Here is a 72,089-nt window from a genome sequence, read left to right as displayed (position 1 = left end):
AATCACTCAGCGAGTACTCTTCCTGGTTTAAAAGTAAGCAAAACACTTTAGAGTGAGGATATAAATCTTTTGACAGACATGAAATGAGTTAAAATGCTCCGGGAATCTCTTCATTTCAAATAAATTCAATTTATTTTAACAAAATCTTAAACTCTTGAACAGAAGTTTTGAAAAGATAGATGTTTCAGCTCTGAGATAAAAAAATGTGTTAAGAAAAGTATTAATTGGACAGTTCAAATGTTCTCAATATTTGGAAAATTGAATAGACCAGGAAAGAGGTTTAATATTTTACCCATGTAATAATGGGTATAGATGAACGATTTGACTGAGAAACTTGTGACCTGAGAGTAGCAGAAGGGTAACTTCTAAAGTTGGAAGCAGATGAGGACGAATTGAAAACAGTTTAAAAAAACTTCATGTTGACCTGCACAACATCCAAGCAGAACAACAACTACTGCAGAGCTGCAAGACGTGTGATAATGAAGCTTCTTACAAAGGCAGGCCTAACAATGGTTACAATTCTTAATTTTTTGAAACAAAATGTTAAAAGTCATGGTTCTTAATTATTATAACTTGATAGCATACACATCTTAAAATGTAAAAATGGACAGTATTAAAAAAAACTATTATATTTCGGTTTCTTATCCGAAGCCCTTATAAGATAAATGGTTCGTAAGAATGCGAAATGTAATAACGTAATATACAAGATGAAAATAGTATTTAATGTAGTAAAACCTTAAATAAAATTATGTATTAAGGATTTTCAATTGCTATAACTTTTTGATGACCTTATAACATACTAATTCTAATAGCATAGAAATATGTAATGTAATTTTATTTTTATTGGATAGGTACGACAAGGAAAACTGAGAAATTATTTTAGTCGCTTGAAGTTGAAAATCGTGCTAACCTGTTTTTCGAGCTTTACACAGAATTTAAAACTGTTTATAGTAAAATAAGTGACAAATGCGTTATCGGAGAGAACCTTTATAAGCATTATTAAATTAAAGCTTACAACAATGAAGTAAGAGAGGTTGGAGATTTTAATGCCGCTGTTCATTGAACAAAAACTTGCCATGAATTTTAATTACTCAGACATTATTAAGGGATTTAATATTTTTAAGTGATTGTTTTCCTGGAGAAAGGTGAATGTTATTGTAATTTTTAAACAAACCTTTTTCCATATTTTAAACATTTATTTTATTTTAATTCTCTCATTTAATGTTCAATTTGTTTTTCTTATATTAAAATGTTTTGATTACTATCAAAGATCGATATTTATTGACATTGTTATAATACAATTATCTATAAAAAACTACCAAATACCTGAAACATAATGCCGTGGTTTGTAAGAGTTCTATGTTTAAAAACAATATTTAGAATTTTTTTAAATTCATTGTTTTAAATCTAATTTTTAAACATTTTCCGGAGATGGTCTTACGAGCCCCCCGTTATGTCAGGATAGCAACAATAAAAACGTGAATCTCTAAATTTAGTATTTATTGGTAAGCGCTAAGCTTAAACCTTATTTTTCATTTTTCACATTTATAAATACTATTATCCTATAAATAATGTGTCATTTAAACGTGACCTTTGCGGATCATTCATTTCAAGTCAATGCTATTAAAATTAGTTTAGAACTAGTGCAATGGTCTAAAAACATTATACCATTGAAATAGTTTATTTGTTTTCATAAATTATTATTTACAGAGAAAATATTTAGGACAGTATTATATGATCTATTGAATTAATATTTCCTTATAAAACAACAATACAAACTTTTAATCTTTTATTTGAGGTTTTTATTTATTGTTCACACTGTAATGGTGTAGCAAAGCTTACACATAACTTCTCTATTTTTATCGCAAATAAATAAATCCTTCTTGTATTTTAAGAAGGAAAAGTTAAATTTGTAATTTTAACACTATTTAATTGTCTAATTAATTAACACTCGGTGTTGTACTTGCCGAGTAAAGAAATAATATATTTTTACACCAACTGCTCTGTAACATGAGGCTTACAGAGTCTTGGCATATAACTAATCATAGAAACACAGTGCGCAAATCAGGGTATGTCTCTGGAGTCTATTCGGGTTTCTGACGTCATTAGCCTAATAAGCGGTCATTTGGCTAACACAGTGGCGTTATTTACCGAATCATAATAATTATTAGGTTAATAATAAGTTTTTAAATTTAATAAGATTTAAATAGATTAGTCAATTGAGACGATTTAAAATATGAATTTCTCTGTTTTAAAAGTAATGGATCATGGGTTACCTTCTATAATGAATACTTTGTAATTATAGGGAACATTTGATTTTCAACTGTAGAGAAATGGAAAATGCCGCTGTTACTGTCTATGTGGAATCTGTTCTAGCTCAGTGAAAAAGGCTTTTCTCAAGTCGTTTTGGGTTTCAATGCCGTTCTTGCTTGAGGATTTCAAGTCACGCTTTCTAGCAATGATAGAGAACATGTTACAGGTTATCTGTTCATGTGATTGCGATACCTCTTTGAGCATCATGTGAAATGTGTCCATTCTACATCTCATGACTCGAAGGAAAAAAAATAATTTTGATGAATAGAAATAAAATTACTACAGAGGTTTAAATGGGGTTCCGGCCCCCACAAGAACTATATTGTATTTTTCAACCTCCCGAAGTTCTAGAAAGATGAAATTTTAAACAAACGTATCACATAACTTATATTTAAAAATAAAAGAATTTTCACAACGATCGATGTTGTAAATTCACTTTAAGCTTACAACATAACAATACCATTTTTCCATGTTGATCGTCTAAACTTAGGGGTTTAAATGGTTGAGACCCCTATGAGCTATATGTTTTTGTTTTTAAACGTCTTGATTTGCCTATAATGACAAAATTTTAATGAAAGGTCTTGCTTTCAACAGACAAACTGAAGATTTGTCATTAAGTCAAACATCCATAGAAGTTACAATTAGGTTTGCTACCCCTAGAAAAACTATTATTCTGTGTTAAACTTCCGATGTCTTATAACGATTAAATGTTACATAAATATGTCTTTTGCTCTTAAAAGACGAACTAGAGATTTACGATTGACAAATTGAAAATAAACCACTCATAGAGGGTTTAAAAAGGGTTCAATCCACAGAACGACTATAATTCTTTTCTAAATTATCGATGTCCTGAAGAGAATAAATATTACGCACATGTGCCCCATAACTCAGCAAGAAAATTTTTAATATTTTCGTGACGTTCGACCACCCATGTGAGTTGAAATAGGTCTGCTACTCTAGAAAAGTTTTTTTTCTTTCAACTTTTCTCGTGTGCCTTCTTTTCTAAATAGACAAACTAAAGATTTTCTTATGAAGAACAAAGAAAAATCACTATATATATCATCCACTATAAGTGTTATATATATGAATTTTAACATCTCAATGTCTTAGAAAGATCATATCTTCCACACGTAGTTTCATGAAATCTAACGTCCATTGGGGTTTAAATTTTGAGTTAAATCCCATAAAAAATTACATTTAGGCAATATATGAAAATGTATAGAACATTTATTGTGTTGGATTAGAGTTGCAGCGCCTATAAAAATATATATATTTATTCATATTTTAGTATAACCATGTCAAGAAATTAAAAACAAATTATGATATTGACTTATTAAAGTACTTATGTTTTATCACGAAAGTAGATAATAAACGTTAGAAATAGCAGCTTTTGTAATGAAATAGACTTCTTAGATGTACCTACGTATATATTTTCTTGATCGGGGTAAAAATGAAAACTTTTTAGTCACCGAAAATAGCTTAGACCGGAATTTTATTACCATGGCCGTAAGTATGCATCCTTTTTGATTATGGTATAGAGGTAAACGCTAATATAGCGTCTGCAATATAATTTATTCGAACCAGTAGGTCGTTTACAAGCGGGAAACCTCAAATAAAGGCCAGACACAATTTTGCTGGACTAGAATTTTGAAAACATGAACAATCAAATAATATGTACCTTAAATATCCCTATCTGCATCGCAAAGCTTTTATAATATAAGGCACTGCATATTAGATCATAAGAACTTCTGCCAAAATAAAACCTACGAAATTTTGACATTTGGATTCTTTTTCATAGAACTAAAACTTATATTTATATAAATTGTTCAATATTTCATAAACATTTCAGATTATACCACCTGGGCGTCCAATTTGTGGTATTTATGTCAGCCCTACTGAAAGAATATCAAACTACATTAACGACCAACTGCAGCCTTTCCTTAAACTATTTCCATCTTATGTTAAAAATACTACTGATTTTATTGTTAAATTCTCCCAAACTACCCAACCTTTACCAAACAATATAATCCAAGTCACAGTTGATGTCACATCATTGTATACCAACATCCTACATAATAAAAACATAAACAAAACTAAATATTTCATTGATACCAGATCTGCATATTCAAGGCTCTCTTCTCCCTACCTTTTAACTTTTATACAGTTTATTCTGGTAATTAACTGTTTTAAATTAAAATTCAATTTCTATTTACAAATAAAAGTACTATTTACAAATACGTGTACCACTACACGAAATGCACCCTTTTATGCAAATCTTTTTAAAGGAATTATTTGGACAAAATTTCTTAAACTCTCAAAATAAACTTTCTCGGATCTGGTATCGTTGTATTAAATGTATTTTCTTTAATTTCTTTAAACATTTTGCACACTAAATTTTACTTGTAATTATTCCCTCACAATCATTACATTCCTAGACGTCGATGTGTTTTTAGAAGAAGCGTTTCTTAGAACAAAATTTAAAATTTAAAGATACCAACACTATGCAATACCTAAACTATACCAGCAGCCTGCCTGCAGATGTAAAAAACAATATTCCATAATGTTAAGCCATTCGACTAGAATTTTGTAGCAAGAAGTCTGAATTCACAAATTATATAAATAAATTAACTAACAAATTTAAAAAAGGAAAATTATCCTGACAATCTAGTAAAATCAATTTACTACGCCAAAAAATGTTAACCATAACAAATCTTTTCCCTTAGATGAATCCAAATTTAGAACAAAATAAACCCTAAAATAAAAACTCCTCTTCATACTCTACAAAAATCATTGGAAACTATATTTTCAAAACCACGTAGGCCATCAAATACTTTAGAAGACCAACAATTCTTAAAAATACGTTGGTCCAAAACCAATCTTAAAAACAAAAATCAGGGGGAAAATGTAACGGTTGTAAACCATGTCAAAAACTACTTTGTGATACATGCAAAATTACGCCATCCAGTCAAACTTTAAGGGGGTACATGAAAATAATAAAATGTATTCAATTAGAGGAACTACTAATTGTAATCCAAGCAGCCTAATAAATCAGCAAAATTTTTTTGATAAAAAATTTATTGTTCAACCTCTAACCCTCTCCGTATTAGAATGACAAGTCACCAATTTATTATTATTCATTTAGATGACAGGCCCGTCACTGTACATTCCAGGGAACAGAAGTGTATACAATGATGAGTTCTAAGCATTTATGGTGTTAGTATACTTATTAAATTTTCGTCTTCTTGTTAAACGAAAAAAAATGTTTATATTGTTTTGTTGAATTCTTTGATTGGGTCTATCTGCAATAATTGGTAAGTTTCATCTCTATCCTCTCTGCTCCTTTACATTAATCAATTATGTTTTGAATTACAGTTATGAATTTATATGAATGTATATCTATTAAAGTTACTTTTTTGAATTATTGGTTTCATAACTATTAATATACATTTACAAAAATATGCAGAAACTGTGGGAGCTTATTCTGAATTTAAAAATAATTGTGATGTTTATATAAACATTGGATTTTTAGTGAGTTACAGCTAGCAAATGATCTCGTCCGGATTTCAGCTCAGAATGTAAAAGGTCTTCCTGAATGATTCAATAATTATGTTAGAGTACAATAATGGGGGGTATTCAATTTTTTTTTTTTTAGCTTTTGACCTGATAAAGTCAATAAAACAAGTCTCAAGACTGCAAACTAAGTATGTTTTTGAGAAAACTAATGCCAAATGATAAATATGAAGTTAAAAATATATTTTAAATCTTAGTAAAATATTAACACACAAAAATCTAAATTTTTAATAAAAGATATAAAATATTATTTTATACGATAATGGTGTAAATAAAGTACACAACATGGAATAGATTTTTTAATAAATTTATTTTTATTTATAAAAATACTACACGTCTTTTAAATTTGACTGACAATAACTTTGTTAATTAAATTTATACTAATAATTTGGATATCATTTCTTAAATGAAAACGATTCTGATAGAGTATATTTACTCTGATGCATTTAGGAGCTGATGACACAATGTACATCTTGATTTAAAATGATTTAAAAACACACAATGATGTTTTTTAAAAATATTTTAATATTAAAAGTTGGTAATAAAATAAACAGCTGTTCAACAATGATATGATTTGAATTGTAGATCCCCAATGGCTTTGAGAGGTAAAAACTGAGTTTCAGCCAATGTGCGTATTGCTCTGTTCGTAGTAGAGTTTCAGTCCAAGTAAGTATTGTTTTATCCGTATTAATTAATTGTTAGAGTAGTTATGACACACTTATTTACATATGTATAATACACCAATATGGTATTTATTAATAGTGTATGTGAAGGCCGCTGCTGAAGAATACAGCTTACGCAACCCTTACCGCAGAATTTAAAATGCCAAAACATTAATGCTACTCGTACATTTCTTACGTCACGGAAACAGGATCAATTACTAGCGCAAAGTTCCAAAGACAGCTCTTATCATCTTGATGTTATGTGGAAGAAAACGTTATTGCTGCTGTTGAACATAGACCTGGTATTAATACAAGACGTATTTATAAACAGACCACAGTTACGCAAAATAAAGTAGGGAGAACACTAAAAAATAACAAGGTGAGCCGGGGCTCAATTTGAACGTTTTTGTCTTACCTTTCCCACCTCGGCCACTCTTATCAGTCGGTGGGGGAGACACTCCGTCAAGTATTGATTTTCTGCCTGGTTGGACTGTTTGGTTGAGGTCAGCTGGTTGACCTTGACTAGTTTACCGACCAGCTGTTCACCGGCACCGGCTACTGTTCGGAGCGGTCAGACACGTTCGGAGAAGCTACTGTGTTTCTGGCTGTTCTCTGCTCTTCCCGTTTCCCCATGGCTGGCTAGCTCCTCTTCTTTCGGCAGGGTCCCCGTGAGTGCCGTCAGCGGGACTGGTGCGGCGAGTCTGCCCAATGAAACCACTGAAACCAAAACTTAATGCCCCGTGCCCTGCCAGCGCTCCTGTACCGGCATCCAACCGGAGTGTATGTGCTCATATTCATTTCATCTGGAACAAGGTTGGATCCAAAATGTTTTTTTACTTTTCTTATACTGAACTTGCGAGGATTGGGGGTGCAGGGAGCGCTGCCAGATATTAGATCTGGAGGAGGGCCAGTGTTAAGACTAGTGTGTATTTAGTTTAGTTACATGAACTGAAGGGGAGGATTTCATCTTTAATTCGGATTCGTGGAGGCAACTAAGCCCCCGCCTCCTTCGAAAATCGGCTTTAAATATTTTTTTTTTACTTTTTGGCTACAAACTGAAACCAAATTACTTTAAAAAAATAGTGGGCCTAGAAATTCTACAACCTTTTCCCTCCCCTCAGTTCATAACACTTACCAGTTAAAGATAATTTTTCCTACATGCCGTACCTGAAATTGTTATTTATATATCAAATCTCTATATTATATTATTTATTTATTATGTTATTATTTCTATTTATTATGTTATTGTCTATATTGGAATTTTATCTTTTGTTATTTAGTTTTTAAGTTACGCGGTGCACCGTGGTGCTGAAGTAATTGTATTTTTGTATAAAAATGTTCGCCACCTCTTTAATTATAAATCACGTTCTCGAAGTCTTGTCTCTCTTTGTCTCTCTTCCCACTAGTGGCATGTGGTTTTTTTATGCTTTGCTCCGAGTTTGGGGAGGGGCGCGCTTCCGAGACCTCCTGTCTATTTCGCTTACTCGGAACAAAGCTCTATCCCAACTATAAACAAAAAAATTCACAATATACATCTGATTGGACCGTCTATTTTACAAGAGCGTTTAACAGGTCAGAAATACTTACAGTTTCTTCGCGAAGAATTATCGACATTACTTGAAGATGTTCCTCTTGCAACGTGACGCCACATGTAATTCCAGCCTAAAAGTGTACAGCCTAATTTTTGAAATATTGTTTCCATCTGCTAATATCAAAAGTTTCCAAATACCTGGTTCGGTCTTGGACATCCTATAGACTGGGCACTTAGGTCACCAGATCATACACCGTTAGAATTTTGCATATAGGAATGGATGAATTAGAAAATTTACGAGGTCAAAGTGAATCCCCTGAAGCCCTACTTAGACATATTAATGAAGCTTTTATGCATTTAAAGGAAAGCCTTGTTGTACTACGGAAAGCAACAAGAGCCATTCATAAACGAGCATTGAAATCGGTGGAGACACTTTTGAAAATGTATTGTAATTTGGTTATATATTTAGATTAATATTTCCGCTTAATTTTACTTAATACTGTTATGAATACAAATATATATATATAATCAAACATCTATCTATTCGATTGTTAAGTACGTTGTTCACACTAGTATGTTTAAAATAAAATTTTCTTCAAGTTGTATTAAACGTTTTGTTTTGTTATGTGGTGAAATAACAGATTTATTATTGCTCAAAGATGAAAAAAGTGTTCCGTTCCATTTATTGCATTTGACACAGTTTTTCTCAAAAATTACGTAGCTTACAGTTGTAGAACCTCATTTTTCAATTTTTAAGGTCCGAAACTATAAGAAACGATTGAATTTCTTACCAGGAATTTTTATACAATTTCAGGAACACTTCGTTTTACATGGTGAGATTAATTCGGGGTGAAAACTTTCGCTAGTCATAACTAGCTAACAAAGCCTTCCAGACACATTTTTATGTGAACTGTATTCATTATTTTTACGTGTAGAATGAGCTCCGACATTTTCCGCATGTCTTCCTGAATCACGCAACATATACAATATTAGGATTTTTTTAAATTTTTCAATATAAGGTGTAGGCAGGGTCAAATACAAAGAATAATACTGACAATTATGTCCAAAAAGTTTCACATCTGTATTTTTTAAATACATTTAAATGATATCAAGACTTCTCTACTGACTGAACTGAATTATATATATTTGACTTTCGTTAAAAGGTCTAATACAATAATGATTGAATCAAACCTCGTTATTTCAGATCATAATAGTTAAGTTAGTTACCTATATTGCTTCATTACGATACGTTTATTTTTAAGGATTACAATGAAAACCCCGACCATCTTAGCCATTTGAATTTTTATGTTGAAATAGTTTATAATAAGTGCCACTAAAAATATCTTTCTTATATTACCAATTACTAAAATATTACTCTTGCCAAATTAAAATGTGTAACGGAATGCTATAAAACTAAACATATTTGAATATGAATATTCCTCCTAGAAGGTGACCTCTCCTACTCAAATATCAAAGCTCTTATGATAGCACTTATACATAACTTCAATGTAATTGACTTGTATAGCCCATAACCTGCTCTAATTCCAAATTTTATTACAGTTTTTCATAACTCTCTTACAATAATATATATTGTCTGGGCCAAAAGCAAATCAAAATATTGTATTGAAATCATCCAAAAGCCGTCAGTTACTCGTGCAGTCATCATATAGTGTGTTTACGTTTTTGATTAAAAGAACCATAAAACCATTAATTTTTAATTTTGAAACTAATGGTACAAAATCTATGCTGCAGTCAGTTCTATAAAAACCACATAGAAAATAATTATTTTCCTATTCTGAAGCTTTTACTAAATTCTTTACATCAATATCAATGTTTTTTTCATTTATTTACGAAAATTCCAGTTACAACAAGAAATTTTATTTTTAAATAAACCCAAAATAACTATTACATATTTTTTCGTTCTTTATTTCACCGTACATTTATGAGAGATCAAAATTAAACCCAAATGTGTAAGCCCCATGAACAAATCTCAGGCCATTAGGTATAGTAGCACAACAGCTTGAGGCAGTTAGGTGGTACATAACTTATGATTAATAGCCTGAAATGGCCGGTGTACCATTTGCACACCTCCATTAAGGGAACCTTTGTCACGTGACGCCGAGATATAACTTCACCATCAGTTACGTCACCAAAAATTAAGGTTCTCCTCCTGATTATTTAAATTTACGTCAAAACCTTCATTCTCCAAATGGTAAAATGATCCACTTTATAAAATAGTGTCTCTAACCTCCCTTCTGAAATTTTAAGTTATTACTCATAGATCCGACATTAGTCCAATTATACAAATCTTTATTAATTGTACAGGGTATTACCCAAAATATTTTGGGAACTACTGGCAAGGTATGTTTAAGTTATTTATTAAAAATAATACACTCCAAAATTTAAAATATTTCAAATTATGCATTGAATTTTAAATTGGTAACCACTTGAAAGTTTTAAAGTGGAATAGCTCATTTGTTTCTGAATGTACCCATGCTATACTCTATACAAAATCCAATGATTTTGAGTTTTGAATTGGAACCAACGTAACGGAGCCAGATTGTAAAATATAGCTGTATGTTTTTGAATTACCTTGCATTATGGCGAATGAAAATCGATTTAATAATCTACCGAAAATTGGTAAATAATTAAAACAGATTGTTTGGGATAATTCATTCCTTGTTTATGGTACTAAATTATTTGTAAGCCTCATAACATAAATACCTACATAAACATCTTTGCGATCGAAATTACAGTGTCCCGGGAAAGAACGAACAAAGTTTTGTAAATGGGTCTAATTTTAACTGTTCAGCTTGTTGAATGTTTAGGTGTACTCTGTTTATACAAAATCTGTTTGCTTACTTTCTTTAAGGTTTATTGCTATGATATTATTTGTGATTATTAATTATTTTCTCAGATAGTCGGAGCAGTTTGATACTCAGATTAATTTTCTATACAGAATGGTTAACTAAGCCGAAAAAGTTCTCAACAAATTGAAGGTCGAACACAGTTCCTGGCCGTTGCAAAAGTTTGAGTTTTTTAGGGACCTTAATTTGTGTTTTGTAATGCTTTGTTCAAATCCACACTAGTATTTTGAGAATAATACTCACAGAAGTTTATATTTATATGTTACCTTTATTCATAGGTTACTTATCTATTTTTATCACCTGCTAGCCACTTTTAAACTTGAATGATTAAGCTCCGCCGGATTGTATGAGTTAAGCTCCGTGCGTTCTAAACTGGAATTAAAATAGCTTATAAGTTATTTATTTTTTTCTTGCTCTTTTTAAAGTCTTCCCCAATCTAATTTCGGTTTTTTCTGTCAATAACTGAGTTCCTTTTCTAGGCTATTTTTTAGTTCAACTTCCTTCTACAAGATTTACAATTTAATAAAAGCGAATAATGCCATTTCTATAAATATTTGTGTTAGAGGTTTGTTTTTTAACCGATCGAACACTTCCATTAATGTATTTGTAACTTTAATTGTAAAATAATTTAAAAACATTATAGTTATATATTTGTTGTTACACAAGTTTAAACTACTAATTCTTTTAAAAATTGGAATCTAGTTAATTTTGTGGAACGCTAAAATGAATGGGAGTTTAATATTTCAAATACCTAGTTAAAATATGATTGTTATAAAATTGTATTGGTTGTTTGCTATAAATACTGCTAATATTACTACTACTACTACCTTGAGGGATCTTGAAGTATAGCAGTCTAAAATAAGGAAATTAATTTTAATTGTTTGTTGTTCCCTCCACAGATGGCAGCAGCACCGAAAACTCCAGTGACGAGGAGGGGCCCATCAGAGCAGACGGCGGAATCCCTGGTACCTCGGTGCGAGGAGGGAGCAGTAGTGAGCTGCACAACTGCCTCAAGAGCTACCTCATGAAGCCAGGTTATCTTCTTGAGCTGGGTAATCTCAAGGTGTTTATAGTTCTCATATTATCAACACTAGTTAGAATTCCAAGATTTCGTTTTCATCAGGACTCACTAGTAAAAACCTTTCCAACGCACCCCTTGTATATATATATACATAGTACATTTTGTATTAAAAATTTTCGTTATCAAATACATTTAACCAATAAAATTATTCAATAAAACATCATTTAGAACAGAATAAAGTCAAGAACAAGAAAACGTCGATATAATCTTAACATTTACAACTAATATTTGGAAAAACTTGAGTTTTGTTCATCGTCAAAGGGTCGTCAAATTTTCCCAATCATAAAAACGGAATCCTACAGTAGACCTATGCGATTTATGGCAATCTGTACTTCATTGACAATAAGTCGTCCTTCCAAGAAGTATACAAAGGACATAAAGGGTAAACCGTCACTGACACCTTTCCCTACTTTCCCTACTCGCAGATATTGTCTAGCAAGTACAAAAGTAAGAACAAACAATGTGGCTCTGCAAATTATTTATACAGGCAGTAATCCTTCTCGTAGACGTCTTTTGTTTGGCGGGGCTGTCTCCTGGTATTCAAATGTATTTGAATATGCTATATATTTAATTTTTGGTTTTTTTCGTAGTAGATGGAGATTTCGTATTAATATTCAAAACCAAAAGGGTAAAATTATTATCTATTGTAGTCTTAAGAACTAGCCTTGAATTTTTTCCAAAGAGTAGACTTGGCATTGAGCTGAATATCATTCAATTTTCGTATATATGTACGACCAACACTCTTTTTTGTGTTTTCATAATACATGTGTAAGGAACCAAATGCGACAAAATGAAAAGTGGTATTTTGGAAGGGGTTTGTTGTAAAATGTAGGTTTTCTTTTCAGCAAAACTGTGTACTTGTTAATTGAAAGAAATTTATAAAGTATAGTTTTTGCCTAATAATTCTTTAAGGCTTCCTGATGTAAACTTTAATCATACAGTTACCGTGCCTCTGGACTTAACATAACCCAACCGTGTCACAGGACCCAAACCGTTGTGTTGTCAAACCCTATGATACTTTCCGAACTAATACACAATCTGTAAAAATGGTGTACCTCTAGATTCTATTTGGGCTACATCTTTTTTTTAATTTTGCAGGTACACCTATACGCATGTACCGTAAATTATAGAAGTGACATAAGGCAATGATTGTTCTTTTCTTGTTTCTGAGTGCATTATTTCTACTATATAAATAAAGCTTCTGAATAGATTATAAAATCAGGTCACTCGAATGAGTAAAAGCTCAATTTATTTATTTTTAATCGTACAGTATCGCTTTGTCAAATGTAAAACCGTCTTCTTGGATGTAGAATTTTGATATTATGCGTAAAATTAACTCAATTCTATTAGAAGAGACTCTTAGAATTAAAGTGAATCATAAATTGTTTGTAAATAGATTAAGTATCTCGAAATTTACTGCCGTCGATGATAGACACGGAACTAGGCGGCATAATGTAGGGTCAGCAACGTTTACAACAGTAACATAGTCAGATAAATTATTGGGCTTTTAAAATTATTACAAAGGCCATACAAGTTGCCTCATTTTCCCGTTCAAAATATCTTGGGATAGTAAAAATATAACAATAGATTTATTTCAGTACGTATTCTTGCATTACTTACACGCTTACTCTTAATAATGGTTTTAAAAGTTCAATCACATGTGTTAATTATGTTACCCATTTTATATTTTGCCCACCCCCCTTATTCGTCTCATATGAGTCACGACCACCCAACCACCAACTTTAATGTCCAAAAAGACGTTTTGAGAATTGGAAAATGTATACTGTAATACTTAAATCCAGTGTTTACGTTTTTGAGTGGCCTGATTTTGGTAATATATTAGGAGGTTTTATCTACATAGTAGTTGTAATTCGGCCAGGAACAAGAAAACAATTATCATTATTTGGATTCTATGCTGTATTTCACAGATCATTAACATGGATGTCGTTCATATAAATTGTATGTACAGTATATATATATATATATATATATATATATATATATATACATATATATATATATATATATATATATATACATATATATATATATATATATATATATATATATATATATAATGGGTCATATATAAGATATTACATAGGTAACACAAAATCCATTGTTATTTTACAGAAAACGCCCTACACCTCTTTGTGGGAAAAACGTGTAGCTAAATATTTAACAAGCTGAAAGAATAATTATATTCTTTTCGTTTTGTCAGACTCTTCTACAAGCCGTAAATGTAAAATTCTATTGCCTCGCTTGCATACGGTTGAATGTTTAAAGCTATGTTGTTTAATTTGTCCCGTTATCTCTTCCCTCCCACTGCCTATCAGTTCTCTATGTGCACTAAGATTCTACATTGAGTACGACAGTGGAATGATGAAGGTCTATTGGAACTTCACGTGGTTTTTGCACCTTGTAAGTATATACTTTCTCTCATTTACCGCATACAATGTATGAGTTTTGAATGTGTATAGATATACTAGCCATAAAATTGAAAAGAGTATGTTAGAATCTTTATTTTGGTGGTTAACTAATTGCTAGTGTAGGATCTGTAACAAGTGCTTGTGAGCTTTTGTTCTGAAATTAATATGTTAGAATACATGTAATTATCTATTTCACAGGTAAGATGAGAAATGCATCGTTTACATCTACTCATATTATCCCTAATACCCAAACCTATTTTAAGATATAAATGGTCGTAAATGTCTAAAATTAATTTATACTTTAACTAGGTCAGACACGGTAATTGGTGTACTGGATGTCAAACCATTAACACTCCGTATCGATAGAGCCGTAATGAAGGTGTTAACTGGAGTGTTAAATTATCACATAAAATTTATTTTTAATAGAGTGTAGACATGCATTAAAGAGATTGCACTTTTTTAATTTTCTTTTATAACTGTTTTATACATTTAGTACTGTTTGTACACGCAGTATAAGTTTTAATTACTGTTTTTAAGTATTCCCATCTTTATATTTAATTTAATTCATATTGTTAATTTGATAAAAAACTATGATTTTCTTACCTCCAAAATGATTTAAATTATGATAAACAAGGCGTTATTAAAAATACGAACAAGTGAAAAAGTCACTATCAAACATATTTTTCGTCAAATCGACTTGGGGAGGATAAAAAATCATACTGTTGTATGGGAAGATTCATTTAGCTGTTTTCCCGGTTCAACTTCATATAGCATTGCTCGGTGGAGGTGACTGCCTATATTGTTAATGAAGGATAATTTTCAACAGGTAGTTTTCGGTAATTTGAATGATTACAGGATAAATACAAGAGAGTATCATCCTGTATTTCAAACAGGTTATTTTAAACTGATTATATAATTGAGTACCTAGGCAATTTGAATTTATGCTGCAATATTTATAATCTTGTAAAATATTCATTTGAACAGATTTATTATAAAAAGTAAAAAAAAGTATTCTATAGTAATATAAAAATAAACAAATTTACAATAACCCATCCTACTATCAGTAATGATTTATAACTAATATTTACTTTTTTAAGAATTAAAGTGCAATAAATAGATTTTACTAGCATTTATAAGTTAAGACTATTGAATAACGCAATAGTTTGGATATGATCTACACGTGAAGCTCTAATCAAAGATATAAGCCTTTATTTGAAGATCGGCAGTTGCTAAAACAGAGGCTAAACCCAAAATCTCATTGCAAAGAACTTTTTATAATATTTTATTCTTAACATTTATAATATTTTTAGATGCGTCTCCCCGTAACAAAAAAATGGATTTAAGCTTTAAATGTATATCAAAATTAATATGTCTGGTTTTTTTTTTTTTTTTTTTCATTATGACCAAAATGTTTGAAGGTATTGAAAAACTTAATATTGTTTTTGTATTTAATAAAAATGTTGCTGAAATATTATGGTTACATTTTTATTGTACCGCTTACGGTTTCGCTGTTAAATAAAGTTATTTTTAATAATATGGCAAGTTTTTAACACTCCTTTGATACCGACGGAATATAGTCCACATAATTTATTGAATTGCTATTCATTACATGTATGTTCGACCTTAAGTTTGTGTTTAAGTTGAAATCAGTTTATAAAACTTACTGAATGTATTGTTCTAATTCCTTTGAACACTGGCCATTTAAAAAAGCAGTTCAGTGATTATTCAATTTTATTTTTAATTAATTATTGAATATCTTGAGGTAATTGACATCACGTGTCCATATGTGCGGGAAAATATCAAAGTTCCCCCCTACTTCAGTACTATTCAGCGATTGCCCCCAAACCTTGCGATTATAGTTTGTATCAAATGAATACAAGAGGCAAAGAATTAGTGTAACAAATGTTTCCAACGGTTTTATTTATTTACATTTTTAAACAAGATTAATGAATCGTTATATACGAGTAGATTGTATATGTTTTAATCCCAAAGTTTCATAAATTTTATTTAAATAGGATTAACATACAAAACGCTGATGCTATTGTTTTCATGCAGAAACTGGTATAGGTATTTTAATCATTCGATGGTTTTTTTAAAATTTAAATATATACTAACAGTTATCGCGTCTTCACACACTGTGTTGTGTTGAAAATATGGACTCTATAAGCATATTAATTTAAATAATATTATAAACAATCCAGATATAAGTCATAGTCTCTGAGAAAACATTGTTAATCTTAATAAATTTCAGATTTAAGATAAAAGTCTTTTGGAAGTTTTTAGTTGAAGAGTGCAACACTTTTTAGTACTCGTAAAATAAATAGAATCTATCTACAACAACCCATGACATTTTATTGAATGGCTCTGCGATTTCAGCGATAATTTAACTATTTTATATCACTGTTGATGTATAACAAAGTCTAGGTCTTTATCTTTTTAGATAACTCACTTAAAATAATTATATACATGATAAGGGCTTCATGTAGCTTATAAATAAAAGTAATCATATTTTAGTTACACATTTAAAGTTGAAATTTCAACAATGTTTTATTAACAAAATGTGACTTTTTATAAAAAAAACTTGCATTACATTATTCTATGCCCTTAAGCGAGATGAGAAAATCATAATAATCATAGAACAATATTACAAATTATTTTCTTCATCCGCCAGACTTATTATATCAGCGTTACGGGTTTAAAGTTTTATATTTTAACATAAATCAATAGTGGCTCTAATTTTAGGCTATAAGTGTGTATGAGCTATATTAAGACGTCGGGGTCGGATTTACTTTGTAGCTCTGAGCACGAGGATATGTAGAGCTGTATACTTAATGCCATTATTATTTAGTCTGTAGACATCTAAGAATATTTTGAATCTTGAATTTGCCTTGTTTCGTCTATTAAGAAATTATAGTCAATCTAGTACTAGTCACTAGTACGTATATCTATTTTAGGCAACTGTAATTTACTTTCAACCTACGATATTGTGGTTGCAACATATTATCTAAGTGCCACAGTTAAGAATTCTATGTTGCCATTTTCCATACATGAGAAAATCTGAGAAAGCCAACTCCTGTTAAAAAGACTAAGATGTGTGTTATAAGTCATTAGATATGTAGTACAATTTAGACGGCATTTTTGTCCTTTATATAATAATTACGTTGCTGATCAAGTACTGCATACTTATTATTTGTACACAATAAGTATACAGTTTTACATATCCACTTGCTTGGTATGTTTTCGGGTTCAGTTGAATGATAATTTTCCTCATCGAGCTTTAACCATGTAGGTCCATAGGGCCATAAGTTATGGTTAATCAATTCCGTTGGATTAAAACCTCTATATGAGCAATCACAGGGGTTTTCTTTCCCTAAAACGTGCCTCTAGTTTAGAGGGCTTTTCCTGTAACTATGAGACTGTATTTTAGGCTAAGGCTTATGAGCACTTTTGGTATGAATGAACTATACTTTCGACACCAAAGTTGGATTTACTTTGTATCTCTGTGCACGAGAATATATAAAACTATAATTATGCAGTGTTTGATCAGTAACGTAATGCAAATATCGAAGAGAAAGATAACGTCAAAATTTGTGTACATATTTTATGACTTATAAAACCCAACCTATTCCTTTTAACGGAAGTCGGCTTCTCAGACGTTCTCATGTATATATTTTCTTGACAGGGCAAAAAGTCATTCTTAACTGTGGCATCTGGAAATGTGGCATCCATAGTATCGTAGGGTGGGAAGTAAATTATAGTTGCCGAAAATGGAAGATTTATGACAGAATTAGACTACTCAGAACTACTTGATTGAGTGAGTATACTTTCTTGATAGGTGAAATAAGGTAAATTCGAGAGAAAAATCTTTTTAGATGTATAAAAATTAAATAATGATAGTAATAAGTGTACAGTTTTAATATGTTGAGACGGTGTGTATTCGGGTTTGGTTGAATGCCAATTTTCATAATTGAGTTTTAACCGTGTAGGTCTATAAAACAACAAGTTATGGTTAATCATTGCCGTTAGAGTTAAACCTCTAGAAGAGCAATCACTGGGGGTCTTTTTTCCTGAAACGTGCCTCCAGTTTGAAGGACTTAAGTTTTCCTTTATCTAAAAGAGATTCTATTTGCGATGGGTACATTCTATCTTGCAGTATTTTATTTGATCCAGTACAAGGTAACCGTAGAAATCAAATAAGGCAACCATCCTGTACGAATTGTGACTTTTACTGAAAATAACTATTTATTTATTTATTTCCTTCCAACGGTCAAAAACCAATTTACATTTATTAACTTATAATAGATGATTAAATCATACTTAAACAAAAGGGCCAAACCAAACATGCAACTGGACTCTAAATCAGATCTAGGCATAATTAACATATAAATAATGTAATAAGAAAGTATAAATTATATTAAAAATTAGTGAAAGTATATAATAAATTAGTGATAATATTAACTTAATACACTACTGTAAGGTGTGATACCATATGGAGAAACAAACAGACAAACAATAACAGTGCAAATAAACTATACAATTATCAACAACAATGAAAGATAAACTTTAAATGAATAACAAGAGTAAAAAAATATTAACATTAATGACTGATAGTGGTAAATAAAAAACTGAAAAAATAAAAAATATTTAACTTAAAAGCATATTTAACTTAAATGCATGCACATTAATGTCTAAGACGTGACATATGAATAAATAAAGAGATAAATAATAACAGTGCAAATAAACTATATAAAGTAAACAACAATGGGGAAAATACTGTAAATAAATAACAAGAGTAAAATATATATAGGTACCAACAGAGAAAAAAAAAACTAGAAAAACAACAAATGCAAGCAATAAAATGTAAATATATAACCAAGAGGCACAGTCGTAATATTATAAATGTGTAACAAAAAACACTATAAGAGTAGTATGGTTAGCCATGGAAAGCGCAGCACACAGTTCTAAGCGATGAACGGATTTGAGCTTCAACGGTGCTACTCTTGTTTTGGCACATAGTAAATGTACTTCAATTTCACATTAAGATTTACTGGTTATTCTGACATACACAGCAGCTCTGTAGGCCTTACTGCTTGCATCTGCAAAGCCTATTAATACATAATTGCATTTCCGCTCCTACGTGACAAGCATACTGTAAGGTTGATAACTGAATTGAATTCGTCACAGAAATAATTCTGGTGGTGCTTTCTCATCCTATCCTATGTTTAGACTCCATAAGTCTTGAACTAAAATATTGACGTGATCAAAACTGGAGCAGTAACTTCCAATAAGTTGAAAGTCGAACAACTATTAATAAAATATTGCGCTTGGTGCAGTTCTCATCTGGCTTGGGAAATCTTGAACATCAGATTATCGTTTGTAAGTGACCATTGCAATCCTAACACTTTAATTTATGTTTCTTTTGTAAGATCTGGATTTTTGTTTTGTTTGAGGTCTTCAGGGATTTTATTCACGTGTTCATCAGAGTGTTAACTCCGTTAGAATGAAACCTCCAGATTTAAACAGATTTCATTACAGTTGGTTCATTTTTAGTTGAAATAACTGTGTTATCCATATAAAAGTCTTGTTGGTCTATATCTACAGCAATAGGGCATTTCGACTTCTCCAGATCTGCAAGCTTGCACATCACTCGATGAGGGGATAACAGGGGAACTTGTTAGACCAAAAACTACTGAATTCAATTCATATACTTGAAGATCATTGCCTTGGGAAAAAATCTCCATATTAGACTTGGATAATTACGATGCTCAGGTAAGACTTGTGTTTGAAGGTTCATTTTGCTTAAATCAGCGGTGGCAGTATATTCGAAGAGTCAGAATCTTAAAAGTATGTCAAATATTCGGGTTAGAGCTTAGGATTTATGTGAAGAATATAAATCAAAGTGTTTGAATTGTTTTTGGGAGGACTGCCGTTGTCAACTCGTAGAAGAACTTTTTCAGGTTTTTGTACTCCTTGGTGTATTAATGCGCATCAACTGGAGTATTCTTGATATTTGGGACTCAGGACTTATATGTAGTTCTTATCCCGATTTTCTTGCATTATTGCTGAACAAAACCAATGAAAATTCATCTTTTCTTTTGATTGAGGTATTTTAAAACATTATTATTTTTCATGAGCCTAAAAGTGTTATATTTTGAAGGGTTATTAAAAACAAATTTTCCCATTGATTTACCATATGCAAGTTATTTGAAATACAATGCAAATCGCCTTTTCATCTTCAGACATAATCCTAGTAGTATATCTTCTTGTGCTAAACACCTTTGAGCAAGGTGGACTAGTTTGGGTTCTTCCGGAATTGCTCAAAATATGTTTGTATTTTGCATGCTTTTAAAAAACGAATCTTTTGTAATAGAATGTATCCTAAAGTAGCTTCCAGGGCAGCTGGAGTCCCAGCTGGTCCGAAAACAACATCTTGTTTGAGTAGAGGAGGCCATAGCGCATTTCCAATCTAAAAAATAACTTTTCCTTTTATATGGAAACTTGGATAAGCGAGACGAAATACTTCAAATGAGTAAGATTTTCCAAACATACGTTAGTTCTTGGCAAGCTGTCTTCCAAAAAACCTGCTACTAGAGCAGATATAATAAAGCGGCTAGCAAGATTAAAATGAGAGCAAAAAGTCAGTGACATAAATGTCTTGGGAAGCAGTTTTTTTCCAGTACCTACTCCTTTTACAAATGAATTAAAAGCTTGTTCACTCAAACCTATCTTCATGTCGCACTCATTAGTTATAAAGTGTGACTGACTGACGATATCTATTAAGGTTCTTTGTGAGTGTGATTTTCCATAAACGTCTTCAACATGAACCATAGCGGTTGCGAGAAGCACCATATTAGTGGCTGAGTAAGAAGCAAGAGATTATAAATATAGAGTTTGGATGCAAGTTTCTGCAGGGCTAGAAGCTTCAGAAGCAGGTTTTGAAACATAACGTTTATGGTCTACAGAAGGATAAGTGACTTTTAGGGCAGTTTTTCATTTTGAGAAGCAGTTTCAGTTCGATGCAGTAGCGAGGGGTGTCTTTTCTTGCAGTAGAATAACAGTTGTTTAACTGATAATCACTAGAATTGTGGCTATTAAAATTGACAAACAGTTTTTCAAGGAATTATGACTTTTTACAAGGGACCAACGTTCACCTAAGGTTTTCATATGAAATACTAACCAAAAGTTCAAAATTGTGTTAGACAATAAACAATAACATATGAGAATAAAACAATGATTAGATTACTTACAAAAAACAGCTGATGTCAAAATCATTGTTTACATGAATGACAGTACGAACTAGCTAGAGCAACTACAGGTGACTGTAATTTTCAATTTGCGATATTCATTGGTTGTAATATAATCCTAAAAAATAGTAGGTTCTACTAGGATTATAATAGAAAAATTAAAGCCGTTCTCTAATTGATGTGTCAAACCAGTGCTAATTAAGCGTATTAACAAATTGATACCGTATGTGTTAGGGAATGGTTCGTGGCATGGTGATTTCATAGGTTATTAAAATCCTAATAAGTTTTTAAAACAAGTAACCATATATTTGGTTCTTCGATTAGCCTATTACGCTACTTACATAGCGTGTAACTAGTTTACCGTTTACATGTTTTATTAACTGTACCTTAGCATCACAATTAGTCTAACAAAAATATACCTAAATTTCAGGCATAAACTAATCACGGTAGGTATCTTTATTTACACTATTACATAAAAATGTAATCGTACCTGTCTGGCGCTCGAAAGGTAATGTAATCCAGATAACAAAACATTTTACAATCTAACTTTAGCCGTAAATTTACAAACTTTTATGAAACCCATGTTAAGTTCTATTTGGACAAAAGTAGGTTTCTAACCTATGCATGTGTATCTTAAATTGTGCAGGTATTATTTTGAGTATAAACAATTTCCCTTTCTGACTTAAGATCATCGTAAAATGTTAAAGGATATTATGTCACTTGTTTAGATTTAAACAAACAGAGTTTATCTTTATTAAGTTAACAGAATAATTTTATATTATGCATATTGATAAAATAGCCATTTTCATGTAATTTTATGACACAATTTTCGTGTTATTCTTACACACAATTTCATATTCACAAATTCTTTTATAAATGTTATAGTATATTGATATAACTGTAGTAAGCCTACTCATTAGGAAAATGACTGTAATATTTAATGTATTGAACTAAGATAATGTAAATAATTAGTATTTTTATGGAAAAAAGGAAATATAATTTATTTTTATAACTATACCATGTAAAGGAAACAGGATTTTTCCGGACATTTGCCACCGTTCAGTGAAACAAGAAATCAGTAACACTAAGTTTCGAGATCTGCAATCTGATCTCTTCTTCAGGTAAAGAACTAACCTAATACATAATTACAAACTAGGTTAAAATAAACAAATCTTACCAAAGCGTTGTGGCACGCCTAAGTCAGGAATCACAACCTACATGTTGTTTATCAACTTCATTAACTCTATAAACAGTTAATAAAAAATGCACTTAATAAAAAACTATACAAAACACTAATCATTAAAACTGAACTACGTAATACAGGTCACAATACGTCTTCACTCGTCTACTAATCATCTACGACTGACCAGAGGGACTAGCCAATGGTAATCGTCACGGCTGGCTAAAACAAGATGGCGGAAATAAAAGGGAAGGGGGGAGGGATGGGCACTCAGGACAAGAATTATTAGTTCTTTACCTGAAGAAGAGATCAGATTGCAGATCACGAAACGTAGTGTTACTGATTTCTTGTTTCACTGAACGATGACAAATGTCCGGAAAAATTCTGTTTCCTTCACAATCCTTCCATCGTCAAAAATAACCTTCAAACAAAGGAAGTATACAACGTATTTGTCAAATGATGACCAATTATTTATAAAATTAACGGAAATGAAATTAAATTTCAAACAATATTTCTCTTCTAGATACTGTGTTTAATAATTTCTCTGTTACAGATATTACATGTCCAGGCTGAAGAAAATTGTAAGTTTAGATTCAACGTTACATTTTCACAAACACAATTTGGTATTAATGTCATTGATATTATAAGTTTTGTAAATAAATATTACGTTAATTTTAAAAGCAAACGTATTATAAGAAAACGAAGTTTTAAAATTGCAGAAATTACGATTGAATACACTCTCTAATAGTTGTATGTATGGAATATGGATTGTTAATTTAATAATTCAATTCAAACCTTTTCTGTATTAAACAAATTATGGCAACTTCCTACATTTTCAGCTGAATTGACAGATTATTTTTAAAATCTTTGAAACGCCACCACTTTGTAACGGATAAAATAAAAAACGGATAAGTGCAGTTTGCGGTAATCTTCTTTTCTACATATATATATATAATATATATATATATATATATATATATATATATATATATATACACATTAAATTGTATAAATGGCTATAGCCTTATTTAATTTCAATAAACATTGAATCGCAAAAAGTACTTGCTCCGCCGGGAGTCGAACCCGGATCTCTCATTTGCCGGGTGAATGTGCTACCATTACACCACAGAGCGCTTACTTTTTCCGATTCAATTATTTTGTATTTGGCCGTATCTGTCACATATGCGTTTATTAAATAAGCAAACTAACATATGATCGGAAGACCAAATACCTGTAAACGACTTTTATTTACATTAAATTGTATAAATGGCAATAGCCTTATTTAATTTCAATAAACATTGAATCGCAAAAAGTACTTGCTCCGCCGGGAGTCGAACCCGGATCTCTCACTTGCCGGGTGAATGTGCTACCATTACACCACAGAGCGCTTACTTTTTCCGATTCAATTATTTTGTATTTGGCCGTATCTGTCACATATGCGTTTATTAAATAAGCAAACTAACATATGATCGGAAGACCAAATACCTGTCAAACGACTTTTATTTACATTAAATTGTATAAATGGCAATAGCCTTATTTAATTTCAATAAACATTGAATCGCAAAAAGTACTTGCTCCGCCGGGAGTCGAACCCGGATCTCTCACTTGCCGGGTGAATGTGCTACCATTACACCACAGAGCGCTTACTTTTTCCGATTCAATTATTTTGTATTTGGCCGTATCTGTCACATATGCGTTTATTAAATAAGCAAACTAACATATGATCGGAAGACCAAATACCTGTCAAACGACTTTTATTTACATTAAATTGTATAAATGGCAATAGCCTTATTTAATTTCAATAGACATTGAATCCCAAAAAGTACTTGCTCCGCCGGGAGTCGAACCCTCTCACTTGCCGGGTGAATGTGCTACCATTACACCACAGAGCGCTTACTTTATTATATATATGCTACATATTCTTTGCTGTATCTATCTATGCTTACATTCAAAATTGCCTATTGACTCCTCGTGGACCGTTCTTATAGAAGAATGTCAGAACATCGATTTATATTTTAAAAATAGGTTTTTATGTACAGTAATCATGGGTTAATTTTAATAGCCTATTTTTCATTACTTTGTTGGGAATTGAGTTTTGGTTAAAACCTTTGCGTGTTTATTACCCATTTAATGAATTTAATTTACTTCAAATCTAAACAAAGCATGTTTTTCGAGACCAAATTGTGCATATTTTGTTTGATATCTCAGTAATGGGTGGTTTTACAGATCTGAGACATGCTTTATTCAATTTTTTTTTGCTTTATTTCCGACCTTTCCTAAAAATCGGGCGAAATCTTTTTATAGCTATAGCTAGCTAACAAAGCGTTTTCGGACATATGTTTGCCTAAACTTTTTTCATTAGTTTGAGAAGAGGAAATTAACTGAGAAGTTTTTCGGTTTACTCGTGGGACACCCTGTATATACAAAATAATGGTGGGCATTACAAACTTTTAAACTTTGAATATTTTATATACCAATATTATTTTCTCAAGAGTTACATGAATAACAGTTTTTATGATATTTATCAGACATTGATACAAAACATATTTAAATTTAATAAAAAATAACTGTTTTAGAGCAGATTACTATAAAAATACATGGCCTACATTGAGAGCTACCGTTTATTTAGTTTTTGTATTGTTGGGTATTCGCTGAGAACCTTAGAGATTATCCAAATAAAACAATTGGATGTTTTAGTATAAGCTACTTTTAACTTCAAATTTTAGCAAATACTATATTATATAAAACCCTTGGTAAGTCATGAATTACAAACATTAGGAACAAAGCAAGTATTTAAATTTTGCTACAGATCTAAAACTGATATAATACCCAAATTTTCTTTGTTATTTTTACATAAAAAGGCTTCTCAGACTTGCGTATGTATATATTTTTCTGGTTGGGGCAAGAAACAAAACCATTTACGAGAATACAAAAAGTATCTAATACAAGAAGTAAATTACAATTAGCGAAAGTAAATTATTTTGACTGAAGTAGGCTTCCCAGACCTGTGAAAATATTCTTTTTATTGAGGGATTTCCGCAAAATCAGATATGGGACGGAAAATGCCTTAAAAAAAAGTAAAATAAACAGATGTAAAATTGATACTTTTTTCAAAAACAACTAAATTGTGTTTTAATATAGTATTTAAATCAGTAGTAGATTTTAGATCTTGACGTTGCCCTTGATATCTGCTTTGCAATATTGATCAAGCACTGTGTAATTAATATTTACTGTAATGAACAGATAAGAGTAAGCTTTTACTCAAATTAAAACGGTCAAGCTGTGTAAATTCTGTGCCCTGTGTAAATAGCGATTGCAGAAAACGTTGAATTGAAAACTTGCTCTCAAGCCTATTTTATACTTTCAAGACTACAAAGGTAAACCATTAAATGGTAGTTTAGTTAAAGTAATACCGGGTGTCCCACGAAGAGGTTTAAATGTTTGATTTTATATTACTTGTCCATTTATGCACCAAACATTTTCAACCTCTACACAATTCATAAAATATGGTTTTCAAATATTCTGTAAAAATTTCAGCTCTATAGCAATTGTTTGAAACAAAATTGTTGTTGATAAAGAATTCAGTCAGTTTGTATTTCTATTTTTATATACTGAAATTGAATTTAATTGTATTTTGAAAAATGCAGTATTGTTTTAGGGAGACCGTATGATGCTGTCGACTCTGAAGTCATCCAGAAAGCACGTGACTTCCAGGAAGCTATGATGCCTCTCCCAGGTTACGTGATCAACTTCATGATGAAGACCACTGCTTCTCTTTATCTCCCCATCAAGGCAGACCTGGGACTCTGCCGGAGCCACAGCCAATACACCTTGCACAGCGTTCTCAAATCTGAAATGTGGGCGCTCAGAAGTGAGTACTAACTGCTCTCTTGAAAACTTATTCGTATTGTTGTATGTTGAACAGTAATGAACCAAGATTAGCGTTATCTATATATATAAAAATGAATGTTTGTATGTTTGTCCTTTATGGAATCGTGAACTATTGGACCGATCATGATGAAAATTTGTACGTATATGTATTTTTCCACGGAGAAGGTTTATAAGCTATGCCCATCCCTTTCCCGATTCAGGATTCCGCCCCACTGGTTACAGAAATACCCATAAGAAATGCATTGCAGCAAACATATGTTAACGTCTTTTCAAATTTTTAATCAGCTGTTCTTTGTAAACATATATTACACTTATAGTTTTAAAGCATAGAGTAAGCTTAAGAGAAACGACAAATTTTGTTTAAACTGTTTTTGCAATCACTGTTAAACATAGACTTTACTATCCAGATAATACAATTCAAATTTGACGTAAAAATTCACCTTTAACTGCAATATTTATTTAATATAAACCATGCTCATGCTTGATCAGAAGAGTAATGCAGATATCATAATTACTATCTTACGTTGGCTACAAATATAAAGAATGTTATAAAATCAACCTTAGTTGTTTTTTTTTGACAGAAGTATGGTTCTCAAAACTCCGTGTGTACATATTCTCTCGATCGAGACAACAAAGCAAGCTCAATCGTGGCATCGGAGATATAACTAATTTAATCTAAAATTTATTATAGTAAAAAAAAAAAATTTACTAAGTAATATAAGGACTTCGGTTCTTAAGATTTGCGTGCGAAGCCGTGGGTAACAGCTAGATAGAGGCAGGAATATGGTACATACCTTCATAATACGCCCAAGAGGCTCACGATGGAACGACTATCAATTATCTCAGCAATGTTTAGAATGTGATAGAAAAAGAATAAGTGAATATAGTGTACTGTTTTCAACGGGAAATTGCGTGCGAAGCCGCGGGCAACTTTTGCAAAAAATTATTGAAAATGCGCAGCAAAGCGCGCCGGGCCCGCTAGTTTATGTACAAATATTTAAATATGTAATTGAATTAACTAGACTAATAAAAGAAATCTTTCACTATGTTGCGTGTTCAAACTAATTAACTTGATTTATAACTTCAGTAAAATAAATGAAGATCATAAAATTAGCGTACCTCTCAGGGATCATTCTTAAGTACTGTTTTTTAAATTACTTATTTAGTAATAATCCCGACTAGAAAGGCTTATATAGACTTTATTATTAAATAAACTAATACTTTAAGTTATATAGCGTTAAAAATACAAATGACTTCAGGCTAACAATAACTTTATGCTGGAACGATATTTACAGTCAGAGTTTATCATAATTCCCTCTACTCCCACGCATTCTGTTTGTTTAAATGAGGAATAACTACAAAATCATACTTTTGACAACTGAAAACATTTCTAGCCAATAGAGTAATGGGTGAAAACTAAATAACTCAGAAATTATATGTGAAAGTTTAGTTACGTGTAACGACGAATATGTGAATAAGTTCACCAAAATTAGTATCAAAATCTGAAGGCCTCTGTGATATCATTTTTAGGTGATTTATTATCTGGGAGAAGACTGTAGAATATCGATGTGGGACAAAATATAAAGCGTCAAAAACACATTAACTTAAAAGTTTTTACCAATAGTCGCTGCACCATATCGAGCAAAATAAAAAAAAATCAAACGGGTATCTATGAAGGTTCTAGAAACTGTACTAATTGGGTTAGACGAACTCAACATTTTTTTGTCATACAGTAAACCCAATTTACCCACTTTTATTGATTAACTGTCACAAACTCATAAACAATCTGATTTTTATACAGTATTATTATCTTTAATTATGTTTTACCCAACCACCGTTGTGTATATTCAGTGATAGACGCGTCCAGTAAAGTTCCTACTGGACTGCTGGATGGTTGTATACAAGATCTGGGTAACTACGATCAGTGTCTCAGGGTTGAAGAGCCAGAGCAAAGGTTCACAGGCCAGCACTGCTTGGTGGATGCACGTGGTTTACTACCGGACCGTCTGGAAACTTACTTTAAGGACATGGTGAGTGTGTGTTTGTTTCTTTTTTGAGTTTTGTAACCTAAAATATTGAATTGTTTTTCTTGGAATGAGCAGTTTTTTTCCTATAAAACTGAGCCTTGGTGATTCCTTCTTTCAATTATTAGGTCTCATTTGCCTTTTCCGGTACTTCTTCGGGTTGTCTTTTGCTACGTCTTACTGTACTGTTGTAACTTAATATGTTAAAATGCATTCTGTCATTGTCTATTGTGTGTATTTGTTCCTGACATTACTTTCTAATTTCCTTTTTCTGTTATATAAATAAAATATGTATCATTCATGTTTCATATCTTCATTTCACAGATTAAATATTGTTGCTTTTAAAACCATCATGTCATCTTCGAAGTTTCATGTATTGTGCTTACAGTTTACTACATTAAAAAATAAATTATTAAATTTATTTACTACAATATTTGTTTTTACAATTTTATTTACAATCTGTTCAGACATTCTTAGAACAATAAGTAAATTAGATAAAATAATAAATTAACACTAGTTAGACTCTATCCAGCGATAGAGCTAACACAAATAAACAAGAAAAGTTTGAAATTAGAACCTAAGAGGTAAGTCCAGGATTTGAGTGCCTCTTCAGACGTGTAACTGACGCACTATTATCCAACAGGTTCATCGCAAGGTAGTTCGGATGAGAATACAGCTTGTCTTGGTACTTCTTGCTGTAGCCGAGTTATTTCCTCTTTTACTGTGGGAATTTTGGTGTCTTGATGTATTAATTGATTAGTTATATACCACGGAGCTTCTAGGATGTTCCGAAGGACTTTAGACTGAAAACGTTGGAGAATTTCGATTTTGGAGTTACTGGCTGTACCCCAAAGCTGTATACCATAAGTCCAAACAGGTTTCAAAATCACCTTGTATACTAACAACCTTGTTTAATGATAATTTCGACCTCTTGTTTAAAAGCCAGGATATTTTTTTGAATTTTGATTTTAAAAATAATTTTTTGTGCCAGATATGAGAACGCTAAGTTAGTCTTCGGTCTAGATGCATACCCAGATATTTCACTTCTTCAGATTGGGGGAGGAGGACATTATTAAGAGAGACAGATGGGCAGTTAGCAGGCCTTGTTGTGAAAGTTACATGACTGGACTTGGTTTCATTAACCTTCACCCTCCATCTCACAAGCCACTCCGACAAGTCATCCAGCTCAGATTGTAGTCGTTGGGATTGCAGTTTCCTGGAACTTCATGAGAGGCTAGTATAGCGGTATCATCAGCAAAGGTGGCCATGGTGACATCGGCTCGTACAGGTATGTCAGATGTGAAGAGGGTGTAGAAGATGGGACCCAATACACTGCCTTGTGGAACGCCCGCCTCAATTATGTGGAGGTTGGAGTATTCGTCTTGAAATTTGACTCGAAAAAACCTGTTTGACAAATAGGACTTGATGACATTAAAAGAAAGAATGAGGAACAATTAGTTTTAATTTATAGAGGAGACCCTCATGCCAAACTTTATCAAAAGCCTGACTGATATCAAGAAAAACAGCCGCGAACAGTATCTTTTTGCTTCCCAGATCTTCCTTCACTACATTGACCACACGATGAATCTGCTCAATGGTAGAGTGCTTCTGGCGGAAACCAAACTGATGGTTGGGGATAAGGTTGCCGCTATCAATAACTTGCTGAAATCGTTTTAGAAAAGCTTCTCAAAAACGTTTGAAGTCACAGGCAATAGACTTATGGGCCTATAAGAACTAACCTGATGTGTAGGCTTCCCAGGTTTAGCTACCATGACAGTTTCCGATAATTTCCACTGTGCTGGAAAATGCTCAATTCTCAATATTGCGTTTGAAGACAAAAGTCAAAAACATAATAGCTTTCCTCGGCAGTTCTTTTAAAATCCTTCCTGTAATGAGGTCATACCCAGGAGCTTTGTACGGCTTCAATTGTTTTCACAATTATTTCAGTTACTTCAGAGGGAGTAAAGGGCTGAAAAGGAAGTGATAGGTTGGGTAGGTGATTCTAATAAGTATTCAATTTCTGGGTCAGGAGCTTGAGCTGAGTCACTGGGCTTGAACTCATCGCGTAAGTGCGTAGCGAATACTTCAGCTTTCTCCTTGTTGTTCTTGGCCCAGCCACCACCTGGCAAGATAATCGGAGGAATCGGTACTCTTGGACTAGTCATGTGTTTAGTAATTTTCCATATTGAATATTTCGTGTCTTCTGTAGGAGTTAGACTTGCAGTAAAAACCTGAAACCTTTCATTATTGAAGTTAGATAACAAACGTTTCAATTCCTGCGCTGCTCCATTGAAATTGTTTTTATCACGAGCATTCCTGGAATTTTGCCAAATCCTACGAAGTCTTCTTTTTTGAGCAATCTTTTTCTTGACGCTAAGAGGGTAGTTCAGGCCAATTAGTGGTTCCATTTCGTTGATACGGCGTTGATTGCCAAGCACACTTCTGGACTGTCCTGTTAAACAATTCAACAGCTTCATCTATTTCATCATTTGTCTTCAAGGAAACGTGTAAATGCAAGTTTTCATCAAGAAGAGATCGAAATTGGTCCCAGTCAGTATATTTAGAACTTAACCGCAGTGGACCCTCTGTAGTAATGGCAGATGAACTTAAAGTGAATATCAATGGAGAATGGTCTGAGGATAAATCAAGACAAGATTCTACACGTCTGTACGTTTGGGAAATACCTTTAGTCACGAAGAAATCAAGCAAATCAGGAATTTTTAAGGATCAGTAGGCCAATAAGTCGGTTCTCTCCCGTAGAAAAATATTGATAGTTATTGTCGTTGATAGTCTTGAGGAGATTACGACGCCTCTGGGATTGCACAGCCGAGAGCCCCACATGGTGTGTTTCGCATTAAAGTCACCCCAGCAATTAATCTACAACCCAAGGTATTGAAGAAGTCGCTGTTATTGCTGGTATGAAACGTTATGACGAGGAGGGGTATACACAGAAGATACCGTGAGTGGACCTGACCAGTCTTCAATCACAACACTGGAAGCTTGAACTACAATATTTGAGGTTAACTCAAGGTTATTAATTTTTAATTGTACCTCCCTCCCTTTCACCTAAGACTGTCCTGTCAATTCATTTATACATTTTCATGTTCTTTTTTTATATCCATTATACCTCTCAAGTTTTCGTTTATAAAAGTTCTCATTGGTCTGTTTAATATTAGTCTGCAGTTTATTTCTAAAACATTTATAGTACTCCTTTGAACTATAATTATTAGGATGTTTCTTAATTAGCTTAAACAAATGATTTTTTCATAATTTTTAAACATATAAAATTTTTATTTCATAGCTTGATTTTATTCAAGTGGTTAAAATCAAAACCACTTGATTGGTGTCCAATCTATATTTTACTACTAACCACGTTGTTTTGAATGATTTAATAAATACTTTAAAATAAGACGACGGATTAAATTGTTCGTAAACCAGATCTCTTTATCACGTAGTTGCTCAAGAACAGCATAGTCCGTGCGAGACAGGCATGGGGTAGCGATTAGCGAGAGGGAGGCTGGTTGTTCTCCCCTCCAGCCACCCAACACAATCATATTATGCATGCCAACTGTTACATTAAATGATCAGTGATATCTGCGTGAATAACTGTAACATCGACCTAGACTTTACTTTTTTCGCTATTCTTGCGTAAACATGATATACACACGTCTGGACCTGATTGTTACTCTCGTCGGTTCATTTATCAAACATTCCAAAACATTTACTAACATTACAGTTTTGTACATATCTATATCAGAACTATTACAACTGGTTCTAAAGCAAAAATATTGAAATCACATATAAAGATATTTTTTTTACTTTTTTACTATGAAAATATGTATTTATTTGCTTCCATTATTTATTTAATATTTAACACTCCAATAGTGTGAAAATGTAATGTGTAAAATAAAAGATTTCAATTTTGAATTTAAAATAAAATCAATAATTTATCAGTAGTTTTGAATTACAGTTTTCTTCACTTACATCAATAATACTATCATTAATATAAACAGCAACTCCACCCTTTCTACATGCGTAATTTCATTTAAATATTTATTATGATTTATGACATTATAATAACTATCTTCATCAGTATTATAATCATATATTATCATCCATGTTTCTGTTAAAATAAATAATAAAAAATAAATAAAAATTCTTTTATTGTCGACAAATTAAAATAACTCCAGCCAACGCTACGTTACTAATATAATTATTACGGTGAAGGTTTCTTAAAACTACACTATACTAATTAAATAATAAATATTTCTAACAAAGGATTTAGTTGAAAAAAGACATTTTAAAACTAGACAAAGGCAGTGAGTTAAGGTCACATGGGAGGGCGTTATACAATGCCGGTCCGAAATAACCAAAACCGCTCCTCCCGAGCCAAAAGCAAATTTTCGGGAAGTAGGCCTACAGTCTTTTGCTTTGACATGTGTCACGTAAGGCGACCTCCTTCCTCACTTAACAAGAGTCCCTCATACAAGTACAACGGCACTTTAGGTGTCAGGGTCTTGTGAACCGCACAGCAAGCCGGTGCTCTATACACTAACATTCACCTCAATAGGCATTAGATTTCCTGCTACACGATAATCGGAAGCTCTGTCTCGTTTACTTATATTTTAAACTAAACTCCATGCAATGCTCTTTATTTTTTGTATCCGCTCATTTTGCTCTTTCAAAATGCTATTCTCGTTGGCTGGGTAGTAAACGTACAACGCTGGCTGAATGAGACTGTTAACAAGCTGCAACTTAGCAGGCTGAGGTAGCAAGGAGCTGAACCCTTAACCTTAGAACGCTCTGACAGGCAGAGGTCATGTAATCTGTGAGCGAAAGATCGCTGTTCAGCAACAGTCCAAGAGTTTTCACTGCATCCGTCACTTTCAGACTCTACCCATCAAGCATCACTTGTTCGGAATTCTCTCTTACAAGTAAAGTTGGAGCACAAGTGGTGCTGATATATGGTGCACTGAACACTTACTAATAACGAGCTTGAGGCAAGATTGACTGACAACAGTTTCTATTCTATTAAGATCGGAGTGGATCTCCGAAATGGTAGCAACCACTAAATTAGGCTCATAAAATGCAACTGCAAATCATCTCCAAAAGTTGGGCGGCAAAGCCAGACAAGTCTGCTGTGTAGAGCGTGAACAGGACTGGCCCCAAGTAACTGCCCTGAGGCACACCTCTAGTTCAGCATCTAACCCAGTCACCCAGCAGATTGCACTTCCCGAAACCCCACGTAGTGTATTTTTGCCAGTAGCATTGAGTAGTTTAATGAGTAAAAAACCTCAGAGTAATCAAACAGTGTGCTAGATCTGCTCTTATCCCTCGCCTCAAACAGATCGCTAAACATATTTATCAAGGCGGTACAAGTGCTGTCGTTCCTTCTGAACCCCGATTGTAGCTTTGGAAGTACAATCACTTTTTCCATGTGCTCTGCCATTTGACGTACAACAGTCTTTCCGAGGATTTTTTAGATGGCAGACAAACAGAGATAAATTTCAGTTTTATAATGGTGGTTGGCTTCTACATGTTCGGTAGTGAGTGGATAATACTCATTTTCATTCACTAGAAACTCGTCAATTTGTAACGAATCCTTGGCTGAATATCTTAATGCTCCCAGGGTGTATCATAATAAGGCTTTAATCATATTTATTAATAGTCCGTCACTACCAACTGCTTTTGACATAATACTATTCATTGCTAATTTTACTTCATCCACTGAAACTCTACAAAATTAAAAAGTTTCTTATGTACTTTTAAGATCATTTTCAGCATAAAGACTATATTCTCATTTGCGTTATAGTAAAAACCTATGTTAGGAAAGAACTTATTGATTAAATCCATGTCAAAGTCTTGGGCAAGTAGATTTATTTTCGTTCCACCCACCATATAGGTGGATGTCTCATACAATTATACATAGGTCATACAGACATACATAGGTCTTGGCTCATACAATTATAAAACTCGCTACAATTTAAATTACCAGTTAATTTTTCAGTAAAATAAATCCTTTATAGCTGTTCTAACAATTTATTTCAGTCTATTTCTTGCACACTTATAAAATTTCCAGCCATTCTTAGTTTTTTATGTCAGTATGTTCATTTTTATCTTCTGTAAATTCAGTAGTTTCTTTATTTTTCATTGTGTTTTCACCTTGATCATTCTTTTACTGACCATAGTTGCGTTTTCTTCAGAAATTGTTGCATGTTATGCTAGAAGATATAAATCGCTCTATATTTTGAAATCCTTGTATGAAATTACTACTTTGCCAATCAGTATTTACCAAACCAGTCAATATCGCCATCGACATGGGAGTAATTTCGACATCTCATGAACTTGGTTACTTCTTTCATTCCTTTACATTACGTGCTCCAATATACAAATATCTGTATATTTGGATTCTTATGACTTGTTTCGAACTCACATAATAATTGATCGAAACTTTTCCTTATACTTCTTGTATTTTAATGCATTATAATAATATTGTAATAGAAATATTGCATTAGAATTAATTTCCTCCTTAATTAATATTTAATAAGGCTCTCGTGATGTGGCGTACTCTTACCTATTTTTTAATGAGTAATATTACACTGATATTTTGCTTCTTTGGTAAGAAATGATTGTTTTCTTTGTATTGTAACTGTTAATTAATATACAAACACTGTCTTAAAGGCCTGGTTCGAAGACTACCCCTGGGGATATATAACGTTCTCATTGTGCGTCCCCTCGTCCTGCGACTCCAAGGACATTATCACCCACCTGAACAATGTTCTGGGGGCGACAGGGCTAAATATGTCCATGGCCAAATTTGATGTCTTCTGTTCCTCCGATGGGCCTCGTTCGTTCAGGACCAAGGATTGGGTCGCTGTGTAAGTTTTACAATGTATTTCAATGTGACAACGAGCAAAATAGTTTACCTGTTATTTATAGCTTTAATGTTTTAACGAGGTATAGAAGTGTACGATACAGAATCAATCATAACCTCGAGAGCTGATTTTGCTCTGACAATATTAATTTACTTTAATATAGTTAGATTATTCCTAACACGTATGGGTGGTGACTTTAAATTACTCAGCCTTTGAAATATATAGCCCTATAACAGTTAAAACTTTATATCAACGGAAAGTTCCCCGAATAAATGTTTTAATAAGAGTAGGCCTACTCCTCTTTAGATGAACGACCACAAACCACGTTCCACGAACTATTGTGGTTCACTATGAATGGTGACCACGAAATAAATTTCTGTCACGAAACCCTTTTTCTCGAGCATTGACCACAACCTCTGAAAATTTAAATATAAAAACTGCTTCACCAAAAATACAAATGATTAAAAATAAATCGTTAAAAATACAAATGATTACAGGCTAGCAAATAAACTTATGCTGGAACGATATTTACAGTCAGAGTTTAACATTATCCCCTCTACTCCCACGCATTCTGTTTGATTAAATGAGAAATAACTACAAAATCATACTTTTAACAACTGAAAACATTTATAGCCAATAGAGTAATGGGTAAAAACTAAATAACTCAGCAATTCTATGTGAAATGTTAATTACGTGTAAGGACGAATATGTGAATAAGTTAACCAAAATTAGTGTCAAAATCTGAAGGCCTCCGTGTTACCATTTTAGATGATATATTAACTGGTAGAAGACTGTAAAATATTGATGTGGGACAAAATAGAAAGCGTTAAAAACACGTTAACTAAAAAGTTTTTACCAATAGTCGGAGCACTATATCGAGCAAAATAAAAGAATTCAAACCGGTGTCTAAGAATTTTCCAGAAACTGTACTAATTGGGTTAAACGCTATTCAAGATTTTTATGTCATATAGTAAACCCATTTATATTGATTAACTGTCACAAGCTAATAACCCAATTAATTTTATACATCATTATTATTATCTTTAATTATGTTTTACCCAACTAACGTTGTGTATATTCAGTGATATACGCGTCCTGTAAAGTTCCTGCAGGACTGTTGGACGGTTGTATACAAGATCTGGGTAACAACACACATACACAACAACAATACACATACAGTTACGTACCACTACATGAATGTGTTTTGTTATCGCCAGCAAAAAGGTAAGAACTGATATACTGTTATTATTTACCTTATAATACCTAAGCATGAATAGTTACAAGAAGTTATCTACCTAATAACTATTAATTATACGTAAGTCAATACAAGTGGATACAACTAGTGGGGCTTTGTTGTTGAGACAGGCCGATTTGTGTAACGGATACCACCACACTTAAGCCGGAAGTGAGTGTGTTTAACTCAGCCTTGTAAAAAGAAGCGTCCATGTCAATTGTTTCATCGTAGTATAAAATATGGTAAAATTTTACTTATTATTACTAATTGATCATTGTTGGGCCTAAAATGCTGTGATATATCCGTTAGTTTGACCACTTATCAATTTATTGTTCTTAGTTTAGTACTCAGAGATTGTTTCATAGTTCCCACCTAATTGGTTAAAGAACGATTTGTTAATAAAAACTATTTATGAGAGAAAAATTCATTTCCCATTATTATTTATATACTAGTTGCTAAATACTGTCTATTTCTTAGCCAATTTATCTGAAGGTAATTATGTAATGTTAATAGAAGTATATACATTGATAAAATTCTTCATTTTTAATTTCACTTCAAAACTCTGCTCTTCACATACACTTAATTTTGTTTATGTTGAGTTTTTATCTTATTTATATTAACAATTAAAAACATTTCGAAATTGTTTGTTCTTCTTAAGTGTCTCGATTTAAGGTTTTGGAATTAACCAAAAAACCTTAAAAGGTACTTTAAATAATCAAAATTTTTCATTATGAAGCACCAAATGAACATTATTTTAACAATGGTATCGTTTGAGTCGATTGGTTTATTCTCAACTTATGGCATCAGGAAAATCATTTGGTACCACAGGGAAATATGTTTTACCTTAATGTTATAATAAAGAAGATAATATTATATTACAATATAATAACTTTAACTATCTCTCTTATTATATTTAAGAGAGGTCTTTACAGTCCAATCTCTCGTCCAATAAAACCACGTTTCATTTCATTTTTGTATTTCCATTAGACAGTTTATCTATACAAATGTGTAATAATAAGATCTTAATATTACTTCCTGCAGTAAAGTTCGTTTATCCATTTAGTTCTTTACTTAGTAGAAGCAGTTTCGGTCAAAACAGTAAATAACCTTTCGGTAAAATCAAACTTGTAACAGTGATATTGTTTACCAGAAAAACTACCAGGGTAATCATCTGATCCAACCTATCTTAAATTAACTTCTAGTCTAATCAGTAAGTGACATTTCAGTAGCAAGGAATTTGTAGCAGTGATATTGTTTATCGGATGAACCTCAAGGGAAATCATCTGATACAACCAAATGTTTTAATTTACTTCCGGTTTAAACTATGTATAAATTATATTACGGAAATACTTAACATAACATCACATTATTAACGTGCAATTTTAGATTAAATTAGGATAAACTATTAGAAATTCGGTCCACCACGATATGCGTACATGTTTAACCGGGTACTTAAAATAAATTGCGGTCAAAAACGGAAATGCACTTTTGGAAATATTACTTGCAACCAATAAGACTATTAGTAAGTATAGAACCCTAACGAAACATACTACATACAAATGGAAAAGCTTATATAGATTTGGTATGAATAAAAGTACAAACTTAATTACTGAAAAAATAATTTATATAACGTGATCACTAATTAAATTTTTTGCGAAACTTATGTAACGATTATATAACAATCTATCCTTTAATAAAATTATTTTAGGGCTGTAAAAATATTATTCGACCTACCTAACCTTAGGTAGTAAATGTTCTTCAATACCAAATTAAATATTCAATGCAGTATAATTATTTGTTTATTTGATTCCACAATACACTATCACTTTTAATCATTTATCACTGGAATTTGGTGGACATTAAATCATATTTAAAGTTAAACATAGGTATTAGTATGTAACAAATAAACAAACGACGCAAATAATAGATAATAAGAAATGGAAGTGTACGATAAAATGTATGTAAAATAGCCACAAAAACCACATTCCATTCAAATAATTTAGTAATTCCAAATCACGCCAAACTAAAATATTTATTGCATTAAATACCTTAATATAAATTTATATACTTTGATTGAACGTTAAGTTTTTTCATCAAAATTAATGAGAGGTGTGAGTATCGAATTAAAAATGTTTCTGTATTTAGTTTCAATGCTTATTTCTATACAATATTTATTACAAATAACAATTAAATATAATTCGTTTCTTAATTCCTTACAACTATCGAACTATTTAAAAGCAATTATGGTTGAACCTGATAACGGAAAGCTGAAATTATCCGACGAACAACAATTTAAAGAGGTTTATATTAATTTAATTTAAAATATAAAAAGGGTTTAAACATAGAATTGACATATTTTGAAATATAGCAGAGCAGTCCCTTAAAGGGCCGGAAGTTTCTAGAGACCGGGAAGAACCCAGATGTGGTACCTGCTTGAGATTGACTCCTAAAGTAATAAAAACCTGCCAGATCCAGAGAGGTACTAGATACTCAGTGTTCCCGAAGGCCGATATTTTGCTAGAAACCGGTAGATTCTATAAGCTGGAGAGCTAACCAAGGTCGGGAGATTCCTAAAGTCGGAGGCTGCTAGAGGGCGAGAACTCCAAGAGGTCACTTGGTTCTAAATGCACTTGGATTCAGGAACGTAACAGAGGGAGGAAACTGGTAGTTTGGTATATTCTTGTAGCTTTAACAAAACCAGATGATATACTTACGTGAATTTCAATTTAGGTACCAGTATTATATTGCATTGATTTAAGTGCATCGGAAATCCACTAAAATCTTGAGGCCGGTGAGCTAAAAATGTTTGTTTTTAATTGTTCCTATTAATTGGCGAAAAACTGTTTAAGGTTATAACATTAAATTTTATATACTATAAATAAAGTATTTTCTCTAAAAGGAGAAAAATGCCTTGGCTTAATTTCAGTTGTAAAATACGATTCGGCACTACATTTTATCTTAATAGAAACAAAATCATAACATGAAATTTCCATACATAAAAGTAGGCTAATCCTAAATACTGTTATTATAAAGCAAATTGTATAATATTAAAGAAAAAAAAATATTGCAGGGGCGTTTATACTACAATCGTGTTCTTGGTGATACTCAGCACTTTATATGAGTCGAGGACTTCAGGGAAAAAGTCAGGTAAATATTTATAATAATTATTTAAATTGTATGTACGTAATTTATTTTAATAGAAATTATAGATATACGGTTCACTTCATGTTTAAAACCCCGTGAGCGAGCGAGAGAGTTCACCTGTTGTGCCTCAAACACCAATTCTAAATGTATAAAGGCTGCACTAACTTATGCTCCGGTACAGTAGCTGTCATTCTTGACATGACATACCGATTCTTCCACATTATTCATGTGTCTATGTCTTTCTGTACATATTCACTTCTTTGCTAAATATTCCATCTTACCCTCTCTAGCTCCCCATTCTCCGTTCTTATTTCTCTTATTTTGTATGGCTTGTTCACACTTTATGTGCCCCATTGCTTGAAGAATATTTTAGTATGCACTATCTAAAATAATTAACTTATGATAGAGTATTATTTCAATATCAATAACAATCACAGTCCAGCGGCAGTGGGATTGCACAATAGGAATATATTTATCTACTATTTGCAACCGACAGCACCATCACTATCTGGCGTATGGAAATCAGGTTGGATTTTTGAAACTGATTGATTTACACACAGTACATTGATAAGTTGCTCAGCTGATAATAGTTTGGCCAGGGTAATAATAATTTATTTTTGTTGCTGTTTACATTTGATTTTTTGAAAATCGTTCTGATAGAAACTAGTGAATATCAATGATGAAATAATTTCCTTATGTCTTACTTTATTTTGTTGTGGAGATTTATCATCAAGATTTCTGGTGAAGAAAGTGCCGATTAGGAAGCTCTGATTAACCAAATTGTCAAAAATCGTATCATGGCAGTAGAAAACACAGGAGGAACGTTCTAGCTGATCAAAATCACTATTTAAATATAATAGACTTTGTATGTAAGTACATCTCTCACAATTAGTTTATTCTAAAACATAGAGATATGCTTGGTTAATGACAAACAATAATTTGATCAATATCCATATTTTCAATAAAATTACTTTATAATCCCTCATATCAAATTTAATTTTCCCATTTAAACGTTTAATAATAAATATTAAGGACGTCTTACATAAACTTATACAATATTACTTACCATTGCAATGCGTCGTATCTTCCTTGTAGCAAAGATACAGTACCTTCTCTACACGTTCAGTAGTGAACCGCTGGCTTAGTGCAATATTTCAGCTAGACATCTGCAAATAATACAATTGGATTTGAACTGCTCTCTAAACATTACATAAACTCTCGTCGTTTGACATTATATGACAATTAATGTGACATCGCTTCTTAGTATAACCCCTTGCTCTGTGGAATGATACTTAGCAAAATTAATGATAGTTAAGGAAGAAACTCGACACCTATCGTACATGTGTTGGCATCGAATCTCATGCTCTACCCGATACTCGATGTATAATAACATTTTACATCAAGAATGCTCTCATTTTCAGGATTCTAGTTTACACCACATTTCAAGATCTATGAATTCTCAACATAGCCAACCATGCCCATCAAAACTTAATAAAGGTACGAGGTCTTCCCCTGAAAAATGGCATACAAGAAAAAAACCTATAGTTCCTATTTCTACAACCTCTTTTTCTAAATATCCATGTTTCTTATGAGATACAAATATGACCCAAAAATATATAACTGTCAAGCGTTTAATACCAAACCTCTTCAAGAACGATACCAACTTTTAAAAATTGCTATGGCCCTCCGGTTTAAATTGGAATGACCCTCTTCCCACTGATCTTGACACAAAGTGGCGATATTTTTATGGATTATGGAAAAATTACTAAACAGATTCCGCGTTCTCTTGAATTTTACTTTGTCCACCACCTTAATCTCCATACCTTCCCCGATGCAAGTGAGAGCGGATAAGCCGCAGTACTGTATTTAGGTGTCAGATGTCCAGTGGCGAAGTGCTAGTGGCACAAATACTTTCAAAAACTTGTTGCTCCCCTCAAACGCGTCAAATTAACACGTTTGAAACTAAGCGTTGCTCACTAACTCGCAAAACTTGTAGAACACTATCACTCAATTTTCAAATCTATGTTGTGCGATTATTCAGTAGTCCTTTCGTTGCTGCGAAATCCATCGTATCGTCAAAGAATTAGTGGAAAATTGCGTCCCTCAAGTTCAAGAACTAGTACACTCGTCCTATTGACGTCATGTCCGCAGTAAGAACAAACCTACTGACTGCGCCTCAACGAAATTTCTCTCAACTACGTGACCACCGGCTTTCTTCGCATGGTCCTAAATGGCTCTTTTGTCCTCTTCACGAAAGGATGCCGAACTCCTCCAATTGATACGCTATTCGCAGAGGAATCAAGGTGTATATATGTCTTTTTGTAAAGCTATACATTTGAGAGTCGTAACTAACAACAATTGCAGCTTCTATTGCTACTCTCACCCACTTTGCGGTACGTCGTGGGCTCTGTAAATATCGTGCTGATGTAAACCTCCGCAAGGTATTGCTATCTTCAATCAATTGCTATCTTCTCTCAAAACTTTCAAGCCAATATTCATCACTTTTCGGCGCCTCAGGGAATACAATTCCATTTTAACCCTCCTGCTGCCCCTTATCAAAGTGGCCTTCATAAAAGCGCTATAAAGTGTGCCAAAATTCATCTTCTCAGAGTGATGGGGAAATCTGTGTTGGCCCTTATGTGGTTTATCACTCACATTACAAAAATTAAAACGATGCTCAACTATTGCCCTCTTATGTCACTCTCAAGTGTTCCTTTGGATCTCTCAATGATCAACCCTGGATTCTTCTTGATTGGAGATCACCTATCAGCACTTCCGCAACCCGAGGAACCACTCGAAACACTGGTATCTCGTCCCCGGCCTTCATCAGAGAGTCTGGCTGAGGTGGTAGATAGAATATCTGCATACTCTATAGAAACGGTCCAAGTGTAACAAAGCCACAACAAACCTCAAGATAAAGGACTTGAAGTCGTGGAATTGACTTATAAAACTTCACCTCCTCTTACCTGGCTTCTTGCCAGAGTTATCACCGTTCGCCCTGGTCAGACAGTGTAGTATACGTGGCCACCTTCAACGCCCTGTGGTTAAGGTGTTCCCACTCTCCCTCTAGGTTAGCTGCTACTATTTTCAATGTTTTTCTTTGGTTTTTAACATTGAAGCTTGTATGCTTAAAGGGGTCCAGTATGTTTAGCTTCAATTGATTTATAATATTTACATTTAATTAGGCATGTTATGTTTAATCAATAAGTGAGCGAGAGGGATCAGGTGTCCCTCACACAGCAGTTATCACGGCCGAACCACACAGTGCCCGCGCCGCTTGGCTGGCCAGTGGGGCTGCATCCCTTGTACCGGTGTCTGTATCACTCTCGACACGACCTAACCCACCTCCTAGTTTACTCCTTTGCCTATGGGTTTTCTACAAATATTCTCTTCTCTGCTAATTATCCCATCTTACCCCCTCTGGCTCACCATTCTCATTTCCCTTTCTTATTATACATATTTTTTATCCTTTGTTTACCTTTTATGTGCCCTAATTTGCGTGTTAAAGTGTATATTCTCCCGCGAACCTTGAACAATCCGTCAGTGTGAAACCCTGATTTCGGCTGGCTCTAACTTCTGTGGCAATTTCTATGAAATTTACTATCCCCTAATGTTGTCCTTTAAAACTGTCGGAAGCTGGAGACTTTTATTGATAATCGGAACGTTAAAACAATTAATATTCTAAGATAATTGATTAATTCATTTCGTTTCTTTTATCTACACAATGTTGTGTGTCAGCAATGTTTATGGCCTAATTAAGAAGATTTCATCGGAAAATAGTCCCATTTAGATATGGTGCTGCCATTAACTGTGTTCATGTATGAATATTTCATTAAATGTCTTTATTTTTGTTTTCGAGAATTATGTGTCCACTCTTCTTTCTTAATTTCAGCTGCAGGTCAACTACCTGACTACATAGACCCTTGTTTGGATTTAGCCACTATTTGACTGATTCCCGGAATTTACAGTCATTATTTGAATAATTGTAAATAATACTTGTTACTCATATGGACCAAAGCGAATTTAATGGAGTTAAATGTCCCTTAATGCAGTTATTAACACTATTAAAATATATTTCGTCAGTAAATGCCGCTTAGAATTCTTTACAGATCTTCTAGTCACGAAATACTGTGTATCATTAACATATATAAATGATCCATATTTTTAGTGTTGTTTAATGACATTTAGCGTCATGTAGAATAATTATAGCAGCTAGGTTTACAAATTGAACAATTTTCAAAGCATCCTAATATAATAAAATAATTTTAATATTCCGATTTCTTGTAAAAATACAGTTTAAACATTTATTTACACTCATAGCATTTTAATTTGGAAGCCTTTACAAATCATAAACGGAGTTTCACTAACTGTAATCAGCTAATTAATTTAAGGTTTTATTAATCGAGTATGGTAAATATTATAGCTAGTATATTTGTAACGTTTTGTGTCAGTTAAATTTGTCTATCATTATACATTAATGAACGAAATTAGTGTATCACATAGAAAGCTTGGATTTTCTTAGTTATATTTAGTCGATATTCACAAATTAGATATCACATTTGAGTGTTTATATTGTTTAATTACCCAGATATATTTGTGTATTTTTATAGGTTTTACGATGTAATGATAATTTATGATGTTTGGATTGGCCGTCATTTAAGCCACTATAGACATTATTTGCCAAATTGTGAACATTAGTTAGGAATGATTGCAAACTGTTAATGCTGCTGTTACAAAAATAAACTTAGAATCGATAAATTTAATGTGAACAAAACCCATTCAAATGGATTAAAGCTATACTCTCTACATGCATGTTGTGTGCATTCATCTCCATGAACACATCCTCACTTTCAGTGTTAGATAGCTCCTTGAATCTAATTCTGTAAGTTCTAAGTTTTACCACCTGACTCCCAAAAGGTTAAATATAGAAGATATTAAAACACCACGTCTTGTTAAAATTGATTTTTTCTTGATGTTGATCGTTTGTATTTAGCTTATTTATGTTTAATTATTTTCTTCAGAATTGCTCAGTTCCTTCTCCGTGATCTCCAACTGGCGGGAGCTTAAGGACATGAGAGTATCTTCCTCCGACATCTCTTGTATAAACGGTCTCAGAGTCGTACTTGCATTCTTAGTGATGATCACCCATCGTGTCATTACCTACAGATTATTGCCAACTTTCAACTACACTACCAACTTGGAGGTAAGATACTAAACTAGAACATTACATTGCAATAAGACGTTTTAAGTGAATTGCACATTGATAATAAATTAACATTTTTACAGATTAGAAACAATCCATGGATGGCACTTCTCTGGAGTTCGAACTTGGCAACGGAGATCTTCTTTTTGATTGCTGGAATAGTTCGAGCCCACAGCTTTCTTCAGAAACGACGCTCTGGCAAGCAACTTAGCATTATCAAACAATATATACAGCGATATTTTAGGTAATTGATTACGCTTTTAGATTTTAATAATTCATAATAATTATTTTGAATGAAATTTAATTAAAAATTGTATTAACGTCCCAGAAAATTGAATCCGTTACAATATACCTTTTATTTAGAGACCCGTGTACTTTTTTACAAGCTAACTTAAAGGTTATTATGTTCTTGTAACCATTCCCAGTATTAAGAACGCTTCAACACTGTATGTTTATAGCAATTTACTATTACATATAGAACATATTTACATTATTGAATGAATGAATGGCTATTATTATTTTTCAATTTATTAACGTATAACTAAGCTGTTCAATATTTACTAAACAAATAACAGTGACTAATTCAGTGTTCAATAATTCTAATAATATTCTCTTCTATAATATTGTTCACAAATATATTTGCACTAAATTTAAAAACATACAGTTGTGGTTAGCTAAGTGTTGAAATTTGTAAAACTGTTTGAATCTCCCACTGTTTATTGATTTTGTGTCCATTCTACATTAATATGACCAGTGACTCAACTTATCAATAAAATTTGTAAAATATTTGTCTGTATAATATTGTTCCAATGTTTACAGGTTAACTCCTTCCATGGCCGCTATGATCCTGTTGTCCTCCACCCTCCTCATCCATCTTTCTAACGGACCGGTTTGGCAAAAGTATATGGGTGTATTTGAACTCTTATGCAACTGCCTTTGGTGGTCAAACCTCCTCCACATCAGCAACTGTTTAGGCATTTCGTTACAGGTATACTTCTGAATTGGAGATAAATATACGTCGAATTTTTCTGAATAGCATTTCATTATTTATGACTTACTCAACCTTGCAGTGTCGCCCGGAGACTTGGTTTCTTGCAGCGGACTTTCAGCTGTTTGTGATGTCACCACTGCTGCTGCTGCCACTCTTCTATCAGCCTAAGCGTGGACTGCTGCTGCTAACAGGAGTCTTTCTGCTCTCTACTGCAATCAAGACTGCTGATTCCTTCTTCAAGCTGTTACACCCTGAATTGGGTTTAACCGAGTAGGTTTTGGTGAAGTGGTGATTTTTATTTAAGTTAAACACTACAGAGATATGTATTTCTGTTGCACCATGCTGTAATTAATTGTATTGACTTTTTACATCATTGGATAAAAAGGTCAGGCATTTGGAGGGATTAAAACGAAAACATTTTCGAAAATATGTAAAATTAATGTAATGAAAATTACCTAAACCTTTTAAATGTCTTTATTGACATACACGTGTTTCGGTTTTCAACCATCATCAGTCTACATGCACCTCTAAATAAATAATAAACACTTAAATATGCACATATGGACCATTTAAAAATGTGTTGCACTTAAATAACAAGTTGTAATTTATGATCTGTATTTAATATTTAATTTTTTCAAAAACTGCGTTTTTCTTATTTTCTAGATTACTATTTAAAATGTTATGAGGATCTTTATTATAATTTAGATAGATGTGTAATACTTATTTTGTGTTTAATTTCTCTCCTTTACTTTCGATATCTAAAATTTACATGTCATTTTCAATATTTGTCTAGTTATGGTCAGTTTCCAATAAATGTTTATCAAAAATTTGATTTTATCGTAGACATGTTATTTGTTTTCAAAGCTTGTATATGTTCTTTAAACCTTTTATTAAAAGGTTTAATATGTACATTTTACTTTATTTAGAAAACTATTAAAAGTAGTAAAATATTTTTTTCAAACATCCATGCCTATGACATTGACCTTACCAGAGCAGGACTAAAAGTGACATTCTATAAAAATCTAAAAATTGGATTTTATTTACCGTCTTACTTTTGATGTTGCTAGAGAAGCAATGGAAATAGTAAATGAATACTGATAATGGGGTTTAAATAACAGTAAATAAATATGATCGTTATTTCAACATGGTTGGGTATAACGAATGTGATTTCTCGTTTTTCCTCAATAAGGAATCTTTTTCTGTCATATTTTTCTTTTCTACATTTAAATTCTTGTTCTATGGGCAGAGGATCCAAGGGAGACCGGTTACTGTCTACTGGTCACTTCAACACCGTCCACAAGGTTGCACCATTTGTCGTAGGAGTGGCTGTGGGTTATTTCATTCTGGAGGTGAAAAGTGGAAGGATAAAGTTTACACTATCTAGGGTAAGAAAACCTACATTTTTAATTGTTCAGATAACTTTACTTTGGTTTGTCTATCATTTTGTGATATATATATATATATATATATATATATATATATATATATATATATATATATCCGGAAAGCCATAGCTTATCACTAGTTACATAATGGTCATAATGGTCATACAGATTTCAATTTATAAATACATTATTGAAGAACGATTGCAGTTTAGTTAATTGTTTTAAATATTTCTCGGCAACGATATTTTAAACGCATTCAAAATTCATGTGGCAAATGTGGCATGTCGTATTTTTAGCAGGTACCATTTTGTTATGGAGACGTGAAATTTTTGTCTCGTTATTCTGCGAGAATGGTCTTTTTTAAATGAATTATTGGGATATAAAAAGTAGAGTCGTTTATTTTTATCTTTTTCACAATCGATGAGGTACGTAAATTCTTGGAAACTTTTTGAATACACATAGCAGTTTTTCTATTTGTTCGCATGCACCACAATTGAATGTTTGGTTCTCCACATGGATGGTGAATTGCCTACATAAATACTGTTATATATAGCTTCTGATCTCGGTCAGGTATTTCTACCGGAATGGAACTATTGTAGTCTTCACGCGTTTAATCTCGTTTTAAGAAATAATAATCTCTAGTATATGCATGTGTGTCAGACCACGCTATTGGTATTTTGTGGTGTATTCATACGCTTCTTCTCCAAACTTTTGCTTCTTGTACATTTATTTTACGATCTAGTTGAAATTTGGCTTTGCCACATGTCGGTCGGGAAAACCGTTTGTAAGGTCTATGAGCAGTTCCTCTTAAATTTTTTGCCATTCTAGTTAAGCCATTAAGGTAATAAAGAAATCGGACCTTCCGAGGTGTGATAATCCACCATACCGCCCTCAAAATTCTTGATGTACCATCGCGATCTTGTAATACAAGTTGGTGACAGGATACCACATCCGATAGTTCCTCATTTTCCCCGAGCAATTTGTCGAGTAAGGGTCGATAACTTTGCTCAACTGGGCCTCTAGCCTCTCTTGTTCGATCTTGATAGAGTCATTTCAGTTAAAATTAACGTTGATAAACGTATCGACAACGTATTGCTGGAATAAGTGACCTCCAAAGTATAGTGCTTTGAACACGATCTCGTTTCTCGAATGTTATTAATTGCAGTAGTTGGAATTTTAATGAATGTTTTTGATGACAACTATACGTTTCAATGTGAATTCCATTTTTGAAACCTTCACTTGGCGGTTCAAAGATGTAGTTGGTGTGATTTTGGACTAAAATCACGAGCTCTTCTATTGATTCGAAAGGTGAAGATCATCACGTCAGGGTAGTTACACGGGTAGCTTTGGTGTGCTTTAACTGTGGTGAAAGCAGCTACTTTGTTCATTTTTTCAAATTTCTAGATGTTTGAGTCAGTCAAAATCAACCAGTGTTTAGAGATAATCATGGCAATGCATAACTAAATACCTATAACGATGGATCAAATAATCTCTTTACAATGATTTCACGTCCAATATTAAATGTATTGTAAACGTTTCAGTTAGGATTGTTATGTGATGTTAGTTAGGATTAATAGACCTAGAAATTGCATAATTATTTTCAACCTTTCAATAAAAGACCGCAGTAAAGCCGTTGAGCAGATCTTTCCGTTGAGAGAACTCAGAGTTTTTTTGGCTTAGCTTTTATTGAACTGCGCCGTTCAAACTGCTATAGACCTGACATCTGGATTTGGAATAAAAGATATATCTGGAGTTAGTTATTCGATTGTTGGCGAATGCAAGAGTTGAAATGTTCTCAAACATTTTGTTGTCGTGCGAACAGCAGAGCTAGTTCTTAGGGGAATCTCAGTTATCCGATTTTCCCATGTAGACTTTTCCCAGTATTGTTTTTACTCGGTCCCCTCTTGACGTTAAATGGACCTAAAATTTTGTATTTTACGTCGTTTTCTAGATTGGTGCTTGTTTTCATCAGAAAAGTGCGACTTTTCATATATTTATTTACATATGCAAGTGATTATAACCAAAACTTAAACGTGCGCAAATTACGAAAATTTTGGCAAAATACATTCAACCAGCACCAATCCTTTTCTAGTTTTAAAACTCACTGAGTAATACAATTTTTAATTACTGTACGAATTGTTTTCGATATTTCTTTAATAGATTGATATTTCCTACAATGATCGGTTTAGATAATAATAAAATGGTTGTATAAACTGCACAGCACTGGTTTTGGCCATCGATAAAGGACTTAATAGTCTTGTACAATACAGGTATATCGTTGTTCAGAGACTAGTTAAAACGTCATTGGCACGTTTAATTCCGTTCACAGATTCACTGTTCTTTCATGCTGCTGGAGTGACGGACATAAGGGGATTCTCATGAAGTCACAAATATTAAACAAAACTTCCATCAAACTATTGACCACTATAATATGGGGTTTTGCGGATAGAAAGTTGTAACCAGACGTGAATTGTCTGCAACACTCTTGACACATCCTACAGGATGTCTATATACTTGAATTGAATGGGTTTTGCTTATCCAAAATGGTCAATACTGGTCTGTGTGCGCGTTGGATCCCACGCTGAGCCGCTCCAAAAGGCGTCTTAAAAGCTATGGTGCTACAAAGAACCTCTAGTGGCACGTACACATACCATGTTGATGGTTGGAAGGAATAAAATCCACCTCAATGATCCTAGGTTTCAACAGCCGATCTAGGAGTTTCCCAGTCATGCTAAGCATACAAAGAAGTCTGTACGCCAACGGAGTTACGAGACCTCTCTTGCCACAAATGACGAAGGTCCGGTTTTCAATCATCCATTAAGCATCGAAGATGCCTTCTAGCAAACAGTAGTTGCAAATATTTAGCACCTGGGGACAGGTCCAAGCCACAACTTTGTGCCCTGTCACCGGAACATCATCGAGGAAGGATGCCTTATATGTCACAGCATCCATCCGACGGCCCGGTACTCTGTCACGAAAAGTTCCATTATCGAGTTTAGAGTGAAAAATGTACAACTATTATATTCCAGGATAATATCCCATACCTGGACGACAGACCGTTAGAGTGTCACAACTGAGCTTGGTGATGACCAAGATTGAGATCATGGGTGGTGTCCAGATCGAGGCTATTCAATTTTTTGTACAATACTGAAGATGATAATGTAATGAAATCCAGAAAAGTAAAGGAGCATCGTTACAACTGGAACTCCCAACTCGCGACACGCCATAATCTAAAAAATGAGAAAAGATTAAAGGTTTCATTGCAACTGTCGTGACAACGGAACACATGGGATCGCCACACCGAGAAGTGCGTCGTTCCAAATGGAAATGTGATGACAACGTGCCATTGTAGTGAAAGCTCGTCTTTGCAACGAATTCTGGACTAGCTGATCCTTGTACTGGGATTATGAGAACGCAACACTATATATTACAATGTATAATTTATTATTCTCTCTTTTTTACCTACAGCCATGTATGATAAAAATGAAGATTTTAGTGCATTAACTCTTTTAATACTGTATTTTATACTCATCCATATTTTAAAATTCGGGGTAAAAAAAGTTCAAATAATTTAACTTTTAACGGTGTTATTAATATGTAATTTTTATCATAGTCAAACTTAATTCATATTTTTAGTGCACAATATCAGTTTACGTGCTGATTCCAATAATAACAAAATAAATCTTGTAATAACAAAATATTTTTTGAAATTCTACTTGTTTTTAAAATGGTTAAAATTTTAATAACTGATTATTAGCCTTGTATTTAGATCTTATAATGGTCACTAAACTTGCAAGTATTACTTATTTTGGAATAAAAAATAAACCAATAATGGACCAAACATATGTCGTTTAGACGCTAGCCGTAAATTTTTAACTTTTATAAGCAAATTATTATGTCTAAAACCATGTAAGCTAAAGAAACCAAATTTTCCACATAGTCAAAAAAGATAAGAGGAAAATGCATAAATATAATTGCGTTATTTTCATTAATACTAATAAAATTACGACACTTAAAAATTTTTAACGAATTTCTTCGTTTTAAGTTTTAACGAAGTTTATGGAAGGCAGGCTATATTATGGAGTTTATTGAAATGATTTATTGCATTATAGCATTTATTTAGAACTAGCAGTCACTCGCAGCTTAGCACGCAATTTTATAGGTTTCGCACCTGTACGACCACTTCTGGTTTGAGTGAATTACATTTCCGACGCCAATGTTGGGTTTTTTTGCCATTACTAAGAGAATATGTTAAAAATGTATATAATTATCTTCATTGCAATTTACGGCCATATTTTTGTACGGCATAGTTTATTTTATCTTTTTCCTGGTCAAGAAAATGTATCTGTTAAAAGACAACTAAGATATGTTAAAATTTTTAGTAAAAGTTAAGCTATATTTACACGCTATAAATATAAAAAATTATAAATATTGGTTAGTTAAACACATATTTTTTCTGTCATAAAAATATTTATTTATAATTTAAAAACCAACATAGGATTTTTCAGTAACTTTAAACTTTTAAACCAGTGGGGCATAGGCAGGAGGGCTTCTTGAAAAATAAATTCATCCCAGGGACCGTAAGAATGTACATGTAAAATTTTAGTGTTTTCGGTGAATAGTTTACGTGTGAAGGCACAAAACAAACAAAACAAGTCACTTTCATATTTATAATCTTATTAGAATTAAAATACGATGGACTGCATTAATTATGCAATGCAATTACAAAAATTGCATTTTTAATCGTCACCTATTTAATGTCTATGTTTGAGTTCCAGTAAATATTTTAGAGAATATTCTAAATACGTTTTCGTGATTAAATAGAAGAAAAGTATTGTGTTATTCTTTCTGAATAAAATTTATTAATACAAGGGATCGTCAAACGTTTTAATGAGAAAGCTATACATGTATGGTTGATTTGATTTTTAAATGAGCCTGAACGGTGATTCAATATCATCATGTTTTACACACATATGTGAGTTATTGACTTAAAATAAAACTAGTATAATTACATTTTTAGTCTAAATAATGCCCTAGTGATCTTGGATGTTAATAAGATAAGCTCACTAATATTTGTTCTTTATAACTCCGAATAAATACAATTTTATAACCTTAGTGTAAAAAGATACAGATTGATCTATTATTAGCAATATACTTTCCCCGCTTTAGAAGAACACTTGGAAATGGAAGGTTGTGACATTTTAATATTTATGGTTTTCAGACAGACGGATTGCTATTTAAACATACAAATTATTTTATCACCCTATTGTCTGATAATTATAACCATGTCCGCATTTCAGTTATTATGCTGTTCAAATTTCTTGCCTATGAACCACTAATTTATCTTATGTTTTTAGGTAATATCCACAATAAACCTCACTCTCATGAGATAAATTAAATACTTTAACACTAGTTATATAACTAAACTATATTATATGTTACAGACAGCTGTCTCGTTGTGTTGGCTCTTATCTACCATATCCCTAGTCTTTACTCTGTGGTTCTTGACGCTGTTCATTAGACCAAGTTATGAGGACAGCCCTTGGCTCCTAGCCATAAACGCAGGGCTAGTGCAGAAACTTTGGGTGTTTGGGGCTGCTTGGATAGTCGTAGCCTGCACCTTTGGGTACGGAGGTAAGTATAGATATTTAGTTTGAAACCACCTTATATAAATAATGGAACGTATAGGTAACAATTTGGCGTACTAAACATATTTATGAATAATAGATTGAAATTTACATAGATGGTCAAAACATCTTCAGTTCAGTTAAAGCGCTTTATTCGTGCAGACAAACCTCTACGTATATCAGAGTTTGTGCTGGTATCTCCAATAATTGTGAAACATACTATAGGAGATCAAAGAATTCCTACTCGGGAAGATGATAAAAGAGATTTACCTGCAACCAAGTTACTTTGTTAAAAGTATTATGCCAAAGCACTTCTCTGCTAGGTTTCAGGAAAGTTTTTGAACTAAGGGAGGGTTCGAATGTGACAGCCTCAAATAAAGTGACACTGGACGAAGTTCCTATGCGGATTTGGACTACGCTTTTCCTAAAGTTTTGTTCAAGAGGGTCATACACAGATAATTTACATTGCAACCAATGGTTTCCATGAAAATTGCAGACTACAAGATTATAAGCGGCATGTTTGTACTCAGTGTCGAGTGGGTTGTAACACTGACGTTCAAGCTACACGAAGTTGCTAGCCAACTAACGGTGAAACACGAGACGTTAAGATGCTGTATGTGTAAAAGGTAGCTGATTGTTTATATGTTATTGGTGGAACTGAATATGCAAATCCATGAGATTGAAGTAAGATGCCGTAAGACGATGCCGTAAGACTAGTTTAGTTTGAAAATGAGATAACAGTCTGTTTGTAATTGACCTTCTTGCTGTTGGTGGAGTTTCTGTCTTCTGCCAATTCAACAGTTTTAAATTATCCATAGACTTATACAGTTAGAGGATTTTACCTGCGCGAGTGGCCTTGAGTGTGTAGTGATAGGCGGGAGGGGTGGAGGGGTAGCGTTATGCGGTGCGTCCCGAAAACATTAAATGTTTTGTGGCACTTTTCACGAAATTTTCGTACTACTCATCGGCGAGAGCCTCCTTTCACTGTAGCTCACTCATCGGTAAAATCAGACTGTTTTGTGACGATTCAGGTTGCTGGAGCATTGTTTTAATGTTAATGTCTGAAGAGTTGAAGTTGAAATGAAAAGATAGAACAATCTCCGAAATCGTAAATAATATTTATAAATTTATGAAAGAAGATGAAGATCATGCCGTTAATATTCCGTTGTCGGAGACTCGTCAAAGAACCGCTCCAGCATCTGGTGTATCATAGCTAGTTGTGATTCAAATAAACGATGAGCTTAAAAATTGAAGGTTAGTAATCAGTGTGAGGCAAGTTTTACTACACAAAAAACCGTCGAAGTAGAACAGTTACTTATTTAGGTGACTTTGAAAAGTCTGTAGTGAGAAGACTAGTTTACAATTTCACATTAAAGAACATCGGACATCGATTGCAAAACTATTGAGGAAGGCGCTAAGAGGAAAATAAACCTCCAGGGCTGTGAGAAAAGATTGAGGTGGATATTAAAGGACCTGAAGTTTATTTGGCGAAGAACAGCAAACAATAGTAAATTGTTAATTGAAAACCTGAAATCCAAGAGAAAAGGATAACAATATTTCAGAGCATCAAAACATTACAGGGAGCAAGGACGCCCAATAATTTATTTAGTTGAGTTTTCTTTACCATCGTCTCACATATCTAATCAAACTTGGTCGGATGGCTAAAATAGAGGGTTACACATTCCGATTTACAAAGGCGAGAGACTGACAATGAATTATGCGGGCGGAGAGAAAGGGTTCGTGATTAATGCTTTTACCTGTTGGAAGTAAGCAACCATAGTGAGGACTACTATGGCAACGTAAATGGGAAAATATTTGTGAAGTTGGACGAAGGAAAAAGTGTTGTCGAATTTATAAGCAAATTCACTATGAATCGTCGATAACATGCCCTACTACAACAAACAAATTGAAAGGCTACTATTTCAAAAATTATGAAGCAAGATATGAAGACGTGGGTTTCAAAAAACGGAATGCCATTCAGAGACGACATATTTTTACCTGAAGTGATATAAAATGTTTTTAGTGTTGTTTGACGTGTTTTTCATAATAATTTACTTGTCGATACTAATCGGCAAATAGAAATCGTGAGTTTAAATTGATGTTAAAAATATTATTTCGCCTTCTATTTACTATTACTATACTATTTAGTACGAAAACGCAACCCGCAACACAGATAGCGTTTATTTGTTGAAAGGGTAGTATTTGGGTTCCGTGCGCGCAGCTAAATTCCTACATTTATAATTCTGAAGGCTATATCACCGTCTTGTCCAAGGGCACGATTGCTTAGCGCGAAATAAGTACATCTAAATGAGCATTACACTTAATAAGTTTAGGTTTAAATTATTGTCTGCTCTTAGGAATCACAACATGAATCCCCAAGTCAGCTATATAATTATTTCTAAGAAGAGCAATCCATGATAAAATTACTTGCATGAGCTTTGAGGGTTAGGTGTTCATAATTCTCCTCCGTGATTTTTTATCAATGCGGTATCTATTAATACTTTTCTCTCGTAATGTTACGGTCTTTCGCATTTTACCGTAATTTTGCTGTCACTGGTTAAAAGTATCGTTAAAAGACACACTAGTCTTTTGTATGATTTCCTCTTTCATATGGTTTGGTTTCCATTAAAATTCCAGATGGTTACCACACGCTATCTCAGGTTAAGTAAAGTGCACTACCAAACAAGTTCAATTTCAAAATTATCTGCTATAAATGTTTCTGTGTATCTAGGGAAATAGTGGTTTATTAGCGTAGCACTATTTATCCGATTGGAGTAATACTAATGATTGTATACATCTTAAAGATAGTACTGCAGTTATTAATTCTCCTGTTTATCTAAAATATGACTGATAAAACGGTATTTGTTTGAATTAAAATACCAAACCACCAAACTACAGTTTAGTTTAGCAGACAGCTGTCTCGTTGTGTTGGCTTTTATCTACCATATCCCTAGTCTTCACTCTCTGGTTCTTGACGCTGTTCATGAGACCAAGTTATGAGGACAGCATTTGGCTCCTAGCCAAAAATGCAGGGCTAGTGCAGAAGATTTGGGTGTTTGGGGCTGCTTGGATAGTCGTAGCCTGCACCTTTGGGTACGGAGTGTATACTAAACTACCCTCAGTATACTAAAATATTTAATTTGCAATGAGGAGAATCTAATTTTTCTTGTTTCCATTGTTTCCAAATGACAATGTGGACGGAGAAGGATAGAGATAACAAGAACTATCTGTCAGTATACTGTGTATACTGACAGTGTATACTGTATACGACCCTATCACAGTGGTCTAGCTATTCCTCAACAGTGAGAGAATATCCTACACTTGTTGAAAATGTCATAACTGATTAAAAAGAATGTACTTATATAAGACATTTTTTGTAGAAATTAGTTTTTAGAAACGTAAAGTAATTAGATAATATCATTAATCGCCTTAATATGTTCCCTTTCATTTTCCAAGGTACCAGTAACTAAAACACCTACACCTAAATTATCATGGGTAAAGATAAGATTAATAGTTTGATATTGAAATAGATATTTATTGATTTCTTTTATTTTATGTAAACGTTCTTAATTTAGAAAAGTAACTCATTCATTTTAATTATGCAAAATGTATTTAAATATTTAGATATTTAAAAGGAAAATTTTTTTTTCGATCATGAACGAAAATAAAGTGATATAAAATACTTTTGGGAGTAATGTTTAACTATATATTTTGTTAATAATATCAATTACATATATAACTTGTAATACAGAATCCCATATAAAATTTTATTTATGCTAAATATGAAAATGTTTAATTACATATTTATTATTTATGATGTCTGTTGTATTTGAAATGAACACAAAAAATTGGATTTGACTGTTAACAAAATATCTACTGGTTAGTTTTAGTGGTTTTGCCGATCGAACCAATAATTAAATCCTCTCACTACAACCATAACTAGAAATATACAGGATGTCCAAAAAGTCCCGGGTCGGTTAAATATTTTTGAAAATATTTAAAATAGAGCTACAAAACCTTACACAAAGTTACTGGACATAAAAATCTATTTTATCACATATTCAGTGATCCGCTACTTCCTCAGGAGGGCGGCCCGCTAGGAGTCAGAAGAAAATGTTAAACGTAAGCATAGGTTGATATGCATATCAAATAAAAGGTCTTTATTAGTAGAGTACAGAGCCGCAAACCCGACCTCAAACGGATAACCGAGTCAAAAATGACAGCCGTTCAAAGATGGCTTGAGTTTGCAACTTAGGTTAATGTAAAAAATACACTGATGAGCTTTTTGATTTTAACTTTACTAACCTAAAACTGTTTACAAATAATTGTTGCTGTAGAATAATAAGTTTCATTATTTGCAATGATTTAGGCATTAGAAGATTACTACTTACAGAGAGCCTTTTCCCCACAGATCTGATATAGCTGATATGGCAGACCTAAGATGCAAACTCAAGCCATCTTTGAACGGCTGTCATTTTTGACTCGGTTATCCGTTTGAGGTCGGGTTTGCGGCTCTGTACTCTACTAATAAAGACATTTTATTTGATATGCATATCAACCTATGCTTACGTTTAAGATTTTCTTCTGACTCCTAGCGGGCCGCCCTCCTGAGGAAGTAGCCGATCACTGAATATGTGATAAAATAGATTTTTATGTCCAGTAACTTTGTGTAAGGTTTTGTAGCTCTATTTTAAATATTTTCAAAAATATTTAACCGACCCGGGACTTTTTGGACACCCTGTATATCTATTCACACCCAAACCTTAATTGGTGAAATACCAATCAGATTCCATGGTATAATCAAACTAAATCCTTAAATAGCTTTATTGTAAATTAAATCTTAAAAAGGAGAAAATTATTTAAATTTTTCTTTTATTCAGTATTGTAAAGAGAAATTTCTATATCTTTGTGGTTTCTGAAAAATATTGTCTATCCATGAAAGTGATATCTTAGTTACTTTATCATTAATTGTCAATTACTGAGAAAACTAAAATAGTTCAAAAATTCACATTAAAAAAGATTTTTCCACTGAATTTAAAACCTTGGTCACTTGTTGGTGTAACGTAAAGGTAATTGACAGTAAAGGCTTTTACAAATTTTAAAATCGCTGTAATGCAATAATTTTCCTTGTAAGTTAGTTAATTAGTATGAATAAAAATTTCGTAGTTTACAATAAATATGAGTTCAATCTGGAAAGATTACTAAATAGTACCGAACTCTATATCCACTCAATAATATAACGTACAGCAAGCAACGCTGAGACGTTGGGTACAATCCAAGGATGATTGTAAGTAGTGGCTAATATTTAAATAACCTATGGTTGCTTATACAGAGTATGTAGTGACTGTAGTTATTGTCCTACTGATCCAAACATCAACGCATATCTTAAAATAGCTAGTAAGAAATAATAACTGAGGCATTTATTATAAATATTAATTGTATAATATTTATGTAACGGTAAACTAATGTGAAGAGCAAAAGGTTAATACGAATAATGTCATCTCTAGCAGAAAAAAATTAATGAGCTGAGTTTTTAATTTCCCGTTTAATTAAAAACATAGTGAGAACCATCCAAGTTTTCCTCTACTCTTTGAGGACGCCCTTGGCCTAAGACCTCTCTAAACTAGGTTTGGCCTGCTTGTAATTGATATGACCTAAGAATTTATACTCAATAGGAGTATTGCGGGTTTAATGATTTATTATATACTATTTTTAATAATCTAAAATAATAATCTGGGATAACTTTTTACGTGTATCCAAATAATCTATGTTGTTTTCCCACAGGATGGCTGGGAAAGTGCTTGTCTTGGCCAGGATTCATCCCTCTGGCTCGTCTCTCCTTTGGAATGTACTTAATACACGTGACACTTCAGGGTGTCCAGGTTTTTCGAAGTCGTCAATCCCACAACATGGACGCATTTGATATTGTAAGTACTAAATAATTTCCCGTCGCAAGTTGACGTTACGGAGTAAATCGATATTTTTGTTTTCACTGTCCATACAGGGAGGGACATTCGTTGAGTCCAGTACAGTTGGAGGAATTTAGCTGTCCTCGTAGGACCTAAATACCACACTTTAAACAAATAAAGGCTATGTGTGTGGCGGGTTGCGTTATGTGCTTTTCGCTGAGATGAAGGCGCAACAATCTCTTTAACGATTTTAAATTTACGATTTCGATTTGCAGATTAGTATTGACAAACACATCATTTTCAAAAACACATTAAACAACACACTAACAACTGAAAAACAATGATAACTCCTATTATTGCTATTATTTGGTATTCTCTTATTATTTAATTCCACCACAATCAGCACTGTCACAAAACAGACTGATTGTATGAGTGTGACGAGTTATTTGAGCCAGTACGATTCCTGAAAGGAGAGTTTTACCAATAAGTCACAGGAAATGTTTACGGGACGCAGCGCATAATGCTACCCCGCCACCCCTTCTGCAAATCACCACACACTCAAGGTCACGCGCGCAGCTAAGTCCTCGAACTGTAAGTGGACGAGCCGCGGCTTACCTGCGTCTGGCACATCGTGCCACTGCTGCACCGTGGATTAAGCGGCCCATACACTAGCCGTGCATGGCACGCCGTGTAGTTTTTTTACACTGGCACGCCATGCTTGGCATGGTACTTTGTGAACTACACACTGAAAGTTTAGTCGGTCCCGTGACGTGCTAGAAGTAGGTTGTGGTACTGTGATGTTGTGTTGTGTGTTGTGTTGACATGCTGTGATATTTTACTACTATGCCTATGTTACAATAGGTAAAAATATATAAATATAAATCGTGAGTAATATTGCTTATTGGTGCGCTTCATGAAGATTTCAAAGTGAAGAAGAGAAGAAAACAGTTATGGAATAGAAATTGGTTAAAAGGGATAGAAAAGTATTCTGGTGTGAGACTACTGAGAGACTTACGTGAAAATAATTTATTTTAGGTGTTTTCAAAGATGATTTAATCTTTCCTTTGTACATAATATGTACAAGTGGTTAACCTGAAATGTTATGTTCACACAGTTTGATATTTAAACAATTATGGTAAACTCTCCATGGACCCTACTATACATAGTATGACAAATTGCTTTAAGAAACTTCGGGATGTGGTTTCTGAGATCAAAATATAATTAAATTCATTATTTTTGATTCCTCGAAATAAATTTTATCTCACATGCGTTTTATCCCATTTTGTTCAAATTTGCCATACGTACTTCTGTTTCAATAAAAAAAGTATCATAATTTTATATAAAGTCTGACTTTAAAATAATGACTGTTTAAAGCTTTGTAACTAAAATAGCATAAAACCCGTTTAGCATAAAGTTTTGCTTGATTTTTATCACACTTGGTATACATGTTTCTTTTATAATTAGAAACTTGAAGTTCGTTAGCCAAAAAGACATGATGAGAGGAAAAGCCTTTTAGGACCATTTTGCCACCGCTGATGCAGGCTACAAAGCGTAAAAGAAAAATCTTCGGTGGAACAGGTTTCACGGGCCGCCGAAAATGAAACCGATCTTGATTGCCATCTTGCCATGCATTACACGGCGTGCTTAGCACGGAGACCTCCACAAACTGGCACGTTTCTTCCGCTTATGGCACGTTGTGGAATGCACGTCTAGCGTATGTGCTGCTTTAGAGGGTTAACAAATAGGGGTCGACGCAATAACAATGCTTTAGCTTGTTATTATATATTCATTGGAAATGTATTAATTTGAATCAACTTTCTCAATATCTTCCATTATTAATCTATAATTCTGTTTAATCCTCCTTACCCATCCTGTAGTTTGCATGAAGAGTTTTCTTTTGCTTTGGTTGTTTCCAGGACTTGGGCTGAATTAATAAATTGGATTCCTTTTCTGACTCAATGAAACGCCTATTATTATTCCAATTTAAGCTTGCATTTTGCGTGTTGCAGCTTTCACGGTGTACCGTTATTATAGCACATATATTAAATTTATATGGAGCTAATACTTTATAAATTAGAACAGCTTTTCGGAAATACTTGATTTATTCCGAAATTTAAGTTCACCAAGAAGTTAACAAAGTTTACAAACTTGTGATTCGATTTTCTTCAAAATGTCACTCAATCGAACAAATCTAATTAAGAGTCTGATAAAAAGGAATTAAAATTTAAATTAAACTAAAAATGTATACTTCTCCAAAATGGTTTAAATTAACAAAACAAAATAAAAAGTTCTCTTCTCAAAATACTCAAAATTAATATAACACAAAACTTGATATTTACTTTATCACCAAAATTTAATTCACAATACTTCAAAAAATTGAATTAAATTTTCAGACTCTGAAATATGGGAAACTTTAGAAATTTTAATTACAGTATTATAAAAATAAAAGATATTAACTATACGCTGGTACGGGACTTACTACTTTGAAGATTACGGAGGCAGATCGGAAACTAAAACGCACTAAAGAAATTAAATACTTGAAATTGAATTTATACGCGATAAAATAATTACTCTAAATCTTAACTATAGGGTTAGAGAAAGAACTTCAGCTTCTTAACTGGACCGGTACACCTTCTCGTGGAAACTCCAAGACTCGACTGACTCCCTCCCTCTCTCCAGCGAGCCGGGTCGGAAAAGTATCACCGTAGCTCGATCAGCTGATTGACCGGTCTAACTGAACAAACAATGTCCACGCACCGCGTCTAGTTAACAAGAGCCTACTTCCTACCGCGATTCAGCATAAATAATTAGAACTATGGTACAACGGAATGGTTTTTTTTCTTGTAGTGTTGAAATAGTTTTCAAAGCTTAAAGTTAATTTAAATTCACTTAATTGTTGTTTTAACCTGCTGGTTGATTTACTTACAGCTTTGCAGAAAGTGTGTTTTAAATTACCTATGAAATCTTAGTTACTTGGTAAGCTAGTGTAAATATTTTGTTGCTGAGAAAATATATCGTCTGGCTCTTTTGTCTCAAATAATGTTTATTTGTATAAAACTTTAATATTTATTAGGCCAGTCTCTGACTGCAGAAAGTTAACATGTCCAACAATTTCAAAATTTATTTTATTCATTAAGACCAACTGGGTATGCGTATCCTTCACTGCACAAACGGATTTTGTCCTCATCAGTACAGAATCCCCAGCAATTCCTTCATCTCATCGTTTCCCGCAGAAAAGGAAGATGTCCATAAACTAAAATATAACCTACGAGTATTGAGCAAACAGCAACTGTAAATATTTTATATGTTTCGTGAATTACCTGTTTAATTATGAAGTTATGAATTGAATGGAAGAAGAAGGAATTATTACAATAACAGAGAAATAATATATTTCATATAGATTCTTCACACAATACATTCTAATTTAATATTTATCTCATGAAAATATAACAATTAACTGACCACAATACTTTATGGTCTAATTATTACAACATGGAAAAAGATTCCCAAAAGAGCAAAATTCTATTATAAATTGACTTGAGTATGTTAATTAACTCAGTTAAATTAACTATGTTAAATTAACTCAGTAATGTTAGTTTAAAGGACGTTTACCCTCTTTCCCAGATGCATGCTTACCTAGGGAAATATTGCCACGCTACAATATATTCCTACGATATGATCCGTGTTTATTGATAGGTGAGTCTCAGTGAGGGTAGTCATCTTGATATTGTCTGGAAAACCCCTATAAATTTAAAGTTATGCTTTTTTGAATTATATTGCGATATCGCTTCCAGAGATTCTTGGTAATGGTGATTTGGTTAGATTAGGAGTCAAACGCATTTGCAAAATTGGATGACCTATTAATGGTGACTAGTATAATTCAGGAGCATTTGGCTCTCTTAAACAACAGTTTAGCTTGGTTAAGAAAGGCTGGCTTTAGGCTAATCTCAGAAATGTGTTAATTTTGCAAGAATAAACATATGTATCTGGGAAATATCATAAGTTACGATGCTATAACAACTGGCCCGGGCATGGCATAGTGATTGTACTCTATCACCAAATATTTAAGCTTTTTGTAAAATAGGGGTGGTGTTGGAACCCAGAGCAAAGACTTTTGACCTCAAATTACTTTAAATTAAATTGAATTAAGATCAGCCAAAAGTTATGCAGCTATAAGGGGATTAGTTTTTGTTTGAGGATAAGGTTTATTTTCCCGTTATATATTGCCTGCAGGCGATGTTTTGAAATGTTTTCCTTAAATTTCTTGGAGGGAAAAATCATGTGGATTTCATAATGGTTTTTCTTCTTTCCCTCCAAGTAAAACGTAGGTGTTATAGGTCAAATTCTCAAGAAGGGGTAAAATACGTGAGAACATAAAAATCTACATGCAAGGAGCGGGCGAGCACGGACACCCATTTCCTCACGATGCGGAGGCTACGCGTAATTAGTATCATATTACACAGCGGATTTCATTACAAAACTATTTAGCTTGGATTGATGGGGTGGTTTCATCACCGTTGTATGAGCAATCACCCAAGGAGAACTCAAAGTTTACTCATGTAGTTACACACCCTGGAATTATCCAATGTACAACTAGTCCGAGTGATCTGTGACAACTCCTGCCTGTGCGAGGCTAACTGTCTTGTTCTGAGAATTTTTTCACAAACTGATTAATGAGTAGAAGATAAAGAATTAATGTGGTATGTAATATAAAAGTGATAGTTTAAAGCACTCAAAAAATCTGTGACATAGGATATACCATGTCAAAATCATCACACTCAATTTACATCATAATTTAAGATTTAAAAAAGATTAAGGATGGCCTACTTATAGGGTGTACTGAGACAAATAATAATGTAAAATTTATTACGCCATAAACAGACTTTAGACACTGTTCTAGGAGTTCTTCTAATTGAGCTAGAGAGCTGGACATACATCTTGTGAATGCAACTTATGTAGAACGAGTGTCAAAAGTAATAGTTTGAAGCCATGAACATTTACATCTCTCTCTCTTTTTCCCTCCTCTCTCTCTCTCTCTCCCTCTCTCTCTCTCTCTCTCTCTCTCTTTCTCTCTCTCTCTCTCTGTCTATATATATATTTAGTTGTTTATAATTACCCAATAATATATATAAATTAAAACATGTTTTCTATTGGCCCTACAAGGTTTGTCAAAAAAAGTATGTGATCTGCGATTATACCTTCGCACCCAAGCAAGTTGCGCAGAACATGTGTTTGTTTATGTCTCGTTTTACAGTTCGCCACATTTCTTTAATATTAAAAATAACAGAAAGAACTCATCAATGATCAAGTTACTCTCTGTATCTCTGCATGTATATCCTGCATACTCGAAATTCTTCACAGAGCTTAATTTTGATATAAGAAACATCCATAAATTTGAATAGCGTTGGCGGACATTTAAACATCAATCTTACGGTCAGTACGTTAACCAAACTGGGTACAGCCATATGACATTTTAACACGTGATACAGATTCATGTGGTTATAGACTTGTAACAGCGAAAATTGGTATGCAACATAGTGTGTCACCATTTTATTGTATTCATTCTTGCACGTAATGCAATTGAATTTGTCATCAGTACTAAGCTCTAAGTTTACTGTTTCCAAAATTGTATGTCAATTAACCATTTTAAATTTTGAATTAAAAGTACTTATTTATTGTTAGTGAAACTAAACTTACATATTTATTGAAGAGAACTTAATTTCTGTTGCCAATTAAATATCTAATGATTTACAAGATGTGTCACGGTACAGGGTACACAAAAACTCTTTTCCAATATTTCAGGTTTCATCTACAGAGTTACTCTTTAAAATATATTACTAAATAAATCGATGTTTAAAGATTGAAAGTAATTCTCTCTTATAGCTTTTCCAGTGTATAGCCGACTTCGTGATCAGCGCAGGTCTGGCCACAGTGTTGTACCTAGCGGTGGAGGCGCCCTTCTGCAGAGTGATAAACTACTTACTGCGACCCAGTGTGGTCGCTAAAGCTGTAGACACCAACGCTAACGGAACGTCCGCGGACCAACAAGGGAATGGAGTTCCGGAAATTTCACATAGGTATCCACAGTAGTATTCTAATCCTTTACACAGTATTTCTGATTGATTTCATCGTATGGCGGTTTCGGAAACAGATATTTAATTCTTGATCATTTCTCTCCTAACGTGTTTCATAATAGTAGAATTTTAAATGTGACTATTCACATTTAAAATGCTACAAAAATCGCACAAAAATTCTCCAAGTCTATACTTGGAGAATTTTTGTGGGATTTGAATCGAGATTTCATTTATCAGCTAATTACATTTCACTTGTTTTATACTTATCATAATTTAATTAGCTTGTAGCACATAGCTTGTTAGTTATGGAATTAAAGATATCGTTAAAGTATATTATAAGGGTTATTACAGATGGAAAAAACGACTCGATAACTCTTATTTTGGACCTGAAAAGTGCTCAATATAATGTTTATTTAAAAGCTCATCAAAAATAAAACTGATTACTATGAGGTAATAAAACTCACAAACAAGAATTATACTGTTCTCAGTTATGTATGTTTGTAATTCTGCTGCAAAACGTAACCGTGCTTCCCGGATGAAATAGATGCTTATGAAGGTCCATAGTAATTTCATACGAGAAACGTTGTATAGTCAGGGTTGTAGTAAACGTCTCTGTTGCGGAAACCACGATGAGGTTGCACAGTTTTCTCACTCTACCAATAGCAAAACACACCATGTCAATACAAAACATGCATGTGCTAAATATTTAATTTCTTTTATTTGAAACATTCATTTAGAATACAAATTTGCAAATTTGGATAACTCATTGTGATTTCACACCAAAACACCCACTCGCCGATGTATCCCTACGTCACTAGTAGCAGCGTTTTTAACTACCTAAGTATATTTCATATATGAAAAATTATAAAATAAAAACCATACAAACTACTTGTTACTCTGGATAAAAATTGCTATATTTTTTAATGCTGAGACATTAGATTTACTACATTGTGCTTTGTCCGAATAATTTCGCTATCCTAAAAACTGTCGAATTTCAAGAGGTATGAAGTTTTTGTTTCTATTTATGTTGTCCTAGATTCATATTCTAATCCAAAAACTTAATTATATAATCTCCTCACTCGTTTTGGTTTGTTTATAATGGACTGACAAATCGTTTCACACCAATTGTTGTCACTTCTTATTTTTTAAGATGTCAGGTTCAGAATATTCAATTTCAAAGTTTTATCATGTGAGAAATCTTTAATATATAAACTTCTGTTGCAGGAAAAAAGACAAGTGAGGAGACATTGGACTATTTGGATATTTAAAACAAAAGTTGAGCTTCACCAACAAAGGCTGAGAACAACTTCATGATAATAAGATGTTATTTTATATTAATAATATGTGTTCAAAGAATTGTATACTATATTTTACAATAAACCAAATATAAATAAATATAATTATACTTATTTAAATGTATTAATTTGTATATGATTCTTACTTTATTATAAACGTAGTCTAATTTTCTCTCATTAATATATCATATTCTATGTTTTATTTCTTTATCACTTAATAGTACATAGTGTATATTTCAATCATAAAAACGAATGTGTTCATAAGTAGATCAAACAGGTTATCTATTATGTAGTATGGCGAGGATGGGTGATATATGAAAACGTTGAGTTTACCTCGATTTCACCTTCCACTGAATACTGCGTCTAAAATCATACATGCCGCACACGTGACTCCTGAAATTTGAAGAAGCCTAGGTCTGTCTAAAGATATCAGAAAAATAATTGTGCTGAAGAGATTGAAAACCAAACCTTTGCATCGTTACGTGTATTATCTTATTAGCTTCTATAAAAAATTAAAATAATAACTCAGTTGTTCCGAAAATATTTTTATAAAAATACCCTGTAAATTAAGAAATCATTAAAATGAATAACTGGTTAAAATATCAGAGTGGGAAAAAGAGGCAGTTTGTAGTAATGAGTAATTTTGAAATGAATTTTTTTAAATTCTTTTAACCTATATTGACATAGTCAGAAAGGACAGACTTAACAGTCTGTGACGTAATTGGTGGTCGTCATATCTCAACGCACGTCACGTCGGTTCCTGTAGTGGAGCTGTGCAAACGGTGCACCGGTCATTTCAAGGCATTAATCATAAGTTATGTACCAGCTGACTCCCACAATCTGGTGTGTGGCTAAACTTAATGTGCCGAGATTTGTACTTGTGGCTTATATGTAGACTAGACTGTAATTTTAATTTGTTATTAGTATAGAGTGTGATATAAGCGGTGCTGAAGAAATACTTATAGTTATTTTGGGTTTTATTAAAAAAATATTGTACAATAGACTTCCACTATGTCAAAGTAAATGTATTTTTTCAATGAAAACCATTGGGGCTATTGAGGTGAAAATGTAAATAAAAGAATTAGAAGTTCGAATTAATTGTTGGCTGTATGGTTACTACAGAACCGACTATATAATCCTATAGAACTATCTAGATCTTGGGAATTTTTAACTTTAGTATAAAACATTTCAAAATTATACGTTTATTGGATATTAGTAAAGGAAATTAAAAGAAAGGTTGGTGCTCGTTGAGTAAATGGGGACTTTTGATGATTTCAAAATAATATTTAGTTATACTTTTGGTGCCTTATTGATATGAAGTTCTAAAACATTTGGGACTCTGGTTTTAATGTCTAAACGTTATGTAAGTTCAATAAAGTTGTATAGAAGAACTATTATAGGGCCTTTCAGGTTTCAGTATAGAAGCTACCTTTTCATATTTATCACCATTCTTGTAATGGATAGTATGTATTTATGGACATTCTGGATATTCATATTTGTATCCGACCCTGCTGATACCTTATATTGCAGTATTAATATTACATAAATACAGATATATTTATGTAATACACACACACACACACACACACACACACACACACACACACACACACACACACACACACACACACACACACACACACACACACACACACACACACATTGATATCAGGCGCCGAATTATTTTTGAATTACCTCAAACCGCAATATATCCGCAAATAAAACACTTGATTATCATGTTCCTGTAGAAAACGACCAGTCTGATTGTGATCCATTGTAAATTCTGGTGATTCATGCGACACAATCAACCTTGTTGAAGATAATCATGCTAACATTGAAAACTTATCTAATCATAACCTTTCTGGTGATTAAATATGTGTTTTGTCAAAAGGTCTCCCTATTTCTCCTACACCAAAATTTGATTAAATTTGTTTAGGCGAGGGCACTTTAAATTGTTCACGTAATGTTCGGATCAAACATTATTTTTCAACTCACGAACCTGAACCTTCAAATCTACCTGGGTGCTTGGAATAATTTAAAGAACAAAGCGACTGGGAGCCTGCACCTTTATCACCTGATCATCCCGTTGAGCAATTTATCAATGCCATCCTCTCCAATTTGTCAAGCTCATCTTTCCAAAATTCGTTAAAAAATAAGAATAACTTGATAAAATATGAAATTAAAACAATTAAATGGCTCAAAAACAATAACGATATTATTACACTACCAGCAGACAAGGGTAACAAAATTTTAATTCAGAACATTAATGATTATCGTAACGACGTACAGACATAACTGGCTGATGATGAAACTTACCAACTAATGCAGACATATCCAACCAAAGAATTTAATGAAACCATAAAAACCTTTTTGGAACAACGAGGAGAAGACGAAGATTTATCACAGAGTACTATAAGCATACTAACACCAAAATCCTCCAGAACTCCAACATTTTATACACTTCCGAAAATTCATAAGAATGTCAGACCACCACCAGGACGTCCAATTGTTGCCAGTTATGGGAGCCCGACTGAAAAGAATATAAGGTTACATTGACGACCAACTGCAGCCTTTTGTAAAACTCCTTCCATCTTATGTAAAAAATGCTAATGATTTTATTTTTAAACTCTCCCAAATTACCCAACCTTTACCATACAATTTAATCCTAGCCACAATTGATGTCACATCACTATATACCAAATTCCCACATAATGAAGGCATAAAGGCAACTAAACATTTACTTGATACCAGATCCGCACATTCAAAGCCCTCTACTTCTTTCCTTTTAACACTAATAGAGTTTACCCTGACAATGAACTGTCATGGGACACTCTTATGCAAATCTTTTCATAGGCTTTTTTGAACAAAGTTTATTAAATACCCAAAATAAACTTCCTCTGATCTGGTATCGTTATATTGATGATATTTTCTTGATATGGCAACATGGTGAAGATCTCCTAAAAGATTTTCTATATTCCCTAAGCAAATTTTCAACATTAAATTTCATTTGGAAGTATTCCCACACAATCATTACCTTCCTAGATGTTGGTTTGTTTTTAGAAGAAGGCTTTCGTCAAACAAAAATTCACGTTAAAGATACCAACACTATGAGATACTTAAATTATACTAGTTGCCATCCTATACACGTAAAAAAATATTCCAAAAAGTTTAGCCATTCGAGCAAAGAATTCATGCAGCAAAGAGTCTGATTTCACAAATTATATTAAAAAATATCAAACCCATTCAAAAATTTAAATTATCAAATAAATAGGACAAGAAATTTTAATTACAACAAATCTTTTCCAATAGATAAACCTAAATTTACTACTTAATTCTACCCCGGACTTAGCAAAATAAACCCTATAATTAAAACTGAAAGATATATTTTCAAAACCACCTAGGTTCATCTTTAGAAGACAATCAAATCTTAAATATATGCTAGTCCAAACCAATTTTAAAAAAACAAAAATCGAGAGAAAAATTTTAACGGTTGTAAACCCTGTCAAAAACCACGTTGTGGTACATGCAAAATTATGTCCTCTAGTCATCAAAGTTTTAGCAGTAACATAACCAATAAAACGAATCTAATGTAATATAATGTATCAGCTAAATTGTAATTTTTTTAACAAACAATATATTGACCAAAACCTCTAACCCTCTTCGTATCAGAATGACAGGTCACCGTTACAGTATTGTTCTTGTAGATGATAAGCTCCTCGCTCTACATTCCAGGGAACATAATCAGGACAATATTGAAAACTGTTATAAATTAAAAGGCATCAATAATGTTCCATTGCATCGAAAATATAAATAGGTTTAATTTGAGAAGAAGCGAAACTGCTCATCAACTTGTTTTAAAATCAAAATTTTTTAGGCTTGAACATTTGTTAATTTCTAAACTTATTTTTTTACACTTTGGTATTTCTGAAGAAACATCAGCTGTGTGGTATTTTTGTTTATTATTCTATATCAGTTCTTTTTTTTTGTTTATATTTAGTTGGTTTAATTATTTAATTTTGTAAATATTTATACACTATATCTACACGTTATCTGAAGAAGTATGCTAAAGACATACGAAAATTCATAGAGTTTACCAAAAATTTGGTTTTTATTTTTGCATGAAAAATAAAAATAAGAAATATATATTCACAAAAACAGGTTATTTTATTCAATTCATAAACTACGGTAAATGGTTCAAAACATTTATGAATTTTGGTATATATAAGTACACTTCTACGTATAAATTATATAAATGCTTACAACAAATATGATAGAAAAAGAAAGTAAGGAAATAAAGGAAAACAAACATTATAGATAAATACAATAGATCAGTGGCTGATGGTCCATGACATGATGTCTGTCAATGAGTAGAAGAACAATAAAGTTATCATAAACTAAGACTCCTCGGATGTCTTGTCTAAAATACCAATTGGTGTGCAGTTTCACTTTTTCAATTTCTGTCTATTAAGGTTTTCGTTTAAATTTTCAGGGATCTTATTTATAACTATGATTCTGATTTTATTCGTGTACATTGTAGCGCTAAAAGTTTTTCTACGTCGCTATGGTCAATGTCAAATCGATGGCTCGCTACTCGAATACGTAAAGGATTCGATGTTTGGCCGACATACTGTTGTATTATATATTGACATAAATACTGAAATTATATTGTTATTTTAATGAAAATTCGTCATTTAAATGTGCCTAGTGCGGATAATGGTTTCTAATTTTTCGAATGTTTACCTGATCATACAATGAGCATCTAAATTCATCTAAATTACACTAGATGGCTGCTGGATAGCCAGAAAGGTCTTATTTTTTACATACATTCGAGGACTTCATATTTCAGGGCTCTGATCTATGTGATGTTGTCAGATTTAAAGCACTGTGCTAAGAAAAACGGAAGTGGACATTAACTCAATATTCACTCGTAATAAATATTTCAGAAATCGGTTCAGTCAAAATATTTCAAAAAATTAAAAAAATGTGCAAACATATTTTTATTGCCAGCCTACCTAAATATTTAGTCACCTTTACATTAAATTTCATTATACTAGACCAGTGGTTCCTAACGCGTACCACTTTAGGGGTAAATGTGAGCCAAATTCTAACTTTTTTGAGATTTTGGTTATTCACAAAAATTTTCGATGTAGCTTTTACTCCTTTTATGTAAAGCCTTTTCTATTTGTAAGTAAAGCTATTTTTATTTTAAATGTGGTTGAAACCAAAATGATGAATACTGTTAAGTGTACAGAGAATTACAATTATATAATGAAATTTTCAACCTCAAAATGGTAGCAATATATAATACGAAAATACGATTTGGTGGGCATAAAGATCAAATAGTGGAATATGTGAATTGTAATCAAAATACAATTTAATCTATTTTGAAAAATTAGTCAAGGTTTATCTGGTACATTATATTACTTATGAAAGTTCTTATCACCATTTTGGAATACCTGTAGTTTTAAATATATTTCAAATGTCGGGCAACAACGTCTTCAACATTTATGAAACATATCAAGGTATGTGTTGTCCTTGAACATGTTTATCATATAAACTC

At 32.8% G+C, this 72,089-nt stretch overlaps 1 protein-coding gene across 1 annotated transcript; it reads left to right on the top strand.

Moving 5' to 3' along the window:
- The first annotated feature begins 14,386 nt into the window (after window positions 1–14,386).
- LOC124367562 (O-acyltransferase like protein-like) lies at window positions 14,387–66,612 on the top strand. The gene is made up of 15 exons (XM_046824495.1): window positions 14,387–14,445; window positions 23,431–23,458; window positions 26,536–26,748; window positions 28,620–28,798; window positions 35,474–35,670; window positions 39,972–40,048; window positions 45,067–45,248; window positions 45,332–45,492; window positions 46,068–46,236; window positions 46,319–46,509; window positions 47,486–47,624; window positions 53,069–53,258; window positions 59,036–59,178; window positions 65,044–65,237; window positions 66,459–66,612. The coding sequence occupies exons 1-15, from the start codon at window positions 14,404–14,406 to the stop codon at window positions 66,472–66,474; spliced, it is 2,121 nt and encodes a 706-aa protein (XP_046680451.1). The 5' UTR covers window positions 14,387–14,403; the 3' UTR covers window positions 66,475–66,612.
- Window positions 66,613–72,089: the final 5,477 nt, after the last annotated feature.

The sequence above is a fragment of the Homalodisca vitripennis genome, chromosome 8 (assembly GCF_021130785.1).
Source record: "Homalodisca vitripennis isolate AUS2020 chromosome 8, UT_GWSS_2.1, whole genome shotgun sequence".
NCBI lineage: Eukaryota > Metazoa > Arthropoda > Insecta > Hemiptera > Cicadellidae > Homalodisca > Homalodisca vitripennis.
Note: the sequence above shows the minus strand (reverse complement) of the source record. Positions and strands in the feature narration are given on the sequence as shown.

Coding starts and splice junctions, on each gene's coding strand:
- LOC124367562 (XM_046824495.1), top strand. CDS start 14,404: ATGATGAAGGTCTATTGGAACTTCACGTGGTTTTTGCACCTT. Junction 28,799..35,473: donor AAACTTACTTTAAGGACATG/GTGAGTGTGTGT, acceptor ACTGTCTTAAAG/GCCTGGTTCGAAGACTACCC. Junction 40,049..45,066: donor GACTTCAGGGAAAAAGTCAG/GTAAATATTTAT, acceptor TATTTTCTTCAG/AATTGCTCAGTTCCTTCTCC.